Here is a 72,089-nt window from a genome sequence, read left to right as displayed (position 1 = left end):
CCACATACCCTCTCGTAGTCCCCCCACTCCCCGGTTAAGGAATGCCGAGTTAGTGATGGTGTAATGGGCCGTGTCGAACCTCTTTGGGTGTTAGTTGGTTTCAGTGCTTCCGTTGTAGTAGAGTAAATTTTTATGCGTAGTACGTTTGATCGTTATTTTTGAGCGTAGTGCGTCCGTCATAGCGTAGTAAATTCTTACGCGTAGGACGTCTTTATCGCTATCTTTGAGCGTAGTGCGTCCGTCATAGCGTAGTAAATTCTTACCCGTAGGACGTCTTTATCGCTATCTTTGAGCGTAGTGCGTCCGTCATAGCGTAGTAAATTCTTACGCGTAGGACGTCTTTATCGCTATCTTTGAGCGTAGTGCGTCTGTCATAGCGTAGTAAATTCTTACGCGTATGACGTCTTTATCGCTAGCTTTGAGCGTAGTGCGTCCGTCATAGCATAGTAAATTCTTACGCGTAGGACGTCTTTATCGCTATCTTTGAGCGTAGTGCGTCTGTCATAGCGTAGTAAATTCTTACGCATAGGACGTCTTTATCGCTATATTTGAGCGTAGTGCGTCCGTCATAGCGTAGTAAATTCTTACGTGTAGGACGTTTTTATCGCTATCTTTGAGCGTGGTGGTCTAGCCTGAGAGCAGCGCAATTCACGCTGTGGGCAGCACGTGTCGTGCATGCAATGGGCGGACATGCCGGGAACGATTCAATTTCGTGAGAGGTGACGTTATCCGAGAAGACAGTTATTGTATGCAGTTAATGCGTGTGTAACCGAAACGTTGCATCGGTAACTCATGCCACGTGGCGAGATCTGGAGCGATGTCTCTTGGGTCGACGGCTAAGATATGAGTAACGGTTTTCTGGATCTGACGGTTAAGGAGTGCTTTTGAGAAATCAACGGGCGAGATGTGGTATGAAGTTTACTATAAAAGGGTGAAAGGGATAGGATGGCTATCATTATCGACAGTTCCATGTTTTCGAATTCTAAAAACTCTCTCGTTCCCCCTCCTTTGCTCTTGTCTCTTTTCTTCAAGCTTTGGACGGAAACTTATCAGGATCTTTGTGTAAATCGGCTTTTTGAGGTATGTTTCTGATCGGAATCTCTTTTATACGTCATATGGTTTTGGTTGTTTGTTGGTGGATTTGTGGTTATAGGGTAAATCAGGGGTTGTAGGTTTGGGTTTTTCCGTCAAATTGGTAGGTTTTGAGTCTGTTTAATCTTTGGATGGGTGTTTACCGGCTAAGTGGGGTGTTTGTGCGGGCGGTGTTGATGAGTTGTGGCCGCTAACTGGGTTTGATGTTCTTCGAGTTCTTCGTGTTCTTCATGTTCTTCAAACTCTTTCTTGCGAGGTTTGTAGCATAGATCTATTTAACTTTCTGACTTCTAGTTTTAGGTTGTTCGTCTTTGACTTCGGTGTTGCTTACTGCGGCGTAATGCCTAGGATAAATATACTAACTGATAGCGATTCCGCGCCTGCAGAGGGAAGTTGGTTCGCGTCGTCATCCTCTGGGTCGTGGACGAGTGAATTGGAGGCCAACTATTTGAACTTGGTGCGGCGAAGCGGTGGAAACAATTCGCGCTGTGAAGATCGTGCTTCTGTCTTTGCAAGGGTGCTAGCGAATTGGGAAACAAGTGAATCGTCAGGCACCATGGAGTCAAGACATGAGGAGGTTGGAGAAAGTGAGGTGAATCTCACTCCGGGCCAAGATCAAGGCGTACGTGAGTGTATTGCGAGCGCCTCGGGGACTAGTACTTCGAGCCCAACACTGTCTAGCGCCTGTAAGCGTTGGCTAGACGGCGGAGTGCAGAGTGCAGAGTGCAGAGGTCAGAGGTAGAGGAACCGAATGGAGCTGACTCCGCCGTGGTAGATGGCTACGTGGAGGAGTTCAAGTTGCCTGCCACGATCGTTGCTCAGGCAATCGGGCTTGATGAGTTTGGCTCGATACTGCCTGATGGGTACGCGCTGGTTAGTCCTTCCATACTACGGCTTGGGGTAGAGTTACCGTTGGATCCGCGCCTGCAGTGTCTTGTAGCAGAGTTCGGCTTGGCCTTTGGTCAAGTCAGCTACAACATGTGGCGAGTCCTTCTCGGCCTCTGCTCGCTCTTCCACCTCTCGTAGTGTTGGTTTCCTACTGCGGTAGAGGTACTCCATTTCTTCAAGATAGATTATAACCAGCGGAATGGTAACGGAGGGACTGCACGATTCGTTAGGCGAGACGAGCGTAGTGAGTTCCAAGTCTTGGAGAACTGGCCCTCCTCGGAAGCTAACTGGAGGAAAAATAGCTTCGTAGTAGAGAGGGGATGGGAATACGGGCGTATTAACAGGATAGAGTATCTCCCAGAGAAGAGTATTCCCTCGCGGTTTCAAACCATTAACTGTAGGTCTTAATGTTTTACTAAATTTGATGCTACGAAATAACTGCTTGCTGACCCTTTTTTTTTTTGCGCAACGGGAAAGAGGTTGGTGCTGTCAGAGCGGGAAGTCAATCGCGTGAATCGTGTGACATACCTTTGGAGGTGTCAAGGTGAGGACTTAATCCACGATTTGAAGGTATTGACGAACCCGTATCTTTTGTTAGAGCAAGGACTACTCCACCGTCATTGTAAGTAAAAGTGCTACGTTCTCAGTTTATATTTTCTTTGTTTATGGCGTACTGATCTGTTGCTGCGTGTACAGCTACGACGCTCTCGGTAAATAGGAACTTTGAGAAGTCGGACTGTATCTGCTACGCGAGGGTTTTGTAGCAAGAAGATCCTGACGTAACACCGGACACCGAAGGGCTAGCTGTAACAATGTTGCGACGCGTGATGTCAAAGAAAGTGGCAGCGTCCACTAAGAAAGTGATTGCATCCGCGAAGTGGGTCGAGGATTCCCCGCATGTCGTGGATCTGCCTGTTCCCTCTCATGCGAGCCTGCCGAATGAGCAAGGGTTGCCGCGTCGGAGTGATGCGGAAGGAGTAGGCCGCATCGATGCCGATCTGCAGTTGGCTAATCCGGCGGAGTCCCAAAAGGCCGGGAGGAGGAAGAAGGTGCAGAGGGAGAGCGCCTCTTCAAGGAAAGAGAAGTCATCTGCTGCTCCCGAAAACGTGGAGGATATTATGGTAGAAGCTCCGCCGCCTAAAAGACAGAGGACTATGCAGATGGCGCCTATCACTTTTACAGACTCTCGGGTCTACCAGGATCTGTCAGCGCTGGACCGTAGTCCCTTTAGACAACTGGGAGCCCCCGGAATTGGAGAAGCTGGTCTTGCTCAGTCAGCGTGCCGGCTAGGAGGACTGCGGTGGCCTGAAGGATCCGGTCTTGAACTGCGAAGCCGACTTGGTCTTGCTACAACGAGGGCAGCAAAGATGGTTTTTAACTTGCTCGACGCAGAGCGGGATGCCCTCGAAGCTGAGCGGCTTCTCGCCGAAGTGACTGAGCGGGATAGCAGCCGCGAGGCGAGGGTCTTGTGTTTGAAAAATGATTTGGCCAATGCCCGGGCCAAGTTAGAGAACGCGGCAACCCTCCAGGAGGATATTCGGCAGGAGGTTGCCCGTCGGGAGGTGGCCGAGTCGCTGGCGCAGCAAGTGGCCTCGGAGATAGATGCGGCGCAGTCTACCCTTGTCGAGGCCGAGGAGCTTGTCAGACGGGTGAAGGAGGAAGCGGAGATGGAAAAGGCCCGCGTAGCGGAGGAAGCGGCAGCTAACGCGGTAGCTGCGTTCAAATCATCCGCGGAAATGTCCGAGTAACTGGAAGGGTACTACGTTACTGCCATGGGTGATATGATCGCGCAGTTCCAGGAGATGGAAATGCTGGATCCCGCGGACTACGAAGGTCGGCTAAGCGAGAAAGGTTTAGAAGCGTCGTCGATGCCGCACGAGGTGATTCCGCCTTTCTCGTAGCCTTCTTCTGCTGCGGAAGCTGAAGTGCGGGGGGAAGATGGTAAGAAAATTTCTAACTCTTCTTCTTCTGGTTATTCTTGTGATAATAACAGGTCTGATTCTAATCTGGAGACCCCTTATCCTACTCCTTCTTCTCAGAGCATCAGGATGCACAATCGCCACAAGGTGAATCGGGGCAAGCGGCGGAACTAGATGCTGCGGGTACCAGTGATGCGGCCTGAGGAATGCCAGCGTATCGAGCTGCGAGGGAGGAGTAGGATGGGGTGTATAAAGGCAGCGTAACTAAACAGCATCCCTCGGTCTCGTAGTGTTTTATCATCTGCTTTCAATTTCCTTGTATTTTTTTGAATTTTCCCTTTTGTAATGGCCGTTGTGCCGAACTTGCTACCTTTAATGAATAGCAGCTATTTTGGGTTCTTCGAGTGATTTATTCTACGTTATTGCCGTAGCAACGTTATGTGATTGTTATCGTATACTTGTGGCTACATGCTTAATACTATCTTTGTTGTGCGCACAATGAAATAGTTTGTTGAATGAATTTAATTGCTGTAGTACGCTAGCGTAGTAAGGATCAATGGTTTGAAAAATTCCTCATTTCATTAATAGCCTGCCGTTGCCGTTTTGTACAATGATAGCTTTGGCAGTGTGCCATAAGTACTTCAACAGTCCAAGTCCCTATGTGTTGCGCTACGCGCAGACTCCTACTTGTAGTAGTACTTAAGTTGTTCTATGTTCAAAGGGTGGACTAGTCTCTCTCCGTACTTGTCCTCTAGGCAGTACGTCCACGACTTCGATGACTTTGTATATTCCGTCCCATCTCGGGCGTAGCCCAGTGACCTTTGTTTTGACCTTCTTTAGGACCCAGTCGCCTAGCTGAAGTGTCCTGCTCTTGACTCTGGAGTTATAGAAGCGTGCCACGCGCTGTTTTTTCATAATGTTGTGACGGTGCGCTGCGATAAGCTTCTCTTCCAAGAAATCTTTATCAAGTTGCATATTTTCCGAATTGGTATCGGGGTCAAACAGCGAAACCTGTTGTGTTGGCTGGATTACTTCGATGGGAATGACTCCTTCCGTGCCGTAAATTAGACAGAAAGCAGTCTCGCCCGTGGCTTCTGTTGGTGTGGTACTGATTGCCCATAGTACTTCGTCGAGTTTTTCGGGCTAAAGCCATTTGGCTTTATCGAGTTTTTTCCTAAGGAGGCCCTTGATCAACTTGTTGGCGGCTTCTACTTGCCCGTTTGTTTTAGGGTGCGCCACGGATGTGAATTTGAGCTTAGTCTCTCTTGCCCTACACCATGTGATGAGGTGGTCGTTATTGAATTGTGTGTCGTTATCTGTGATGATAGACTCCGGCGTACCGTGGCGGTAGAAGATGTTGTGTTGCAGGAAGGTTTGGACCTTCTCGGTTGTAATGGCGGTCAGGGGCACAGCCTCGATCCATTTGGAATGATAATCGATGCACACAAAGACCCACTTGAATTGGCATTTCCCGACGGAAAGCGGGCCTATCAGATCTATTTCCCAGAGGCAGTTGATACACGGGCTGACTATGTAGGATAGCGGTTCTGAGAGTTGGCGTGGTATGGGTCCGTGAATTTGACATTTATGGCAAGATTTGGCAAGCTCTTGTGCATCGGTGGCTAGTGTGGGCCAATAATATCCCGTTCGCAGAGTTTTACCAGCTAGTGCGCGGCTTCCGTAGTGGTTGTCGCAATCGCCACTGTGGATTTCATGCAAGATTTTCCTGTCTTCTTCGGCTGTAATGCATCTCAGATCGGCGTTCAGCAGACCTTGGCGGTAGAGCGTGTCATTTCGCAAATAGTATCTCACCGTGCGTTTCTTTAGTTGCCGTACCACATCCTTGTCATCGGGTAGCTTGCCGTTATGCTTGAATGCTATGATCTCATCCATCCATGAGGCTTGGTCGCGCTCTATCTGGCATATCTACTGTAAGGTCTGGGAGATGGAGGGATGGTGGAGAATTTCAACCCTGGTATCCTTATGGCATTAGTGTGGTTGCGTCGTGGCAAGTCTTGCTAGGGAGTCCGCCCTTGCGTTATTGGCCCTCGGTATTTGAGTGATGTGGTAGAATTCAAATCGTTTCAACAGTGTTGGGGCGTATGCCAGGTAGGCTGCTAATTTCTCATCTTTGGCAGTGAAAGGCCTGGTGATTTGATTGACTACGAGCTGAGAGTCACTAAATACGTTGATACTGGTGGCACCAGTGCTGAGGGCCAACTATAGTCCTGCAATCAATGCCTCGTACTCCGCTACATTATTGGAGGCAGCAAAGTTGAATTTGAAGCATACTCGAGCTCGAGTCCCCCCGGTCCGCTTAAGATGATTCCCGCTCCGCTAGATTTGGCGCAGTTGGAACCGTCTACGTGCAAGTTACATGGCGAAATTGTGGTGGGGTTTATGATGTCATTTGGTGCCATTTCTGCTATATCTCAAGGGATCATTTCTGCAATAAAATCAGCTACAGCTTGTCCCCTTATGGCGGGTCGCGGCTTGTATTCGATATTGAATTTTGTCAGTTCAATAGCCCACTTACTGAGTCGCCCGGAGTGTTCTGGATTCTGTAGTACTTGTTTGAGAGGCTGGTTTGTAAGTTTGTGGATGCTGTGAGCTTGGAAGTAGTGGCGCACTCGTCTAGCTGCTACGATGAGCGCAAGGGCTAATTGTTCCAATGTTGCGTATCTTGTCTCTGGGCCGTTCATGGCCCTGCTTGCGTAGAAGACTGGCAATTTTTTAGTTTCATCGCGGTGAGCTAAGGCACTGTTGACCGCGGTTGTAGATACCGTGAGGTAAAGGTACAGAGGTTCTCCTGGCTGTGGGGTTGACAGTAATGGTACTGTAGTGAGGTAGTCTTTTAATCCATGAAAGGCTTCTTGGCAGTCAGGTGTCCATTCGATCAGTTTGCTCTTGTAGCGCCTTAACAGTTTGAAGAATGACTCACACTTGTCGGTCAATCTCGAGATGAATCGAGATAATGCCACGAGTCTTCCTTTAAGGACTTCTACATCCTTCTTAAGTACCGGCTGCGCCATATTCAGGATGCCTTGTATTTTTTCCGGGTTTGCCTCTATGCCACGTTGACTGACGATGTAGCTCAGGAACTTACTTGTTGTCACGCCGAAAAAACATTTTTCCGGGTTCAATCGCATCTTGTATGTTTTGAGCACATTGAAGATGGTTCAGAGATTAGCTACGTGGTCTTCGGCCTTTATACTCTTGGCTAACATGTCATCGACGTATACCTCAATTTCCCGACCGATGTGCTGGTCGAACATTTGTGTGACGCAACGCACATACGTAGCACCTGCATTCTTTAACCCGAAGGGCATGATGTTATAACAGTACATGCCTCTGTCAGTAACGAAGGTCGTAGCTTCCTGATCCGCAGGGCTCATGCGTATTTGATTGTACCCGGAGTAGGCGTCCATCATACTTAGCAACTCATGACCTGTTGTTGCATCAATTAGCTGGTCGATTCTAGGTAGGGGAAAACTGTCTTTGGGGCATGCCTTGTTTACGTTCTTGTAATCCACACACATTCGCCATTTGCCATTGGCTATACGGACCATGACACAGTTTGAAATCCACTCAGGGTACTGGACTTCCCAAACGAACTTCATGCCTTTCAATTTGTTTACTTCTTGGCGTATTGCCATGCTTTTCTCATCGTCGAAGCTTCAGCAATTTTGTTTAATTGGGTGTGCGGAGGGTTTGATGTGAAGCTCATGCATGATGATGTCGGGCGAAATGCCGGGCATATCCTCATAGGACCATGCAAAGACTTCCATGTTGTCACCCAAGAAGCTTGTTAAGTCCCTCTCAACTGTTGGACTAAGAGTTGTTCCAACTTTGATCTTGTGCTCCGGGTGGTGCGGGAACGGTGTGATGCTTTTCAAGGAAGATTCGGGATTCACCGGTGTTTTGGCTTCGTATGGCGTAGCCTTTTGCTTGCCCTTACTTTTCGGTGTTTCGTCGTCTCGTGCGTAGACAACCTTATCGGTCAAATTTTATGCGGCATGTGATTTCGTGTCGGTTGCGCGTGCGTCTAATCGCGCGTGTTTGGCAATCTTTTGCTACAGATTGTGAACCCCGGACCTGTCATGTTCCATGCAGAGTTGGGAATTTGATGAGCATCATGTGTCCAGCGATGAAAGTTCACATCCGGTTGAGTGTAGGCGACCGATGATCCCGTTGTAGGAGCTGTAGGCTTCAACTATGATGAACTCAGCTTCGACGCAAACTGTGCATGGTACGGTCCCAATGCGTACCGTCATATAGTCCGAGCCTAGAGGTTGGGTTACGTCGCCAGAGAAGCTGATCAACGGTTCGTTGTCCTGTACTAACTTCTTGCCACTACGCTCCATCTTTTCGTAGCATCCCTTGAATAAGACGTTGACTGCGGATCCCGTATCGATCATCATCTTCCCTACGTCCCACTGTCCACCCAAGACTGCGTCGATGAGAAAGACGTCGTCATTGGGTAAGGAAATGCCAATTTCCTCCTCCTCAGTGAAGGTAATCTGCTTCCATCCTTCCTTCTGTCGCTTTGCGTTTCCTCCTGTGACAGCGTACACCTCTCTTCGATGGTTGCTGCGGCCAAATCGTTTTTTTGCTCGGTTGGACATGTTTGTCATCAGGGCTCCTCCCTCTATTACGTTGATACGGCGCAGGTTCTTTACTACGGCAACTACGTTCTACTGTGCGATTTGCTGCGCCGGGCAAACCCTGTGTCGCCATTGGCTCTTAGTGTGTGGAGGGTTCGGCAATCATTCGTGTTGTGGCTTCCATTTTCATGAAACCTGCACCACTTACCTGTTTTTGCTTCGGTTTGAGGGCGTAGTGGTCTTGCTGGTTTCCTCAACGTCCCCTGATGTTTATGAAAAACGTCCTCTAGGGTTTCTTCCCTAGGCGGTGTGTGGCCACTACGGCGTCCCATCGCGTTAACTTGGCGAGGATCTCTGTTATCACGAGGCTCACTGCCAAGTCTCCTGTTCTTGTCCCGGCCTCTGTGTCGATCGTGGTTGCGTGCGTCACGGTGATTGGCCGGATGCCACTCTGTTTTCCTGCCTTTGCCATGATCTTCTACACCAGGGAAGAGCTCGCGCTGGAGGGGGATGGTGTTTGTGTGCACATATGTCTACAGCGCAGTGCTTTTGTCTGATGGTATCGGGGTTCGCTTTTCCCCGTATGTGACGTATTCTGTCTGAGCATATCGTACTGCCTCAGTCATGATGTCATCATATGTGGCGCCGCGCATTCGAGGGTCCACGTTGATATGGAACGGGAAGTTCTCTTACCGCAGTCCTTCCTTGAATGCTGCCAAGGCAAGCGTTTTGTTCAGGTTTCGACATTTGGATGTTGTCGTCTGCCATCGCATGACAAAGGCGCCCAACGTCTCCCTGCTTTCTTGCTTTACTTGAAATAGACCTTCAGTTGTGTGAGCGGCCCCGGCCATGAGGATGAACCGATTGAGAAATACCGTTGTCAACTGCGCGAAAGAATCCATGGAGTTCGCCGGTTGTTCGAAGAACCAATTCATTGCATCCCCATCTAGTGTTTCGCTAAACAGGTGGCAGAGTGTGGCGTCGTCGAATTCTCCACTGGCAGTAACCTTTTTAAAGTTATCGATGTGCAGGAATGGATCGCCTTCGCCTGTGTACGGCGTAATTTTTGGGCTCTTGCATTGAGAAGGGCGCACGGTGTTCATTATTCGGGTGGTGAAGGGGCCCGGCCTAGCTACGAACACTGGTTGGCACCGTGGATTGGCATCCCACTGTTCTATTGCGGTCAGTCGCTGTAATATCAAAGCTAGGGTGGGATCTGTGCTGTGAACATATGTGTGGGGTCTAGATCGGGAGGTGACGCTCGTGCTCCCTTCCTCACGGTTGCGAATAGGCCGTGGTGATGGCGGCCGCTTCTTGGCGAGTTCGGAGGGAGTCAAGCTGATGCTCAAGTGAACTTGTTCTCGTCCTTTCGTTTGCGCGCTGCCTTCGCGTTGTGATTCGCCGTGTTGATGACTGCGTTCAGCCCGTTCGAGCTGCGCTCGCGTCCTGTCGAGCTCGGCTTGCAGAGCTGCTGTATTCTCGCGCTCAAGTGCTTCGCGCTGCTAGCACTCGGCTAGGTCTTTGGCCATGTTTTCCATTCTTGCGGCGGTCGCCAAATCTGAAGTCGCGTTAGTGCTGACGACCGTTCTGAATGTAGGGGTGAGGATGATAGGGTCGTTGGTGGAAGGTAGGGGTGGTTGAGGCTAAGGTCTGTGATGTCTTCGATATGACCGTCTGCCGGAGTGGAGGGGGAGGGATTGACAGTACCCATGTCGAAGTGTAGTTGCTTTACTAAGTGCTGCATGTGATTTTTGGTGACTTTTTGTCGCGGTTTCCCACAGACGGCGCCAATGTTAATGTTGTTATAATACCGATGTGATACGATGTATTCCTTGCAGGTGAGATACGTCGTATTTCTTGTCTCTTTCCTGTCACAAGTGACACACGTCGTCAAAGTAGAGACCACGGTGGCGTGGTCTTCAACTCTCTAACGCTCAAGTTAGGCTGATGATAATTTATGCAGAGTAATAGTGGAGGATGTAGTGTACTTACCTTATGAAGTCAAGGGTTTGACCTTTTATTGTTGAGTTGATGTAGATCATTTACCTATCTTTCGGTGTGGGACGACGTCCGATTAAGGTGCACTCTGGAGTTTTCTTTGAGATGCGCGTGAGGGTGTGTCCGTAGTTAGTTTGGGCCGCGGGGAGGCCCATTGCGTAGCTAGTGCGGCTGACTCGCTGTTAATATTGTAAGACTGGGCTATTTATTAGCCTTAATGCGCTGATAGTTGTACTAATTATGACGGGCATAAGCCTATGCCAACAATAAGTGATAAGTCTGTGGACCTTCTTATCCTAGGTCGGAACGTGGTCATAGGATATGACAATAATTTTTCTCTAAATTCAGAGAACTACCCACACAGTCATAACATATAAACAATCTGGTAGGTATTTTAAGAAAACAGTCCCCAGACTGAGACACCAAATATCCCGAGATCGCCAAACGGAGCTCCGCCAAGACAGTCTCTCTCTCTCTCTCTCTCTCTCTCTCTCTCTCTCTCTCTCTCTCTCTCTCTCTCTCTCTCTCTCTCTCTCTCTCTCTCTCTCTCTCTCTCTCTCTCTCTCTCTCTCTCTCTCTCTCTCTCTCTCTCTCTCTCTCTCTCTCTCTCTCTCTCTCTCTCTCTCTCTCTCTCTCTCTCTCTCTCTCTCTCTCTCTCTCTCTCTCTCTCTCTCTCTCTCTCTCTCTCTCTCTCTTAGAAGATAATGAGACATGTCTCAAACCCTAACACCCCGATTAGCTTTTTATGCCTCAAAACACATTTCCATATTAAAACAGCCAAAAAGGAAAGAAAACTAATTAACGGATATTAATAGTACTGATATGACCTACCATGTCCCAAACAGACATTACTTAAAATGTAGATGTAACTACAACGTACAGTATTGATAAATATATATATATCCTAGTTAAACACAGACTGCGGACCAAATCATTTGAGCGATTTGACAATAATTCCCCAAAGGTATTGTGTTTGAGGCAATCAACACGAATTAGTTTGTTGTAGTATGATAAGCTATGATCTGTCAATAAGCTCTAATTTATCGTTTATTCAGAATAACCGACACCTTGGAGGCTACTTTACAGGTTCGAATGTCATTTACATCTTGATAACGAAACTAGATCAAAACAGCTCGTGAAGGTTTCCAGAATTATGGAGATAACTATGGTCTAGCACCACAGCGTGGCAATGAAGGAAGCATTCCCGTGTCTTTCAGAGGAGGAAAACCACTCGATGCCTGGAGCCATGGTGCACGTAGATGACCACAAATCCATTTCGTGGCAATGAGATGTGAGCGCACATAGATGGCCCTAGCTCGATTGGGAAATAGAGGCATAGAGCCAAATACAGGCGTCTTTGTCATTTGATCCGTACCTATCACCAAGACAATGACAATACCCGCTCTAATTATATGGCCCTCATTTCCCTTCTTCAGTTCCTTTTCACTTAGTGTAGTCACTTCAGTTCCTTTTCACTTAGTGTAGTCACTTCACTTCCTTTTCACTTAGTGTAGTCACTTCACTTCACTTCCTTTACTGTCTCCCATCTCTAGGATTATTATTGATTCACATCTTACCATAATTTCTTTTTTTATTTGTTTACAAAATTCTACCATAATTTCGTTCTAAAAGTAGGTTACCTTTTGAGACTTCACTAAATAAGATTGGTTGGCCGGAAAAATACATTTTTTGTAAGTGTGCAAACATATGTTTTGTTTACTTTAGGAGTAAGACCTTACAACTTTAGGCTTCAAGACAATAAATTATGTATTTGTGGTTTAGAAATTGTCGGGCATCATCTAGAATTTATTGATAGATAACAACTATTGCCCATCGAATCAGAAAAGTGAATATGGTTTGTGTATGAACTGTAGAAAAGTATGAAAGTCTCTAAATAGTTATATTTTAAATGAAACTGGACACAACCACTTCACTAATGTCAGAGCAAGCGAGTAACAATGAAATATGCAATAAATGGACATGAAAATCAATTCATTAAAAAAAATTTAATTTTTCATAGGTGATCAAATTAGTCATGATCAGAGAATGAAAATCAAAGAACCACGTTTTGGTTCAAGCTCGAGGATATAGAAACTTTCTATCTTCACTCTTCAATTACGAAATTCCCATTTCAAACAAAGATAAATAGAAAAGTTGACATACATCACTTCCATTATCATTAAAATTGTGTTATTTGAATTATAAATGTTTTCCATTTTTATTCAAAAAAAATTGCACCTAAGAGCTAGGCTACAAATATACCCTGGCATTGATAACCGAAAGCGCCCACATAATCCTTTCACGCCCAATCACCCCCAACCGACCGGGCCGGTTTCCAGCGTGTCACACCACCTTTCACCACAGCGAGTTAGGAAACGGTTCTTTCACAAATCCACTAAAGAATTTTTTTAGTCTTCCTGGAAAACCACGTGATAATGTCTAATGGTACTATATTAAAATCATTATTTGACACTTATGATTTAATTAAAAATTATATTTAAATTATTTTATCAAATATTATCTTGAGTTTCTTTTTAAAACCTACACCCTACACTCTAATACCTTAAACTCTAAAACCCTATACCATATACTTTAAACTCTAAACCAGAAATTTTAATTCAAAATTATCAATATTCATAAATGTCATTTCATAAATAATAAAAATATATAAAATTATAATTTAAATATAATAAATTCATGTGTAAATATATAACAACGTAATTATCCGGAAAACAGTGAAAACGATTTCGAGTCCACCACTGTTTCCTAGCACCTTCCCGAAAATCCAACAATGGTTTCCCCCGAGGCCGTCAGATCCCGCCACGTGTTCGGCGGCAACCGTAAGCCCTACACCCTTCTCACGTGCCAACGTCAAATATTTTATTTTTCATTTAAATTCCTATATGGACTTTGAGGTTTTTGCATGGTCAGGCTTCTCTAAACCAAAGAGGCCTATAATAAAGGGGCACTACAGGCCACTAGATCGCGCCACGTGTAACTGCTGCGGCGCTCCACCCTCTATAAATACATCGCCTTCGAGCCTAGGTGAAGGAGCAGATTGAGATTGAGAGGCAGTAGCAGCATTTCCAGGGAGAGAGAGAGATTCATTTTCCGGCGAAACAAACCAGAAAAAACCAAAATGTTTATCGAGAGTTTTAGGGTTGAGTCCCCAAACGTAGAGTACACTGAGAATGAGATTCACTCCGTGTACACCTACGAGACCACTGAGCTTGTCCATGAGAACAGAAAGGGCACATATCAGTGGATTGTTAAACCCAAGTCTGTCAAATACGAATTCAAGACTGATGTCCATGTCCCCAAACTAGGGTTTGTACCCAGTTCATAAATTCTTGTTTCCGATAACGAAATTGAAATGATTCGTTATGTAATTTTCGTTTGTGATTAACAGGGTAATGCTTGTTGGATGGGGTGGAAACAACGGCTCAACCCTAACCGCTGGTGTTATTGCTAATCGAGAGTGAGTTTTTCAATCACTGTCATCTTTCACCTGCATTTGATTTTTTCATTGGTTGTTTTACGTTTTGGAATAACCACTTGAGCTGAGTTGTTTGTCCCTTTGTGTATATTTTATTAATCCAAGATATGGGTATTGCGAATTTACAGAGGAATCTCTTGGGCAACCAAGGACAAGGTGCAACAAGCCAATTACTTCGGCTCACTCACGCAAGCCTCGTCAATCCGTGTTGGGTCTTTCAATGGGGAAGAGATTTATGCTCCATTCAAGAGCCTTCTTCCCATGGTATTAATCATCATAAAAGTCACAACCTACTTGCTTAGTTTTGTGTTTATCGGATAATATATCAATGAATTAGTAAAATAATGAACTGATTCTTGAGTGAAATTGGGCATGCAGGTGAACCCTGATGACATTGTGTTTGGGGGTTGGGACATAAGTGACATGAACTTAGCAGATGCGATGGCCAGGGCTAGAGTCCTGGACATTGATCTGCAAAAGCAACTCAGGCCTTACATGGAGTCGATGATCCCACTCCCTGGTATCTATGATCCTGATTTCATTGCTGCTAATCAAGGTTCGCGTGCAAACAACGTGATCAAGGGGACTAAGCAGGAACAAGTCCAGCAGATCATCAAAGACATTAGGTACTAAAGTCTACACTAAATCCTAATGACTATATAGAAACAGTGTACATGTACGAGCTGGTCAACTCATATAGTACTAAGTGGATGTTTTTGATGAAAGGTACTTAATTGCTTTGTGCTAAAAATGGTTTCCCTTATGTGATTAATTAGAGAGTTCAAGGAGAAGAACAAAGTGGACAAGGTGGTCGTGCTGTGGACCGCCAACACTGAGAGGTACAGTAGTGTGATTGAGGGGCTAAACGACACCGTTGAGAACCTTTTGGGTTCGGTGGAGAAGAATGAAGCTGAGATATCCCCTTCCACCTTGTATGCCATAGCTTGTGTGATGGAAAATGTCCCTTTCATAAATGGAAGTCCACAAAATACTTTTGTCCCAGGTAGGCCAGCTAGCCAGTCAATTAACTTCTTCATATTTGAATGACCTATGGTTCCTGAAATCTTTATTATACTGTAATTTCATGGCCAATGATTTTTGGATGCAGGGCTCATCGATTTGGCTATTAGGAGGAACACTTTGATTGGTGGGGATGACTTCAAGAGTGGTCAGACCAAAATGAAATCTGTTCTTGTTGATTTTCTAGTTGGAGCTGGTATCAAGCCAACATCAATTGTGAGCTACAACCATCTTGGAAACAATGATGGTATGAATCTTTCAGCTCCACAAACCTTCAGGTCCAAGGAAATCTCCAAGAGCAATGTTGTGGATGATATGGTCTCGAGCAATGGCATCCTGTTTGAGCCTGGTGAGCACCCTGATCATGTTGTGGTGATCAAGTATGTGCCCTATGTGGCGGATAGCAAGAGAGCTATGGATGAGTACACATCTGAGATATTCTTGGGTGGGAAGAACACCATTGTGATGCACAACACCTGTGAGGACTCCCTCTTGGCTGCTCCTATCATTCTGGATTTGGTTCTGCTTGCTGAGCTGAGCACTCGTATTCAGCTAAAATCTGAAGCTGAGGTCTGTTTTTATCCAAGTGTTGATGCTACGTACAGATTATTTGTTTTTTCTTCATTTTTTCATAATTATACTAACCTGATTCAATCAATGACCCTTTATGTTTACAGGCAAAGTTCCACTCTTTCCATCCTGTGGCTACTATTCTGAGTTACCTCACCAAGGCACCTCTTGTAAGTCCCACTCACTCGTGTAGTTTAATTGGGGTATATACATCTTGTGACTATGTTTCTGCAATTGAGTGTTAATTATAGCAATACAATAAATGGAAGGTAAAATAAACACAGCTTAGCTTAGCTTGGGGGACTATAATTGATGTGACATTTAATTCTGCGAATGAAGTAAACCGTAGCTGCTTCACATGAGCGTGAGGACAGGGGCCAGGGGTGGATCTATTGACATTGTCATGTGAATCATGGATGAACCATTAATAACCTTTTGTATAGTTATAACATGCGACCAGAACATGTAGCAATATGCAAATATTAAATGTGGGTGGTGCATTGTTGGCGACAGGTTCCACCGGGAACACCAGTGGTGAATGCACTCTCAAAGCAGAGGGCAATGCTTGAGAACATACTGAGGGCTTGTGTTGGCTTGGCTCCAGAGAACAACATGATCTTGGAGTACAAATGAAGCAATCTAGCCAGCTAGAGATATTCGAAGATTCAAGTGATTCGAATTCAAACTGTTCAACTAATCACCCTCGCTCTCGCTCTCCCTCTCTCTTTTATTTAGTGTGTTGTTCACAGATGGTTTGAGTAGTCTTTCAATTTTCTATGTGGAGAATGTTTCCATGGCATGTGTAGTGCAGTTGCTTCTAGCTCCTTCAGAAGCAAAGCAACTCTTTTGTAATGGAAATATATAGATAATATTGGACAGTCTAATTATGTGCCTGATCTTGCACCTTCTGTCCAAGTCCTGGTCTTTTATCACTCTTAAATCTGTTCTGCATAAAACATTCAAGATTGCAAAATCACCAATTCTGAATTATGACAGTTGCTGGGACCTGGGGATAGGTAGAAGTATAATGCAAGTGCATTGTCTGCAGTACTCATTGATGAACATTCAGGTAGCTACTCATAATAGTTGAATGAACAGAAATGTTAAGGGAACCCCAATGGTCCCATCTGGATCAACTGGTTCCAAATACGTGGGGAGCTTTGAGTTCAGGACCAGAACTAGCTAGATTCCCAAATAGCTCAATATCTGGTCCACAAGGTTCTTCAATAATTCATGAGGTGAAGTCCTGGTCCCAGCAATTTGATCATGCAATATGTTTAACTAGGCAGTTTGCCTGCGCTCCGCTTTGGGGTTAATAGTAGGGCTGTAAACGGTTCCAAAACCGTTAAAAATAACTGAAACCGTAAACCGAACCGTGTTATTTAAACGGTTCGGTTTTTGTGTTTTTCATAGTAGGAACCGTTAGGAACTGAACCAAACGGTTCCGTTACGGTTCCGGTTCTAAAACGGTTCCTGCAAATGCTGTTGAAAACTAAAGCAAATGCAAAAGTCCATATAATGCCAGCGGGTGTTTAGCTGTATTTACTAAAGCAAATAGCAATGCTTTTCAGGAGTAAGGCATTATGCATATGCAGAACAGAAGTTGTTTGTGCACACAACAAACAACAAACAACAAACATAAAGTGATAAAACAACGCTAGTTACTTTGGCAATTTATCAAGACCACAGATTCAAAAAAATCCAGCAAACTTAAGCTTTAATGAGTATATCAACTCAGAAGTCAACAACAAAGAGATGCCAACCAGTTGCCACCATCCTAAAAAATACACTACACCATAGAATAGTTCACTTGGATACTTAAAACATAGTCAAATAATACTAGAAAAAATCGGTTTAAGTTCATAGTGCTTCTTCTACTGTTGTTTCACTTCAGCTTTCTTCTTCTTCTGCCAGAGGTGATCAAGACCATTGTCAGCAACCCCCGGGAACAAATTACATGACATCGACATCAGAAGTAGCGCATCACTAACTAGAACTAAGATTCTAGTTTTTCCCTCTTTATTTCTCTCACTTATGATCAACCAGAGCAGTAAAAGGTTTCAATCATATATACTAAAAGGAGCAGGATCCAACAGAACAACAATGTCGAGAAGCAGATATTGAGACATGAAAAAACCAATTCAGAGCAGTCATAGACTATAGAGCCCAATTCATCAAATCCAAACTAACAACCCAAGCTCTATACAGAAAGATTAAAACTTTATGATCCCAATACCTCAATGATCAAAATCAGAAAGCGAAACCAAAATCCCAATAGCCAAATGAAGTTTAAAGTTCCTAGTGCCCAATTCATCAAATCCAAGCCTACAAAATTGAAAATTTAACATCCCCAAGCATAGTACCAAACACTTAAACTTCAATGTTAAAGAGAAGATATTGAAACCAGACACGACAAGATTGAGATGGGAATATATAGCCTTCTACAGCCTGACAAACCCAATACTAATATACCAAAGGACAAGATAATATTATGAAGATAAACAAACAACTTCTAATCTGCGACTTGTAAATCGAAACAACGATTACAATGAAGAATCGAATAACTCGAATGAATCAAAATTGCTTACCTGAAAAACTGAGTAACTGATATGTACTTGAAGAAGCTCCAATGGACAGTGGGAATCACAACCAAGCCATCGCCGGAATCCCAATCTGACTCACCCACCCCCGCTGTCGGGGATCTCGTCAACTCCTTAACCACCCAGCGAACTACCACCATCGGAAATATTGTCGTTCACTCTCCATAGCGGTCTTATGGAGCTCCGCGCCGTGTTTTCGTCAATGAACCGGAGACTGGAAGCTTTGGGAACGGATTGAAGTTTTGGGAGTGGGAGGTTGTTAAAGTCTTAAAGTGCAGAGTCGAACTGTTATTGCGTATGCCTCATGGTTGAATAGATAATTACTTAGACATCTAACGATCAGTATTATCTCAGACTATATCCAACGGTTCATATGCATTTCAAATATTAGAACCGAACTGAACCGTTTTTATATAAAACGGTTCGGTTCTAGTCATATATGTATTTTTTTCTCACAGAAACCGAACCGAATGGGTCTTAATTGGTTCGATTCCAACGGTTCCTTAAGGAACTGGGATCGATTAACAGCCCTAGTTAATAGTGTTAAAATGGAGCTAAACATGAAGATAGATCCCAAAAAAGAGATAATGCAAGTAAAATTTCCCTTCAGGTTGTACCTACCCAAAAAAGAGCAATTCAACTTGAGACTAATAGATTAAATCATAAAAAAAAATAACGGTTCAAGCATATGTTTATAAACACTGGTCTGGACTCAAAAAAGGAAAAGAGAATTAAAGTGTACCCTTTTTATGCGATCGTACACCATGACATGATAAATTGAGTCCTTAATTGCATACTATGACAATCTTTGGATTGTATTATATGAAAACAAAAATGTTCAACCACCTGCAGATAAACACACTATTTGTAAAAGGTCAAAAACGAAATAGGTTTCACAATATAGTAAAACATGAATTACTTAGAGTAGAAGTGTATTAGTTCCATATATAATTCTGTTATTGGAGTTTAGGGCTTTAGTTCAATAAAATTAAAGAGTTTCAGGGCACACGCTTTCTAATCACTGTCAAAAGTGACAAACTAAGGAGAACGCAGAGAGGGAGAGAGTACAATTAGTTTTCTTTATACCTAAGTTGAAATCCACTTCTAAAAATATGGCACATGAAGAGAATATTGTTAAAGGAAAAACACAATTAATGTGTCTCGTTAATGCAAATAAAGGAATAAGTTAATGACGTTTATGGTCAACGGATGTAACAGATCAATCACCATTATGTAGCCTTAATTACCATTGTAATTACCATTTATTTCTATTATAATCTTGACCCCTATATAAAAGGGATTATCAATAAGATGAATAGACCATTCCATTTTTCCTACAACATGTTATCAGCACGTTACTTTACCTTTGAGTTTTCAGGCAAAGAAGAAATAGAGAGATGTAAACCATAGAAAAATTCTGTCGAAAAATTGCAGAGGAAGACAAAAAGAAATTTGTTTGTCCTAAGGGCACCCATAAATCTTTTCTGGCCACCCCCATCTCTTCTCCGATCAGCCTAGATCGGGCTTCTGCCGACATCCTCCCAGTAGAATGACTCGGTGCTGCTTCTGCCGACATGCTCCCAGCCCCTGTGGTGACCCAGATCGGGGACACCTTGACCCATCGACAAGGTTGTGCGCAACCTAGCCTTGAGTGCGGCCGCCCAAAACTCTGGCGATTGACCAGCGCTTGTAATCGCCGATGCAGATCGGGCGCATCTTTCCGATCTCTGATGACGTCCCCCCTACAAACCCGCCGACGACGCGATCTCCTGAGGGACGAACTCCCTTCTGCCACTGCTAGCTTGCAGACACGGACACCATCAACGATGGTCCAACGCCTACACTCTTGGTCGGCGCACCCTGCACAGCTGCCTTTTCCGACCACACGTGGTTGCCTCGACGACGCCACCGCAGGATGTTAAATGATATGCTCTATTTGTTGCATATGCTATGTTTATATAATTTTTATAATTATGTTATTTAGCATATTATATGAGCATTGCCATGATAACGAAATTTCATGAGAATTTTATAATTCAAAAACAAAGAGAGGACAAACATATTCTTGTGATAAAGTATTTTCATGAAGTATCGAAAAATACGACCATTTCAATTCTTGGTCTTGCAATCCGATTTGTATTTTCTTAGAAATTAATTATATTGTATATCTTTACTGTGATAAAGCATCTTCAAAAGCTCCAAAGTGACCATAATGTATTTTGGTATGTTTAATTTTCGTGTAAGTCTATTTAGACTTTTAGACTGCGAAACTAATAAGTCGCGTACTCTATTTACAGTTGGTTAAACCAACACAATATATATTGGAATCTAAAGAATTTGAGTATCAACCTTCCCTACAAGCCAAACAAGGCTCAACCAAGATCGAATTATGCAAACATGTTTCCTTGCACGTAACTTGGAAGCATATTTAAAATATGGCATAAATACCGATTTGCACCCCAAACTTAGCTGAAATTGTCAATTTGCACCCCGAACTTGCATTTAAGTCAATTTACCTCCTAAACTTGGTAAAAATTGCCGATTTACACCCCGAACTTGTATTTGAGTCAATTTACCTCATAAACTTAGTAAAAATTGCCGATTTGCACCATATCCGTTAAATTTAACTGTTTCTATCCAATTTTGCGTCACATGTCATGCATTTAAGGGGTAGTATTATCATTATATATTTATATTTTTCTTCAAAACAAATAAAAATATTCTTTAAAATGAGGATTATTTTGTTAATCAAATTATTTATTTACATTTTTTTTCTACCTACTTAACCCTACTTTGAATTATATATTCAATATACCCACCCATTCAAATATAGTGTGTTGTGTATAAATATATTTTTATATGTACACATTGTTGGAGGATGAACAAAACAAGAATAATAACGACGTAATAGAACAGAACGTAACCGTTTATTGATTGATAATGAGGCCAATATATAGGCATTATATAACCACAATCCCGTAGGATTCGGAGTCCTAATCTATTACAGAGATGCAAATCTATCTCTAACAGAAACCCTAATAAGGCTAAGACACACACAATGGTATAATAGTAATTCTCTCAGAATACACATTTATTTTTAATTTTCAATGTATTTATTTATTTATATTTTTTCTAATATCTTTTAACATACCATATCACATAAAATAATAAATATATAAATCAATAACATGCTTCGAAAAAACAAACATTGTAGCAAGTGTTCCTCTTAAGTAATTTTATTAATTTATTTCATTATTCAATATGAATAAATATATAATGACAATACTACCCCTTAAATGCATGACATGTGACGCAAAAGTTAAATTTAACGGATGTGGTGCAAATCGGCAATTTTTATCAAGTTTATGAGGTAAATTGACTCAAATACAAGTTCTGAGTGTAAATCAACAATTTTTACCAAGTTTAGGAGGTCAATTGACTTAAATGCAAGTTCGGGGTGCAAATTGACAATTTCAGCCAAGTTTGGGGTGCAAATTGGCATTTATGCCTTAAAATATTGAATGATAAAGAAATGTCTCTCAAGACAAAGAAATGTATTTTAGAAAGAAAAAAAGAGAATAATTCTCAGAACGAACTATGCATAATAATGAAGAAATAACCCTAAAGTAAAGGGCAAATATTATGAACATGTAGATTCATACAAACCGATTCATGACAATTATAACAATGTACCGTTTGAAAAATGCATAGGGGATATGATATGAGCAATGGAATGGCCTCTTACAAAAAGAGTATAGAATAATGAGAGTACGATAATTTGAAAAAGTATATTCAATATCAAACTACGAGGAGAAACCTCCTCAATTTTAAGAACGACATAAATCTATGTCAATTCAAAATGTTTCAGACTTCGATTACAGTCGGTCACTAATTTTCCAAGATATAATCTAATGGCTATTATATATGCCTAAAATTTCGGTATTGAAGTACCTTTGGATTGGACAAAACCTTGATGAAATCGTTGACATACAACTAAGGTTATGAATTTTTCTCAATGAATTGAGAATATTCGAATATTAATCGAGATATACGCGGTTCGATTTTATGGTTCGATTTTTTATATTTGACTTTGCGAAGTTCCGCATAAAATAAAGTAACTTCACAAAATATTAGTATGACATGAATAACTGAATGCAAAGAAATGCATCATGCGATCCCTACAGTAGTAGTACTGAAGCATAATCGTACTATATCCGTGGATATAAATAATAATATTAATAATGATCGCTAATATATAATCCTTCGGGATTCAAAATATACATGCATTATGATATGGAGATATCGTTTTACGATTCGATCAAATTACTCTAAAGAATTTGGGTTTATATTCCATTTTCATGTCTTACCTATATACTTCATTAGCACTTTATGTAACAAGGGTCAACATGAGATAATCGAACTCTCATACGTTTTAAATATTTATGTCAACGACTTTTTCATGTAAAATGAATAAGTGAGATTACAGTTTACTTCTTTTGCACTATCTCTAATGACTGCGGATGTAACCGAGTATTAGAGAAGTTCATATGTCCATTTAGCAAGTATATATGAAACTGCTTAATAAATCCAACAACGTCAAAAGAAATTGACCTTCAAGATTTTGACATATTTGGGCTTTGACACGATTTACTGGGGTACTCAGGTCGTGCTATATGTGTACGTATATGAAATGAGTTCCACCAACACACTCATATTTTTTTTTTGGATAAAATAGAAGTAAGAACTAAGGAAACAAAGTACTATCAAAATCCTTAAATTTATTTTTATGGAGGAATTGAAGATGTAATTTCATCCCCATATTTCGTCGCTCCCTAAGACGGAACCGTGAAATGTTTAATGCACAAGTATATGCACTAACACCATATTATGCTTCTTATATCCATTGTGATTAGGTATGAAAAGTTAATCATTCAAAGCTCATCGATTTCTTAAAGAAATTTGGATTGAGATCATCCTATGCAAAGGACATGTATTCTCACTGTGTTCAAGAATTGAATCCAACGACAATTATGTGGATTAATTCAACCAACTTGCGGACACTTTAAATAATTTAAGGTGTTGGTTGATGTGTCAACACGCTGGTCACGTGTCATCACACCATTCACTACTAAAACTAATGTTACTTATGCTAGTTACAAACGCACTTGGTCTCACGGAAAATGACTAAAGTACTAGTCTTGATATTGGTAAATTGTAACACGCACCAATCTTTCCGTTTATGGTAATGTAATTTTTGCATAAACAACTTATTTCTCACTAGTTTTTGGCTATCACCTTACTCATTGTAAAAGAAATTACAATCGATAACATCAAAAGATCGAAATACTTAAGCTTGCTAGGATTGACACGGATCTACAATCCTTGAGCTCAACTAGATTAACCTACGTGTCAAATTGCGACGCCACATCGCATCATGGTGAAGCCAACTAATGTGAGTAAATGTTCTTACTGGAGACGAGCATCCAGATAGTCCGCTATATTGCAACTTTGACAAGCGATCTCTTTTTCCGTTAGATATGTGGAATATCACTTTGATGAGACAGTCTTCCCGTCGTTAGGGGGAGATAAAAACAAAGAATGTTCAAGTGGAACGACAGGAATTGTCGTGGTTTGTCCCCACTGTGTCTCATCTTGATCCCGGCTATTGCACAAAGTGATGAGATCACATATATTAGCTGCAAATATGCTTGCAAGGTTCAATGTCCTAAGAAGAGGACATGACGCCACCCAAAAGGACTTGGGCATTGCGTTGCCACCATAGATGGTGGCATGTTGGCACCATAAAGTGGCATAAATGGTGTCATAGGCCGTGGCTCTCTAAGGAAGAGGAGGAGACCACCTTATGTTCGATATATACTCGATTAAAGGAAGAAAGCGAGTTTGGCACAATTGGATCCACTGATCCATAATCTCAAATCCGTCTCATAAGAATTCTTGGATTTTGGTTATCACTGGGGGACGCCTCAGATGTTAGAACAAATCCTTGAATATATAGAGATCTCTACCAAATACAAACCACATGAGGATGTAGGATATTGAGTCTTCATATCGAACCATACTTCGTTGAGAAATAACAAACGTAGTAATTTTGGCCCAATGGAAAGAAGCGATCCAGCATGAACTAAAGTTCACTAACAAAAAGATAGGTATTTGGGCAGGTGAAGCCGACACCGCAAGTGTAAACCCTATCATATATCTTTGTTAGGATGCGTATGAGAATTAAGAGTATAGACTCACCTTATGGCGCAAGGTCTCTCACAAACGCACTGGAATTGACTACGAGGAAATATTCTCGTGTAATGAACCATAAAGAGATATTCTCGTAATGGAAGTCATTGCACTCCACTACCTTATCAGTTTGGTAGTTTTCGAAAAACTGACAAATGCAGCTTATGAATGATGAAATAAGGTATCTCTATGGGGATCGAAATTAATAGATATACATGAAAGTCATAGAACAGACTTTATCTAGCCAAGAAATGGTTCTAGATCACGTAGCGTTACAAAAGTAATTGAAACGTTCACGAAGTAAAATACTTGATTATGAATAGGGATTAGATGTGTTATGTCATTACGTATTCAATATGGATTTGTAGAGTCTTTTGATGAACTAAAAAGATGTCGCCATTACAAATCCTAAGTCGAGAATGAAAAAGATCATTGGGAAGACACAGTCTCAAAATGAATCTTGAGGACTGTAATATTGATGATTAAACCATCAATCGGCATTTAAGCACTCTAAAGGTTAAAAGTGAGGTTTCCATAGCTCCAATGATCAGTCGAAGTCTTTAAAGCTAGATCCGTTTTCGTCTAAATGAAAGATGACGAATAAGTGTCAGGAAATGAGATTCCATATACAAATGCAAAGACGCATTATTGCACTTAACACAATATACTTGACTCGACCTCTCATTCACTGTATAGCTTAGCGCCCACACAACAACAATACCTAAAGGTTTAGGTTTATATTCCCTATAAAGAGCAGAGAAAACGACATTATTAGAATGAATTATATTCATGTCGTTACACATTTGGCGTAAAGAAATACGTAACAAATAAGATGCATCATTAAATATGCAAAAGTTATCAAAACTCTCATGATTAATGTAAAGATCAGGGGGAGGTGCAGACATCACGGAGTCTAGCACATATATGTTAATCTTAAATGTAATAGGTGTGTTGTGCTCTTTTCTCATTCGACCAAGGTTTTATTTTCTCCCATTGGGTTTTGTTACTTGGCAAGGTTTTTAATGAGTCAACATCTTATGCACCATTATATTTTTAAACTCGGCACAAGGGGGAGTGTTAAAGGAAAAACACAATTAATATGCCTCGTTAATGCAAATAAAGGAATAAGTTAATGACGTTTATGGTCAACCGATATAACAGATCAATCACCATTATGGAATATACCATTCCATTTTTCCTACAATAAATATCACCGTTTTTACAGAACTCTCAGCCCAGGAGATCCTCTCCTCAACAGAATCCCATACCCAGACTCCAAATCCAATCAGAAACCACGAATGTTATTTCAATTTAAAAGATTCATTCTCACAATCCATATCCCATCATAGAAACCAACAAAACAAAATCAATTAGCAAAACCAAATAAAAAATATAGGAAGAAGCCAAAAGAACAAACCCAAACCCAAGAACAAATCAAAACAAATAGATTGAGAACATGAATAAAGGGAAATCCACACCTACGCGAACAATCGTACCTCTTTCACCTCTTTAGATCTCTATCGTTTCCCACATGTCTCTCCTTCTATGAATCCTATAGCAGAAAGCTATGAATCCTATGATTGCACAGCCACACTTAAGATTCAGATGCAAAAGTTTCAAGATAGAGATGAAAGAGGCAGAGACCGAGATGAAGTGAAAATTATTTTGAGGCGTGGCACCGATTATGAGCCAAGCCTAGCCGAACCGTGGAGAAAGGTGGAGCTGATAATTATGCGGGAAAGTGGTTAAGCGCGCCGAGACTTCTCGGCTGTACAAGAAAGTAGAAGAAATGAGGACAAAATCACTAATGCACTGTAGACCTTATGAACAGTAAATAATTAGTAGTAAATTAGTCTATAGGGGCCGCGCACTGCGCTGGCCTTTGTGTTGAGTCTCAAAAATGCAGTTCCAATTTGCATACATCTGATATGTACATTACACTGAATTTAAGCTACAAAGTAACCATGGATACAAAATAACTCAAAAACCTTTTCATTATAATAATGTATTGGGTTTTATGAAAAACAGTATATGGTCCCCTTGCCACAAAAGGCAATATAGTGGAACTACAGTCCTATATTGTAAGAGTCGATGTATCCCAAAAACTTTTGAGGCTCGTATAAAACTATTTGGGATTGATTGCCAACACCAATAAAAGCTCACTTAATCTTGCAGCAATAAAACACCCCAAGTAAATGTAGAGTTTCACAGACATTAGTAACCCAGAGCAATCCTATCGAGCTATCCAGGAAGCACAAAGATATAGAAAACACAAAAGGAATGAAAATAGTGATAACACTAAATAACCAACAAACAAAATTACACTTGTTTTCACACACTTGTCCAAAACATTTCAACTTATGTAACATTGATTAATAGAGAGCCACTTTACAAAACAAAACATGACTGTAAATTTCATACTGAAAAGCTAGTCAATTTAACCTTCGTTCTAGCAGCTTGGCATTAGATGACTTAATTGGATTATTTCAAAAGTGCAATCACAATTGGTCCGTAACTCCATATATAAAATCAAGCTAGCAGCTTGACATTGGATAATCTGATTGCCATATTTCAAAAGTGCAATAATAATTGTTGCCGGACTCCATATATACAAATGCACCCTCTATACATAGGGACACATATCTGCCTCCACTCCGCCTTTTCTTTTCCAAATGGTTCCCGAGTTGATAAACTTGTTGCGGGGAATTGAGTCAATGTTGTTCCAATTGATATATATTTATGTGGAATTTATATAACCATACTATTACATAACAACCTCTTTATTAAAATTGGTACCTCTTTAATTTTTTTGTCCAGATCTGCAGTAGTTCTTGTCCATGACTTGTATCATTTGATGACCATTGCCGCTGCCTTTCGGGCACACCTCCTACGTTTACCATTCACCTACGCTTTTATATCATCTCTTTGTAAAAATAATTCCACACTTGCTATTAAAAATCAACCATCTAATTTAGAAAACCAAACACAGTAATATCATAACTCTTAAATACTGATTACAACCACCAAAATAACAAAAACAAATATATTACCTGCTCATCAATAAGCAGATAATGTATTCCATCAAAGGGGTGAGCTTGGAATTTTGTTGGTCTCCAAACTCAGGACACGCGAACCCATGTCTAGTTAAAATACTGTGAATCTCTTATAGATTATAGAGGTCAGTGTAGTGATCGACAATACTATAGAAACCTAGCAACAACAATAAGTATGAATGCAGAACTTAAATGAGATAGAGCAAGTATATAAACAAATGTAAATAACAACAATGATGCCATAAAACCCAGACACAGAATAGGCAAAAACCAACAGTTGCAAGGATTTTTCAACAAATTGACAAAGTGGGCAGCAAATTGACAAAGAATCTAAATTACCCACTCTGTAACACCGAAGTAAAAGATGCTTATGATATTCAAAACAAATCAATAGACAATTGATCTAAATAGAATCATGAGCTATAAAGATCTCTACCCAGAGAGTAGAAACTTTTTAAAAAAAAAAAGGAAGAAGAAAAAAGGAACTATGATCAATCAGCCAAAAGAAGAGATGAGAACCAATTCAACTATCCTAATATCTTTTAGATCCTAGCCTCTGCAATTCTATCCTTTTATCATGTAATTTGTTACTTATATTTTATTTATCAAATTATTTTGTTTTACCTTCCACATTATGATGATATTGAGGGTTGTTGTATTGGATTGATTTAACTCCCAACTTTGTTGTTGAAAAGAGACGGAAAAAAGAGAGAAAACCATTAATATAATCATATAGGTGGACAAATTAAAAAAAACCACTGATAGAGTAATTATCAATTTAGATAGCCACTAATTACTCCCCCCAATGAGAACAACAATGCTATAAAGCTATGAACTTGAGAACAAAACAGCTTCCCACTGCAAATCAGAGATTGCTATACAGAGCAGCACAACCTACCCAAAAAAATTATAACTAACATTAGGGTAAAAAATATAGAGTAAAAATAAAAATAGCATCTATCCACATCATATCAATTCACAGTCCTTATAATCCATCTAAAAAAAAAATCAAACATGTAGCAACCAATCACTTTGGAAAATTATAATCAATATTTAATGTTCAAGCCTACTCCCAAGTTCTGTTGAACACAAACTCTCACTTTCCCTCAACTACAAAGAAAAGCCAAACCAATTTATACCAAATGAGCATGATTATAAATGCCTAATATTTGCTCTCTCTGAAACTTATTAACACCTAAAGTTTCCTATCACAGTGGCGCTGGACCTCCTCCCATGCCTCGAATGATCTCTCCACCGACCTAAGGGTCAAAGATTGGAGCTTTATCTATTCATTTGGATTAGGCAGAGCTTTTCTGTGGTTGTTACAGTTGAGAGGAAATAAGGTGGAGTCTTAATGTAAGAGATGATGGAAGATCATTGGGAAATGATTTCATAAGAAGAAAGGAAGTGAGAGAAAGGGAGAGACATGAAGGAATAGAAAACAACACAGCTAGCAAAAAAAAAAGAGTCAACTAAAACTAAATCACGTTCAATGGTAAAACTGTAAATAAACTAAAAAATTTTATAAATAGTACCATTTTCAGGAAAATTCTAATATATATCAATGTATGTTATACATCCCACATCCGACGGTTGATATTGTTTTATGAGTGGGGTCAGAAAAATAATATCCGTTGTCAACCGTTAGATGTAGGATGTATAACATACATTGATGTATAATAGATTAACCCCCATTTTCACGGCGCTTAATATTTAGTAAATTAGGGTTCTCTTATAGGTCTCTTCAGTACGTTGGCTTCCAAGAGGTTCAGGCATCGATCCATAGAGAGGGCCTATATTGATGAGGATAGCTGTGCTGTGTGCCGTGTTAGGTCCTTGGCTCCACAGTCCACAGGTTCTGCCTGTTTTTTTCTTTGTCGATTCCGACTGATGGATATTTTGGCTATGTGCTTGGAAGGTGGTCGGGAAAATAACTCATCTCACCTCATATCTTCTCTAACCCTGCATGGCGATCAGTTCAATGTTAGGCTTAAATTGTATACGGCAAGATAACTTATTGTGCTGAATGGCGAGTACATGTTAGTTCCGTAGACGTACTGCTAGTTTTCATTTTGGGCTGGTCGGAAAGCCTGAATAGGAATACCCTTCTACTTCAGATGCATCACACAGTCTACATTCCCACTAGCTCGTTGGGCCAAAACGGCAAAACCATGAGGCAGCTGCGAGAAATTTCTTTTTCTTATATGAGATATATAGTTATTCAAATCATGTTTTTCAAGTTCATTTGACTAGGAATTCGTCTCTCGATCAAAACCATATTAGCACACGTTTTGTAGTGCGCCGATCGCCCAATTCCTATGTGAAAGTAGTACAAGGTAGGGTCCAAAACTTTGTTATGTCCTCCTAATTAAACAGCTCCAGAATGTAAGCATCGTTGTAAAGTATAAACTTTACATTCAATAATTAAGTTTTTGACCTTCACGGGGTTGCTTCGTCGAGATTTAAAGGAATCAAGCTCTGGTGGTGATCAAAAGCAAGGAGCTTTGTTGCTTTTCTTGGAGGTAGGCCTTCGAGTCGGGCCTTCCGAAGTTCTAGTAACGGCGGAGGGGCGTCTATGGCCGTGGGAATGGTGATGAAGGTTGTGACTATGTCGCAGCATCCGACTAGTCCAGTAGGGTGATGAGACATGCCTCATCTCTATATTTTTTATCATTATCTAGTTCGTTTGATTTTTTTTTTGTTACAGGTTGGTTTAAGGAAAATTCTATTTGCACCTCTAAAATTACTTTGTATGCCTCTACTAAACTTGTACCTTTATTTGACTTAATCAATTAATGTAAAATGACATTGAAGGACATACTAACCACGGATTTTTTTTTAGGGTTGTTGAATATCTAGCTTCCCAACAATATGTGCCAATGACTAGGTTTTAGATTCTTCTAAACAGTGCAAAATTTAATCCCTCCTAATGGCCAAAAGCTCTACATGGTTCTGAGAAGCAACATGATTTAATTTACTAAAAGGAAAAAGAAACTTGTTTCTCATATTTTAATGTCATGAATTGAATGGATCGATCATAATCCCAAGCATAGGCAGGTCGTCCACTCCATCTATCAACATTGATATTTTCTGGGTGAAAACAATATCTGTATGCAGAAGCCGATCAATCACCCAAGCTTTTCTACAACAATTTCACAAGTAACACTAGGTACAAGAGACGTATCAATCCCGTCAACCGCAAACAACATTAGATTTTCATATGCATCTTCAAAATTGGCGAAGGAATGCTAAGAAAAAGAAAGAAAGAGAGAGAGGACGTGAGCAAATTTTTGAAACAGAGATTGTTAGGGGTATTTCAGTAAGTAATTGGAGGTACAATTAGTTTTATGAGTAGTCAAAAATAAGATAGAGGTATAATTAGTAATAGAGGTATACATAGTAATTTTAGAGGTGCAACTAGAATCTTCATTGGTTTAACTTTCTTGCAAATAGCTATTCTGTTTTTGTTTTTAGTTCTTTAGAATAAATCGAGAGAGGTGTTTGGGTAGCTTCTGATGCCTTTTTTTTTAAGAATAAAATAGTTCTATTAACCAGCTAGAAGACACATACATCATAAGTTGTTTTAAACCTAAGTAATATAAGTGGTAACAATACGACCCAGAACAAGTATCAATTTTAAGATAGGTAACATTCATTAAAGATTACTCATAAATAAACATAAACTACGAATGATGAACCGAGCAGTCTATTAAACCCTTATAGAAAATACTACCATCACCTATGACTTCAATCGGTCAACAAATAGTATCCAAAGTAAAATAAAAAAGATTCACCCCCACATAACTTAGGTGAGGAACATTGAGATCTAAACGACCCCCTTGCCCTTGTTAGGGCTAATCAGCATTTTTTAGAGATCAGGCATGAAAACCCAATCCCCAAATTGAACCCACTTGAGTTTGAGGCTAGACTCAGGCCCAAGAGCCCAAGCCCACACCCAAACACTAGCAGGTTTGTGCCTCGAAAAAAATTTGCGTCTAACCTAGTATGTATGTGTGTCTGAACTCTCGTTCATTTGCACACTTGGGGAATTGAAATACATGATCTTAACCGTTCAAAACTTTAGCTTATCAATAAAAATCATTACTGTAAAAGATCAATGTAAAAAAAATATTATTTGCTCGGTCGATTGCATCAAATAATTGACGGCTGATCATAAGACTACTAACTTTCATCATGACTGTTCATTTGTTTGATGCAATTGACCGGGCAAACGATTTTTGTTTACATTGATTTTTCAGAGTAATGATCTTTATTGATCAACTAAATTTTTGAACGGTTAATATCATGTATTTCAATTCATCAAGTGTGCAAATGAATAAGAGTTCAAACACACACATACATACTAGGTTTGATGCAAGTTTTTTTCTTGTGCCTCCACCCAACAACGGTCATCTCCCTTGCTAGAACCAAGTCCGATCAGCTGCCTCCACTTGCTCTGGCTAAACACTTGCAACACGTGACCAAACTGCCCATGGCGGCACTCTGCCGCACTCCCAGCAAAACCGATCTAGTTGATGCCATGGTCACCACCTCCATCACACCCACAACCATTGGTAGGCAATCATCTTGTATTCCGACCGAAATCGGAATCTTCTTTGCCGACAATTTTTGGCTTCCTCTCCCGGGTGAAACCCAGTTCTCTGATCCACCTAAAATCCTTGTAGCAATTGGGTCGGGATCCAAGGGGCTTCACCGGAGAAACCAACGCCTCTCCTAGCTCGAACCACCATGACGACGCCGTGTCTTGACCGGAAGAGCTAAAAGCTCGCCGCTTGTGATGCAATGCGAAACCGTGGTCTCGAAAACACTCCAAAAGACCCGGAGCATTTTTAAAAAAACAACTCTCTGTGACTGTAAATTTTCGGTACAATACAACTGTGCTGGCATGTAGCTTCCGATGCCTTGCTTGGTAGTGTCATATGGTTACTATTTTGTTGGCCCTTTTTTCTTGAGGTTGTTTTGATATAAATGAATCTATAGGATTGTGTTCTTTGTTTTACCGTTTATGACTTTTTTTTGGCATAGCTAGGTATTCCTTGTGCATCATGACGGTATTGTAATCTTCATATCAATCAATAGGACACCCATGGGGTTAAAAAAAGAACCGTAAATAATTTACTCCGGCAGATCTAACTCGGATTGTTATATTTTTGCCGTGCCCCCCCCCCCCCCCCCCCCCCCACGTACTATAGTCTATATATGCTTAATTACTTAGTTATATCATCATATATGCTTTAGCAGGTGATATAATACACAAATCTGGACTGCCCTATTAGAAACAAAGTTACGTCCAAAATAAGCACTGTAAATAAGATAGACATTAAGTTAGAAAATTCACAAGTGGGAAAAGCTTTCCAATCCTCAGCAGGAAGCACGGGAATGCGATGACACCCAAAACCCCAGCATTGGCTATTATATACGGACTACGGTTCAATAGTTCCTTGAAAGCAACAAAAACAATGACCTCCCAATTCCCATTTGCCAAAGTTTTGAATCAAATTATTAACTACATTACATTTATAAACTCAAAGTAAAATGCACGCTTTTATAGTTGAATAAAGCTATTTTATCATACCTTGCATTATTGAGAAAGCAAGAATCAGCTGGAGGGCAATTGACTCTATAGGAAAATCAAAGCAGATCTTTGCAGTTCTGATATTGAAGATCTGGTTGTATTTTTAAACTAGCCGAAAGAGAAATGACCTAATTGTTTAGAGTCTAAACTCTAAACTGACCTACTGAAGAGGATTGAGAGATCCTAATTTCATTGTGTTGTTGATTTGAATATTGCACAGTTGGAAGTTCCAGATATCTAGAGAAACTAAAGGGGTCCAGGAAGCATAATAAACTGATCTCCGAAGTAGTGTATTATGTACTCTCCCTGGTGTTTATGTCATCCAATAGCTCTATAATAATAATGATGATAATGTAAAGAGTTTTTTTCACTAACAGTCCCTCAACTCTGGTGTACCTACTAATGTGATACCTCAACTCTTAATCGTACCAATGTGATACCCAGACTCTAGTATTGCTATCATTGAAGTACTTCCGTCAGTTTTTTTAAACTTTTCCGTTATCTTGGTGACGTGGCAGGTACGTGAGGCCCACAAAGAGGGTTAAAAGACAAAATTAACCTCATCTGAGAGGAGCAATGTTTTTCCCGCCCTTTACCTTGAGAAAGACACCCAACAATTCCAATTTTGGCGCCAATTTTCACTCCCTACTCCTTAATTTGTGTCTAATATCTAAACTAAAGAACTACCGCCAACCAGTCGACCACAATCTGATAAAACCTAGATCAATCTCATTTTCTATTTTTACCCTAGCACTTGTTAAACTAACAGAATAAATATATAAATTTATATGGAACATCTCATTTCCACAATCTCATAAGAATATAGAAACACATAACTTAACGAAATTCAACTACATGTACCATTAGTTCTTACAAGCAAAAATCATGGCAGATCAACATAAAAGGTGGCAACTAATGGTAATTAAACATGTATTTGAATTTCGTTAAGTTATGTGTTTTTATATTCTTATGAGATTGTGGAAATGAGATGTTCCATATAAATTTATATATTTATTCTGTTAGTTTAACAAGTGCTAGGGTAAAAATAGAAAATGAGATTGATCTAGGTTTTATCAGATTGTGGTCGACTGGTTGGCGGTAGTTCTTTAGTTTAGATAAGAGACACAAATTAAGGAGTAGAGAGGGAAAATTGGCGCCAAAATTGGAATTGTTGGGTGTCTTTCTCAAGGTAAAGGGCGGGAAAAACATTGCTCCTCTCAGATGAGGTTAATTTTGTCTTTTAACCCTCTTTGTGGGTCTCACGTACCTGCCACGTCACCAAGATAACGGAAAAGTTTAAAAAAACTAACGGAAGTACTTCAATGATAGCAATACTAGAGTCTGGGTATCACATTGGTACGATTAAGAGTTGAGGTATCACATTGGTAGGTACACCAGAGTTGAGGGACTGTTGGTGAAAAAAACTCTAATGTAAAAGCAACATGTTAGAATAATATTGGTGATGATGAAAGGACCTTGTAGGATTTCAGAGGAGACTTAAAGCCTTGTTTTGAGTATTATTGGTTCTGCTATTGTGCTACATTATGCCATTATGGTGTCTTCGTTATGATGATGTAGTTGAATGCCCTATTATTTCTTTGCCATGAAATAAATAATGTCCTCTGGTCAAGAAAAAGAAAAAGAGAGCATACGTATGTAGAATAATTTTTTCATTGTTTGTGTATAAGTTTAGCTAGCTCTGTCATTTTTTTTTCCGTTGAACAAGATCACTAATATCCGTATAGACGGTAGGTACAGTGTATTATTATATCTGTCAAACTACAATACGGAATTGATCGTGACAGATATTAGGTTAAAATCGTATCAGATGTAGAAGACAAAGAAATTATTAATGAAGATGTTCTTCATACTAAATGATGAAATAATCATTTGGGTTAGCTACTTATATGCTAATATGGATTTATTAATTAAAATATGACTTGATAGTTGCATGAGAGTATCCGCACCCATAAAATGGTTTTGCTTAAGTAAAAGGTGGTCTCATAAGTAAATTTTGATTCAAGCAAATCGATTTCATATTTTACTCAAACAAATTGATTTTTTCACACACCCATTTACAATTTGCTTGAGCAATTCAATTTTATCTTGTTGTGAAATGATTAATTTTTTTACCAGATATATTTACAACCAATAATAATGTGTCACGTATCATTATCGACTCGATATTATCCAAAATTTCCGATAAGATTTTCGACTAATAGATAATTGACAGATGTCACTGCCACGTGTCATTGTCGGTAAAAAAATTGGAGCAGATTTCCGATTGTGCTAGCTCCCAAATTTGCATAAAATCGGCATGAATTGTCTCCCACAATTTGTCCCTCTTTTGTTTGTTACCATCGTATTCATCAACGCTATGACGGACAAAAGAGATGCACATTTGTAAATCTTCGGAAGGAAGCCAATGGGTGCCCATTGTTTTGGAAAAAAAATGCTAAACGAAATGAGAGAGGAGATGGAGGAAGATGTGAAATTTGTTGTGCACAAATTGGTGTGAGTTCATAACAAATTGAAGTAGTATTTATAGGCAATTTTTTGGGAGAGCTTTGAAATTTTTGGGATTTTTTTACAATTTTTTGGGTTTATTTCCGTTCTGATCAAATAGTAGCCGTTGCCAATTAATTCTGGCCGTTTGATCGAAATTTCTGATTCAAAATGGAAGGCCCATATCTATTAAACCGTTGGCCCATTCGGTGAGACACGTGTCAGTCATTCATTGGCTCGCAATTTATTTTTTTAACTGGCGCGTGCATTGCACGCACCTAACAGAAAAAAAAATCGGCCCGTGCCTGACGTCACCCACGGGCGGTGGGCTCTGCCAGGCGGACGAGCAAACGCCGAAGCAAAACTTGCTCGAGCGATCGGGCGAGCAAATCAGCTCGGTTGACTGGGCGAGCAGCTCGCCTCCTCCTGCTCGCCGGTGCGAACTTCATCTCCTCCTGCTCGAGCTCCTTCGGCCGGTCCCTCCTCCTGCTCGAGATGCTCGCCCGTGCAGATGCTCTCTAAGTTTTAGAGGAAGGTTGTTTACAAGAAATCCTTTTCAAGACGATTTCCATATAAGAAGGAATCAAATGAGTAGATTACATAACACTGATTGAATTGGATATTGAACTACATATATGTTGTTTATAGCACAATTAACAATTTAACATGGACCTTTACATATATGCACCAAGATCCAAATCCAACGTGAAACTTCTTCACATAATTATAGGCATATAGTTGAACCTTAGGCCTGATCCCAAGTAAAATCCCTCTTCATATATGACGAAGACGTTTACTAGGAATTCCTCTTTGCAGAAATTGCTAAATTTCTCAAGATTCCCCAAATCTCACATCCGATTTTTAATCAATTAATGATTGATGATTCTATACAAGACTAATTTGCGCAAAGAAGTGAGGCTGAGGTAGAGAGCATTAAGCAAGCACCAAGTGGGTGAATGGTCCCAGTGTGACAAAAGGATGGGGGCTTTATGTGAATGTGGAGGGGTCCTTAGTAAAACGCATATACCAACCCATATATCAATCAACATAAAACTCCAAATGAATCTCTTTCAATTTTCATTTAGGAAACGTCCATTCTAAGATGACGATGCCACAGATTCCACAAACCCTCTTTCTTGTTCATAAATTGAAATGTAGATGAAATCCACTTTCATTTGGGAAAAAGAGAGTGAAAATATGTGGAATAGAAAGGAGACTTTTGCGATGTAAACACCAAGCTAGCTAGATGATCGACCGTCACTAGTCACTCACTATAGTAGTTTGTTCTTGTTGTTTTGTTTTTAAGGAAAATCACAGGCACCTGTCACTATTTGGCAAGTACCAAATAGCTAATAGGTTAATCAGGATATTGGGGCGTTCATCACAAGTGAAAGAAAGAGCGAGTGCCAACCAATGGAGGACTTTTCCCTTTTTATTTTGGCCTAACTCTCTATATCTTATTAACCAAAAAAAAAAAACTCTCTATACCTTAATTGACCAGTTCATTTCTTCTCAAAAAATAAAATAAAACTCAACCAGTTCTATTACCGATTTTCGTTCATTTCCAATAATTTTTTGAGATCTGTATAAAAAAACGAGGGTTTCTTTGAGAGGTTGTTCTCACTCAATCATCTAGTATCATTTAAAAACAAAATTAAACAAAAGCCTCTCATATGCCTAAAAGATAAGGTGTGAGACAAAAGAGATATCCATATTGACTTGAGGAGGAACTCACAGCATCAACGCGTACGTTACAAACCAGTAGTATGTATTGGGGTCGTGTGTGTTCATCTATTTAGTTGAGTACGTAGTGGGTAGCTTTCACTATTCGTTAGCTTCTAATTGATCTTCTTATTCCTTTAATATACAAATGCCAGAATGCAGACCTCAGAGCATCTTTTCTTAAAATTCTCTAGAAAATGAAAATACTAAATCTCTAAAAAAAATGTCTCAAGTCCATCAACTCATTTATTCTACTGTATAAAATTAAATGCAAATATGTATAATTAAATGAAAAAAAATTGAATCTCATAATGTCATAATATATCACATGAGAGTATCTCCAACAGTTCATCTAAAACCCAAATAATCTCTATTATAGATGAAAATTAAAACATCACTTTTTAGCTCCAATAACTCCTCTATTGAGTTATTTTTTAGGATGGAGAGTAATTTTTTTTGTAAGAAATAAAGTTTAGAGATTGTTTTCAAAATTATACAAATTTTGAAAATTCTACAAATCTAGAGATTTTGTTTCTCTTCCCACTTTTTATATTATAGAGGATGGTTTAGAGTAGCTATTAGAGCTAAAAAGTTATGTTTTTCTTTTATAATAGAGATTATTTGGGTTTTAGAGGAGCGGTTGGAGATGCTCTCATGTGATAAATATTTTGAAACTATAAAATATACTCGGGATAATGCCTTATATATTAAATTTTGAGAAGCACAATGTATTCGTATATATGTGTGATACTATGAACACATAATAATGATAATATATATAGGGAAGATATGAAGAGGACGTCCGCAACTCTCCTAAAATGCAGCCGTCTTGCTTCTCAGTTGCATCGGGCGCTAATGGCTGCGCTCCTCTTCCCCGATTGAGGCCATGGCATCCCAGAAGTCATTTGATTGAAGATGGAAGCTAATTTTATTGAGGTTCGAAGGTTTTGGGCAACAACTTTAACTGAAACTTCAAATTGGTCGAAAGCCGATCACAAATTGGTATTTGGTGGCTCTACTATCAAGAAGAAGTTTCAGGTAGAAGCCTGCACACCATCCAGCAAGAGAGGCGCCGTCGTCAGACTGTGATGACTGAGAAAAATAAGACGTCGGCATTTTAATTAGGTGAGTTGCAGGCGTCCTCTTCAGATCCTCCCTCTATATATATATACCAAGTGTATAGAATTGGGGATGTACAAACTGATCGATGTGAAGTTGAACCCTAGAAGGCCCGAAAATTATAGAGATCAAGGACCATGAATTTAATTATTGCATTGTCATAAGATGGCATTGTCTGGGAGGGAAGACAAAACTGTTGCATATGGCATTATAATTGAATGTGGGGAAGAGAAGAGCTGCGGCTTTGTAGCTGTGATTTGGTCACCAAAGAAATGAATACTAATTGTTGCATATGAAATTCGTTGAAAAGGAAACCAATGCAAGAAGCAATCCCCACAGAAACATATTCAAGCAAATTTATATAAAGTCCAATTAACTTCATTGTCAAGGTCAAGTGCCTTCAGATCAGAGTTACAATCCTCAAAATGCTTTACCTAGCTAGTTTTTGATTGAAATTATACAGTTATGCTCTCAGACCAAAAATAATGTTGCTCTAAAATTACTTGCTCCACAGACCACAGCTTAAGTTATTATTGCTGGAACAATCCTTTAATTTGTTATGATGATTGGGAATGCATATGTCATACATTCGAACTTCCAGATCTCCCGCGTTTTAAGAAAACAGTGCAACAATAAAATTAATTAAGCCAAAAATCATATGGGTAAGTTGAATTATCGAGTCAAATTGTAAGTAAGACACTGTGACTCATCTAAGTACTTTTCTGGTAGTGAGTTACTTGATCGATGAATCGCACAGCTAACAATAATTAGCTTGATGCTTCATATGCTACTGAGATTATACATGCATGAAGCCATGAAGGAAATTAAATGCACAGCTGCACATTAATTAAGGGTTTGTTTCGACAAATTAACGTCACGTCTATACTCTGGCTGGCTAAAGCCGATATGATATTCACGGCCACGATTACTGGTTAGCTAGAGCAAGCGCATGAAGCTTCCGGTTTTCCCGATATATAGAAAAAAAATTCAATGAAACGAGGGCTAAATTTGGCCATGTCCCATTTGCATTGACAAAACATTTATTTGCACCCATGCACGGACATTTCTTGCAATAAGTTAAGTTTTACATAACCTTACTTACAAACATATGTGCCAACTAGATCAAGCTGCAACAGGTACGGACCTCTGTTGGGCAGTACGTGCACACATAGTACTACTATTATGTAAATAACGTAAAAGGGATCGGCCGGCCGGGCAATTCATTCATCTTGGAGAAAATGGGGGGTTTTGCAAAAGTAGTGCAATACCTAATACATAATACGATCGACTATTTTGCTCCCTGCAGTTTTTCTATTTGGATTTGATTAATTAAGCTGCGGCCACAGTTTGAGTTTTACTAGAGGCCTTGGAGCTCGATCGAGTTGCATGGCGGTCCTCTTTCTTCGAAGCCAACCCCTTGCACTTCTCTACTCTCTCGTCTTGCTTCATCTGCTGCTCTCTGCATTCTAGGCTGCAAAACGCCGTGTCCCCCCTGCAATAAATTGAATTTTCGCTTCAATCGTATAATATAATTATACACTACTTAAGTCATCGATCACCAGTAGCAATATAATAAGCACACTCACATGGTACTTCAAAATTCTGGGACTTCTGAATCCCACATCGAATCTTAAAATCTCAGAATAATTGAAGCAAGATCGCTTATCAAATCATGAAATGTGAATTTGAGAACAAACAATAGATACTAAAACAATTTGTACATACCAGTTGGTTGCTTTTTCTTTTTCTTTTACATATGCGAAACTATACTTCTCAGCGACTTCTATGCGTCCAAATATGACAGTACCATGAAATCAGAAAACAGAAAAAGGAAGAAAAAATCCAAAAATTACAGAAAGTAGCTGACAACGGACACGAGAAGAAACATGATCCTCTGCTAATTTTTATCAGTACTAAATCACAAATATCATGCTTACATAACATAAGTCGTTTCAATTTTCAAACACCAAAATTCCAAAAACGCACAACAGCAGGGGATCCAGGAACTCAAATCAGAAAACCATGAAACCAATCAAAGAGAAACAAAATTTATGAATGAATAAGAACTCCCTACATACCTATACATATAGAGGTCACGGCCGGAAGCCAAGCTCTGGTTGCAGAGGCCACACGTTCGTAGGAAGCGAGCGGTTTCGACTATGTTGGAGGCCGAGTTTCTCCGGTGGTTGCTGCTGTTGGTTCTGGGTGACAACATGGCCAAGAAACGGTGCTGTTCATGATACCCTAAGCTGTTAGGGCTATGTATATAATTGAACGGTCCTTCCTGTCCCACCACCATAGATGGTGCATGCACATCCATCATCATGCTAGGGTTTTCACTTTCAGTCGGCACCTGGTCTTCCACGTTGCTCAGATCGACGGTAATCCCGGTCATGCTTGTCGTTCTCCGAATCGGTGGGCGGGGACGCTTCCCTAACAGCATGTCAATGGTTTTATTTCTAAGAAGGTCTAGAGCTTCTTCTGGTTTGGGAGAGAAAGAGAGAGTGAGGAAGAGAGGAGAGAAGAGGGAAGAGAGGGAAGGGAGTGAGAAGGGAAGGTGGGGAAGACGAAGATAAATGAGATGGTGGGGAGGAGGAGAGTGAATCAAGGCCGTTGATTGCGACCACTGAGTGCCAACAAAACTCCACGTTAGCATTTTACTTAATGCTCCTGTCTCTTTTGTTTTTTGTCTTTCACTTTTATTTCTAAATTTTTCTTTTCTTGAGTTTCTTAATTTGATTTTTTTTTTAATCAAATGATGTTTGATTCTTGATTCTTTAGCTGGGTACTTACCTGTCAGGTCTCAATTAAGATAATTAGTAGAGTACAATTAGATTGATTGATAGTCTCAGGTATCGAGGTATATATATAAGATTGGCAATGTGTTTTAATTTTTAAGTTTTAACTCCTACAAGGCTACAAATCCTACAATACATATCCAATGGACACACAACTTGAAGTCATTTTTCTTTTGATATTGAAGTCTTGAACGTTAATCATGCATACAACATTCTTATATCTAATCATCAAAATTGGGTCATTTGGGTGTATATAAGAACAATGAAGAATGCTTTTTTGTGTTTTTGGGTGTATTAATTTGGCCAAGTTTATCTTCTCTATTTACCTTTATTCTGTTATACACGAATAAAAGTATTTATTTGTGAGATCACAATTTATTGATTTATATGCATAACCATTATAAGAGCAAGATATCTGGCTTCAATGTTATGACAACTAGCCAGTTACGTGGAGGCCAATGTTGATGATTTAACGGCTGGTTCAAGCATTGGTTTAATTAGGGTTGGGCATAAATTACTTTAAATCTCGATCACGTCGAGAAATTTATCGGGATAGGACGGGACATAAGTTTAAAAACGTTAGTCTCATCCTGATCTCGTCTTGTTTCATTGCGGTGGAATGAGACGTGAGACGAATAAATTATATCTCATTTAGTCTTGTCTCGCGCCGTTTCGTTTTAAAAGTTATTTGAATATCAACCATCAAATATTTCACCATCACCATACATTTGATAAGAAATGGGCTAACATCAAAGAATGTTTCTTGGACCTTGGTTCATTTCCTAAAGATAAACAAGTCCTGGTTATTATTCTCATTGATATATGGTTCGAGTTATAATATAGATGAAGATGTTTCGTGTATTGTAAATTCTATGAACTTAGCAATCATAACCTAGCTAATCTTATATACAATAGGTAGTTGTATATGTTTATCTTGTATGATAACATTAGAATTTTCATGTACAATATCTATATAACGCTATAATTTGAATAATTAATTTAATTTTATAATAATTAAACTCATAGTATCGAAGTAAAATGGTGAAAGATACAATTAATATGTTTCATTACAATAATTCGTTGTAAAATGTTTATTTATTTATGATAAATTGAATAATTATTATCAAAAGTTTGGGAAAGTGAGATAGGTCTAGTCTCATCTCGATTCTGTCCCGATCCCAATGGGATTAATTCCGGGTGTGATGCATTTTTAAAAACACAAGTTCAGTCTCGCTCTCATCCCGAATTTAATGGGTGGGACCGTGGGATGGGACGCGGGACAAACCTCATCTTGTCTTATCTCGTCTCATCCCGTACCGTGCCCAGCCCTAAGTTTAATCTTGCAAAATTTTAGTAACTACCAAACTTGACCGTGGTCTTGTACCCTTTGTATGATTTCCAAATCACTTCATTTTTAAGTCTTGGTCGGTTCAGTCGAGCAATTTATTCAGCGCACGCTTATGCAGCTAGTTGTTTCCGATCAAGTCCACACCCAATGACAATTTTAATTATCATTATAAATACAAAAATTTCAGAAAGCATCTTGTTGTTGATCTATTGGATAATTAGGAAACTAAAAAATATTATACACCTGTTAGTTGTTAACTATCAAGGCGAAATATATCCCACATACATACCCATAACTATTCAGAGGTCTTTTGTGATTATATCCCAATAATTGACTAATGATTAACCTAACAACTGATTTAATTGTCATTGTTTAACATTGCATTAGAGTAGGTTCATCTCCAATTATGTCATTGGAATTTGGGTTCTATGAGGTTCTTTCTTTTGCCATTGAAAAATATTTAGAGTTCTTTCAATCCCAATTACTGTCACAAAATGCTAATTAGAGGCTGTGCTTATTTTTGTTCAATTTGCTAGCCGATGTCTTTTGTAATTAAAACACATCACTTGAGGCCACGTTCGTTGCTGTTTAACAATCACAAATGTTGACAATAATAATGGTAAGAGCTCTGGATACTTCCCAACGTAATTTTTTGTTGTTGTTAATGTTTGATAACTTTGAGGGAAATGGCATATCTCTCTATTTTTCTTAAGTTAATAAGATCACATGTCAAAACTCTTATTTATTTCTTGTTTAGCAAAAATGGATCGAGATCTAAACGTACTACAAGCAACTCCAGCTAATTAAAACCAAGGTGGTAGGGTTTCCCGGTCACTTACAAACTCTTACTAAATCGATCACTTGTATGTGGCTGACTCGCCTATGCGTCATTTGTCCGCTAAAAATTTGTCTGTTTTACCTTAGTGCATTTTATGCATCTATTTGAAAGATACGTTGTATTACCTAGTCCGTTGTATTACAATAGTTTAAATACTATTTTGCTTCAATTATTGAAAGGTAGAGTGCGTAAGAACGTTGAGCGAAACATCATCAAGAACGATCTGAACGAACCTAGACAAAGTATAAACTGGTGGGTGGACGAGATACATCACCAACCATGCATTTGAGTAAGCATTTCTTTCATTTTCATGACGTTTGGCATATTTTTTAAATGCAAATACCGAATTCAATTTCATAACTTAAAACAGTCTATTCTTTGAATCTCATTTACAAGGAACATCAATAAATTAAGAATCGTTTAGCTACTTCATTGTCATCACAGTGCAATCATTTTGATTATTGTAGTCCGTAAAGATTGGAAGTTCCATCAATAGAAATACATTATTCATTCATAATCCCTTATTTTACTTGGCTGGGATTCCTTTTGGGTAGTGTTCTTTTTTGTGTTTGATTCTTGGTTCGATTACTATCCAATACAATGTTACGTAGTGTTCTAGATCATGACTCTTAGCAATAGCTCACTTCTCTTAACCTTATTGAAATGACAACCCCAACTTCATAAAATCAGTGCTACTTTAGTTTAACACAAACTCTCCGGTTTCGCGATTAAATATTACGTGTTTAGATGAACAATTTTCATCAAGGTAAGTCAAGTTTCAGTGATAAGTGATAACTGATAAGGTAGATTTATTGTAATCATAGTTACTAACGGAATGTGATCATCTAGAAGAAAAAGGATTAGTCAGAATTTGTATTGTCTGGCTTTTTGTTACAAAATCAATTTTCAGAAAAGCAATTTATTGAATTACTGATTTTTTTAATCAAATATCATTACGATTTACTAAGATGAGAGACAATGGGGATCAACATTTATGTGCTGGATATCGCTTTCAACCTTCTGTTTCATCATTATTTTCATGATGAACTTGCATTCTATCATTTTCAATTCTCATTACCAATCTGATAGCCAATACTATATTTCCTTCTTGTATGATCGTATATAGTCGCCGGTTTCCAGTAGCCAACAAACCCAAATTCTAACCACAACGATCACTATTTCCCGCCGCTCTACTTCCTGTCAATACTAAACTAATTTCTGCGAGCCATAGGGAGATCCACTTACAATGACTCTACAGCTCTACACCACTGGTTCATAATAGGAAGTTCCGTATTGTGCACATCTCAATTTGGGAAGCTCTACATCTCTAATCCTATGAAAGCAAATGCTGGATACTAACTAAACGATAAGACCCTATCTGTTTACAATGAACATTTACATAGATGTATAAATGCAGCAGATTGATGAGTAGTAAACTTCAGCCAAAGTTGTCTAATAATTTCAGGAACATTCTACTACGTTGTTTGTTTAAATGCACCGAAAACTATAGAATGTTGTCCCAGACTAAATCAACAAGTTCCCAAATTAGCCACTCCCTCAAACATCATGCAGATCAACATGGTAGGAAACACGTTTGTTTTTTCAATACAACAGCAATTTCTGATTAGTAAAATCTTCTACATTTCTTGTGTAACTTAGTATAAGGTTTTCATTTCTTGACATGCTTTTTTAAGAGAATCTTCAAGAAAGAAAGATAGAGGGGGGCTGTCCTCCCAAAAGCAATTTCTGTGTCACCAAACATATGTGCCAAACCTTTTCCCTTTAGTGCTGAGCACTCATATCATGTCTACACAAAAAAGAGAGAATAGTTTTCTACACCTGATCTGCAGTGAGTCCAAAAACCCATTCAGAGGGTATGCATTTGCCACATAACCACAAAATGCTCTAGATTCACAAATAATAATTGATGTCTCATACCAACTTATAAACAAGAGATGGCCATTGGGGGGGGGGGGGGGGGGGGGGGGGGGGGGGGGGGGGTGATGGATTCTAAAAGGACTCAGAAACACACCTCATAATAATAATTGAGTCCACTTATTAGATACTATGTGGAAAATAAAGTTAGGTGCACTTATCAGGTTCATCATTGGGTGCTCAAGAAGGCCTCTCTTCCCAGCCAAAAGCCTATAGTTCCATACAAAACCAGCAAGCCTTACAAGTTACAACCATAGATGAGATTGACACTGCCTCTCATCAAACTTCAGTTGATAATTTTAAGGCAATGAAGTTTTGTTTCCAACTGGAAGTAGGGCTCGACTTTTTGACACCGAAAAAACCGAAACCGGCCATAACCGAACCGCACTGAAATCGAGAAACCGGAACCGAACGGAATCACCGCGTCGGTGTCGGAAACAAAACCGAACCGAGTAATTGGTGCCGGTTATCGGTTTCATGTTTTCAAAAAACCGGTGGAAACCGAACCGAACCGAAAATTGACATTTAAGGTTATAACTTGTATTTGATGAACATATGTAATCAATTGGGTGCTTATGCAAAACATAGATTTGGTAATAAATATATACATGTATAGATATGTGATTTTGTACAAGGTAATATATGATTTTGATTTTTGTATGTGTACAATTATGCATGCAGAGATCTAATGTAATGTTTTTGGGTTTTGTCAACTAGCCCTCATGTTAAGACAAGTTTGAACATCCGGTGATGAAACTCATGGGGTTTAATGTTTATTTTGGTTAATTTGTTGTGTTTCAGCAAAACACTATTTTTGTTTACTTAATATTTGAGTTCTTGATATTTGGTGAATATAACTTAATTAAAGTATTGAACTTGTAACTTACTCCTTCACTTTTAATCTTTTTATTTTCACTAGTCAAGTACGAAATGTCAATAAGGATATTAGGTTTTATAATCGAAACAAAACCGAAACCGAACCGAATGATAGGTTAACCGAAACCGCGGTTTCTATGTATATTTTTCGATTTCGGTTTTGGAAAACATGAAACCGAAAATTCGGTATCGGTTTTCAATTAGTGCTCATAAACCGAACCGTTGGCACCGAGTCCAGCCCTAACCGGAAGTTGTTACTTGTAAGATTCATTTATGCTACATTAGGCTAAACAAGATTACAAAAGCTACTCTAATGGGAATTCCGAGGCAAATAATTATAGAATTGAAAATTATGGGATTTATATTGCGCAACTGACATTAAGAACACCAGTACTAAGTCAAAGTTAACTGAAAAAAGTTATTAGGAACCCCAACACTCTCAACCTTAACTTCGTTCATATTTAGAAACAATTAAGAAGAATCTTCTCACTACAGTTACGTTCAAGTTTTATAGATATGGAAATGGCAAAAAGAATGTTGAAATGCAATTAGGTTATGCATTATTCAGCACCCTCTGTATGAAAATTCACAAGAAACCTTATCCACAAACATCCCCTAATAATTTAGGCCTTTCTTATTGATGCTGCCCTCTCATAAACATGGACTTCAACCATAGGAATATGTTGGGGGAAAATAAATAGAAATATCAAAGCAAGTCGGAGATGGCAGAAATCAACTGAGTTTAGAATAACACTTAGCACCATGTCTTTATTGAGACTCGAATTAGTAGTATACTCCACATCAAGTCCAAAAATGATAAATAAGAAGAAAACAAAAGAGAAAGCAGAATACAGAAGTACGAAGTTGAATATTAAAAGAACATACATCAAGCAGTCCCACTCCCACTTGCCATCAAGAATTCGCCCTCACAAACCACCTCACCTCCAACATATGCCTTTCCATCCATCTTCGCTATTCCAAATCGTTTTTGAAACTTAGTTAGAGTCATTCTCATGACCAAAGTGTCTCCTGCAACCACAGGCTTCCTAAACCTCACTTTATCAATTCCTGCGAAGAAGAAACTGTCACGAGAGCCTCCCACTTCAGGTTGCAGCATAACTATGCCTCCCACTTGAGCCATTGCCTGAACACAAAGAAAAAACACTTTCATCAGCACTCACTAAAGCGCATATGCATCCATGCAACCATGAGCAGAAAGAGGTATAAGAAAAACCCCTTTACAAAAAAAGAAAAAGAAAAGAGGTATAAGAAAACAACAAATGCTTTGATGTTTCATGATATTTATATTTGCAATGTGTACTGATTCGTAAAAGCTCAAGGCAATGTAAAAACAAAACAAAAAATCAGCTCTAGGATAGGTATGGAATTAGAATCTGGAGACAAGCAAAACACAAGCTAATATTATATTGTATTTGTCAATTCATGTTCTAATTGTTACTGAGGGATGACGTAGAACCACCCCCTCTTTATGAGTCTCTTATTTCTTTACTTCACATGACCAGCATGCTGCTGAAATGCAAATTGCTACCAGATGATCATCTAATAAATTAAAACTAACTGCCTACTTGGCTATACATTGTGATCATTTTCGATTAGGGATAGAGAAGGAAGAATGAGAGGATGGAGACAAAGATGTGAGAGGAGGAAAAGATGTACATAGACTGATGCACAAAATATCAATAAATTAAATAATATCCCATCTCATCTCTGTTCCATCGTTGATATTTTTCCAACATAATTAACTATCTATTAGTTAAAAGGAAAAAAATTGAACACCACATTCAAAGCATTTCAAAAGAAGTGCCTTCTAAATACAAAGCAAAGAAGCTAAAAGAATTACGACAACAGTGGTCTGAGTTTATGCTAATGGCTTGATATTCGTAAGATGTACTGCAACCACTGCAGAAAGGAAAACACACACACACACACACACACACACACACACACACTTACTTTTGGACAAAAGAACTGAATATATAGTTACCCAGCTAAACATGGAGGCTGATTTATTTATGGAACGTGAAAATGTGGAAGCTGAGGAATGAGGATTGATCTTGATTTGGTCAGCAAGCACCAGCAGCAGTTAAAAACTCTTCAAATAAGTAGTTCGTTGCCATAAAGTTTTTGAGGAGACAAAATAGATAGAGCATCCCCTTTGAATACAATCAAAACCAAAAAGTTTGAAATATGAAGGAGAGAACATACATATTGGTGATACTGTTTCCCTTTATTTCTCTTCATCATAGAAGAATGGGCGGACATCAAAGGAATCTAACAAAATACATATAGTCCCACTCCCAGCCCCATCTTAGTACACAAAATGGAATGCAGCAGATAGCGTATTGCTATTCAAATCATTGTTTAGTTGGAAAAATTGCATTCCTGAAGGGCAGAACAGGTCCAATTAAGTGCAAAATGTCAACTTGAAAGGTAGACCAGGATTTACAACACCATATAAAGGACAGCAGTTGGGTGTAATGTTTTAAAGGGTGTTTCTTTCAGAAATTTGTTATATATAACTGCAGTGGGTGCAATAAAAGTTTGGCACTCGGCAAGCTGACCTACTAGTTTTAACATAAAATATATTCTAATCATTTCCACCTTCTAATTTGGGGCATAATACTCAGCATTTGTTTTTTGCAGACAATAGAATATTGGTCAAACAGTCTATTATACTTCTCAATACAAAATCCAAAAGACCAGCTCAGTTACCCTGGCATCTGTGAATAGCTTTATCAGTAGTCTATGATCTTAAAATTTAATGGATTAATCAGATTATGCCCCCATCAAGAATTCTCAAGGCCCATACATGACATCAACCAACTACTTTTTTTTAATTTTATTTTTTCAAAAGCAGATAGAGATTACAGTAATCTGTGCACATTCTTAACTGAGGAACTATTTCCAAAAATAAAACAAAAACCAAATGGGAACTCTTTGGGTCGCTAGACTATGAAGTATGGACATGAGCCAAGAGCCAGGCCCAAAGACAAACAAGTGTATGTTTAAGATGGAACTGGGTCCTTCTCCCAGATATGTTTTGCTCATGCACTGATAAATTTCGTACTGTTCAAGAATATGTATTGCATTTGTGAAACAAGAACAGAAATGTGCTGAAGCCAAAAATTCAGAATTGACAAAACGCACAGAACCTAAACAAACCCTCTGCCTTAGAATTAAAGACCCCCCCCCCCCCCCAAACCCCAACCCCAACCCATCTGCTACCATGAACAATACACACAACTTCTGATAGGAACACAAATAGTTTTTTCCAAAAGCACACAGTATGAACTTCATTAGCTGCCCTCTCACCAGAATTTGCAAAGTACACACACACACACACACCCCAAATAGACCCATACAAGTTTAGGCTTCAAAAAAAACACAAGGCAAGTGAACTAGTGGATGCAAAGAGTTTACACGTACCTAGCAAAATAAACAACTCTTGATACATTATAGCATATCTGATAGGATCGATACAACTCTACTCAATGGCAGTATCTCATCATGATAGCAGGAGGGATGTTCCTTATCTCGAGCTATTCATGTGGCTTCTGATTAGCTAATCAATATGCATTTTTGTTCAGTTCAAAAATATGCATTTCTGTAACTTACCAGGAACTTTACACTTTTGTTGAATTTTGATCTCCATAGTAAGACAGAACTGAGAACTTCATATGCAGTTCCCAACCTACCAGGAAAGTCATATGTTTTGTTGAATTTGGTACCATGCACACTCTTGAATTACCAATTTTATTCTTTGTCCTTGGTGCCAAATTTATTTAGATTAAATCAGTCTCAACATGAAAATCAGGATTGATCCAGAAACATTGTCCTGGCTTATTAAAGCCTACAGAAGAGATCAAGAAACACAAAATTGAAGAAAACTTCATATCTATGTGTTAATGCAAGAGCAATCTAAGAGTCAGAACAAATTCACCCATAAGAAGAAAAATTGAAGTAAGCACCATTGGTTTACCAATTACAAATGCAGTTGGCGTTGAACCAGGTACTTTGATGCCCATCTTATCCAAACATATCATTATTAGAAGAAAAATAAAAAGATGTGAGATCTACTTTAGAAAAAAAGCATTTTTCTTGGAATCAAATACTTCTATGATATGCCAAGAGTGTGACAAACTTAGAAATATAGCATATTCTATTGCAGGCTTTACATAAAACCACTCTTCGTTTCTTTATTCAATGAATAGGGGATATAGCAAAAAAACAACAGATAAACATTTGTATTTCATCCTCCTAAGTTGGAGACAGTAAACCCCAAAACAAGTACACCAATAAATTTCAATTCAAGAAATCAACATGGATAGGCCGAAATCAGCCATCCAATGAACAAACATAACAAACACGGTGCTACATAGCTTATGGGATTAGTACTCCAATTTACATGCAGATCTTAATAATAGGTCCTATGATATCTTTCAATGAGAGATTCTTTGTACTCTGTGCTCTATATTTTCATGTTATCAATATCCTTATTTCCTATCAAAAGACATTGTGCTTTATGTTCAATGCTTTTGATTAATTTATGCACAAGCTCACAGTATATTTAATTCAACATGTAAATAAGCAAAATGCACAAGAGTTTATGTGGATTAAGCAGTAATACCTCAACCATGAGAACACCAGGCATAATAGGCCTCTCCGGGAAATGGCCAGGGAAAAAGTTGTCATTAATCGTAACATTCTTAATAGCAACAGCTGAAACACCTGGGTTGTACTCAATCACTCTATCCACCAAAAGAAATGGAAACCTGCATTACACCCAAAACCCCAAAACCCATAAAGCTCAAAACTTTACAAACAATCAATAAAAATATCCAATACCCACAAACCAAAAACACCTCAGAAACAAAAACTACTCACCTATGAGGCAAGATTTCACGTATCTGATTGATATCAATCACAGTAGGAAAAGCTGGGAATCCTGAGATAAGGTCCAGATCAGATTAGCCTCACTTGCATGGTTTGATAAAACATACAAAAGCAATGAAAGTTAAGCCAAAAATTCAGAAATGTGCTTACTCAATTCAATTGGGGTGTCTTTGGGGGCATCTTCTTGAGAAGAACAGCAAACAATGAGATTGGTCTGACGGTTGGATTTGAGAGAGGGGAGAGGAGAGGCTGAGAAGGAAAGAGAGGCTGGAGATTGAAGAAGAAGCTTTCTGGGTTGAAGCAGAGATTGAGTAGGAGTGAAAGACAAGAGGGAACTTGAAGTGGCTGCTGACATTGTTTTCAAAATTGAAAGTTGAAAGACAGAACTGAAGTTGGGGGGTTTTGCTCTGTTGAAACCAATTTGCACTGTCATATATTCAAAGAGAAGGTCAAATGAGTCAAAACAGTCCCTTTTTTTTCATATTTGTGGTTAAAAAGTGCTTTAAGATTAAATTTTTCTTGGTTCTGAGTTCAAAGGTTGTTGCTTTACCCACTAAAGTCTGAGACTTGCATGCAATCAACAGGGTGTTTATGCCAGATTGCTTCTAGAAATGAGGCATTGAAGTTATCGAACTCTAACTTTGAGGCCATCTATATGAGAAATAATATTTCTTTTAGGTAGAACAGTTGGGAAGTAGTTGGAATCTAGTGCAATATGACCAATTTGTTATCGTTATTTCTTAAGAGAAATTTTCATACACTTGTATATAGAATAGAATCAATCTCAACCATATGTGCTAGGGTTTATTCGAAAGTTACTAACGTTTGTGGCCTCTGGCGTTGTTTGTAAGGTACATGGATAGAGATTTTGTCCCATATTTTTTCTAGTTGGTGCACATCAACTGTTCGACGAAATGACTGAATCATACCATTTTGGGATCTGGCCGAAACAGAACCAAGTTGGCAACACTTGTAGTCGCTTCCCGCTTCCCTCAGTCGCATGGACCAAATCTTCAGACGTAAGTTTCAACTTTTCTACTGTTTTACTATGAATCTATGATGCACATATTATTGGTCTCCTGCCACTATCAGATTACCTTAAATTTGTGCATTCTCCTTTTCTGATATATTGTTTTGTTTGTTTCATAATGCCATATTGTTCATGACCATGAAAAGCATTGTTGACTTGAGATATCAAATGAATATCAGGCATTTGGGGAAGTGAGGATTCAAAGTTTAGAACATGCAGCTCCAGTTTCCTTCTGTAGTTCTGCGTACTTGTATTTCCTGTCATTTATCTTCTGTATCTTTTTTTTTTCTTGTAATGCTTCTTTTCACTTTGTTTTATAATAAGGAAAAGGGTAGGGATGATGTTGATTGGTGTCTTTGCTTGTTTATGGAAGGTCTTAGAACGAGGCCTCACTAAAAAATCCCCATTTATCATGAAGAAATGAATATACTACAAAGAACAAATTCTTGCAACCTTCAAACTATAAGCATTTGTTTTGATTCGTTGCAAGTGTTCATCTAGATTAATTGAAAAAATTACAGAAAGACTGCTGCTTCCAGAAGATCAATTGAAAACAATGATACCGATACAACAGAAACAAATTTGTTCCATAGGAAGAGAAAGTTTTTAGGTTCAGTATAAGATTACTTGGTTATTAGCATTTAAAACCACATAAATTTCTATCCTCATTTTATGTAATAGAGTCCAAAGACAGCTGAATTTTATCAGCTTTATTCCAGATTATATACTAAGCTAATTGAGTTTTATATAGTTATTCTCAATCATCCATTTGAGGCTCCAGTGATTGTGCTGACACTTGTAAGACCAGTATGCCCATCCAAAAGTGGCACGGCCGTAGACATCTAGTTGTGCTTTGGCAAATCTCTGGTAGTCTTGCATAGATGCTCCATTGATTGGCCATTCTGCAACCCATTCCCCTGTAGATCAATAGGACAAAGTACAGAGCTCAGTCTCAACCAATGTAGCTTACCATGCCTTTGTATTGTGAATTTGGTTTTTGTAAAGAAAAAGAAAACAAAATGATCATAGATTGGCAATTACTGATTGCTTTAATCATGTCTTACCAACAAAAGTCAGTGGTCCATTGGAAACGGTCACTGCAGCGAGATCAGAAGCTCGTTGTTTGTAGATGAAATCGATGTGTTGTTGCACATTAAAACGATTGAACATGTCAACATACAGGCTGTAGTAATGCACATCTATGACTACCTTACTGAGGCCTTGGGCAAATGAGAGGAGCTCTCTTGGATCAGCAGGTCCCAAACGGTTTGATAGGATCACATATGCGCTTGAGGTGTACTTCCTTACTGCATCATAGCCAGCTTTGTAATACCTTTTGAGGATATCTAAACGCCCAAGGCTCGTTTATTAACTCAATTGCTGCCAGAGTTGGATTTTTAGCATATCTGCACATTGGGAGTCCGGCTAGAATATAATTGTGTGTGTTTTGTAAGATTTTCGTATGAAAAATTTGACGACATTAAACCTTGCTGCTAGGAAATCTATAACTTTCACAGTCTCCTGTATGCTGGAATCTCCAAATTCCAGATACCCATCTCTTGTTGAACTGTGATCCATACCGTCCTGGGAATCTCGAACTGCATGTAGATCTATAATCACCTTCAAACCATATCTTCTGCATATGAAAGGAATAAAACAATAATCACACTAGTTTGAAGCATTTTGCTTTCTGATTACCATGTTTACATATTTTAGTTGGTTTATATGCTTATAAATTTTAATGATTTGCCAGTACCCAAAATGAAAGCATTGTCCAAGGCTCGCAATGATCCGCCGACATAAGGCTTAGGAGGTGTTGGATCATATGCAATCCACCATCCAACTGGGATCCTCACAGCATTCAAGCCAGTGGATGCCAGGAATTTGAAATCCTCTTTGGTGATGTAAGAGTTCCGGTGGTCCTGTGTATTAAGCATATGAAGGCTGAACGTTCGACAACAATATGTTTATGATTTCTGTGTTCTACAATCTGTCTAAACAATTGAGTTACATCAGATTAGTTCTGTTTTTCTTTTTATTAAGATGTATATTACCTGCAAGACTTGTGCAGCTTTAGCCGGAGCATAACCATTTGAGATTTGGTATTCACCTCCTAAAGAGCCTAGAATTGTCATAATAAAGACTGATGGATTACTGTCTTCCCAGCCTGAGCCACTTTAATCTGCAGTGAGTACCGTCTCTGATTTCGCCTAATCATAACAAAAGCTTCTGTCATTCATTTTCTAATTACTCTTTTATCAACCTTTAGATGTGCCGGTAAGATTGAAATTTTGTCACTAATTCATGGTTCATGGAATATTCACAATTTTGTCTTTCCAATAGTGTCAACACATGACCTGGCCTAATCACACATTATCTGATAAAAACTCAATTTTCTAGCTGAGGCTACCAGAATGAAAAAGTACCTGGAGAAATAAACCATTGGATGCTTGGATGCGAATCCTATTTGGGTCGCCATCTTTCCTTACAATTCGAAATGTTTCAGTGTCACCAGGTGCATCTCTCATTGCTACTATCATGTTGGTTCCCTGGCGTGACAATCCCACAAATTGCTTGTTTGATACTCGAAAGTTGAAAGAATTTTCATTGATTCTCCACAGCTGCATTTGATACACATGAAGAAAATCACTTGATGCGAGGGAAGTACATATATAAAGAGCCAAGTGTTACCAATGATCTGGAGAGCTCACCCTGAAAGTTCCCAGTCAGAGTCTGAAGTGCGATTAACAACAACAATAGAATTACCCCCATTTTCTGCAGCCAGATATTTCTGAAACTTTGTAGACTTCAACTGCACCGCTGTCCCATCCTTTTAATACATAATCAAAACCAAAAGCTTCAAATTAAAGAACTGGAAGTCTGGAACAAACAAAGACAAAACACTACTAGCTAGCAGCAACTACTATACCAAAAGATCTCTGTTAGGTATTCCATCAAAAAGAGAAGGCTTCATCCAGCTCTCTATAACAAGCCAATTCCCAAGATTGACAGATTTTAATGGCAACTCCAAGTTCTGTGCTGATGAAAGAGAAGCAAAACATAACAAGTAAAGAGACAAAACAGTGTAGATATTATAGTATGCCATCTTTCTATATTTCAATGAGAAATGAAAAGACCTCAGTTACATTTATAGTAGCAGAAGTTTGGCAGAGTTAGAGCATTTTCAGTAGTAAGTATGCTGTTCAAACTAATTGACTTGACTTGGTACCACTTCAAGTCTATAAGTTAAGGATGGGGACACCATGGGGCTGCCGGAATTTAGTTAGAAGTTAGAACATTCAGCTAGAATTTCTGAAAGCATGGGTTTACATAGAGTTCCGGTAATTGAAAGCCATATAGAAGGTGCCTTTAGGTTTAGGTTAGCTGCCACACGCGCACACCAGTGGACACTGGTAAATGAAGTCTCACATAGCATGGCTGCTATGCATTGAGGCCAAGTTGCAGTGTTGGATACAGACAGATGCTTAATGTTTTGCCATTGCTTCTGACATTTCCGCTCATCTTATGGAGTATCCATCTGTAACAAGCCACTTCATCTATAACATGCAGGCTGTCAAGTTAATTAGTTTGAAGTTTGGTGTCAATTACTTCACTAAATTATAAAATGTGTCCATACTACTCTTCAGGATTTTGAATATAAAAAGTAAAAACTCCAACTAGAATAAGAGATTTGTAGCCGTGGATCGTATGTCCTTGATGATGATTGAACGGGTTGCCTCATTGTATATCTTCTTCTCTAGACATTGTTGCTCCTTCACATCTTCTAATTGTCATTGATGTTATTATGTTCATGCCTTTTGCTGGGGAGATGAAAGCAATTATGTTGAACATTTTGAGATCTTTTTGAAGAATGTAGAAGTAAGACAAGTCTTAAGTGTTCATTAATTGGTAAGCAATTATCAGCAAAGACATTAAATTTTGAAGTTCTTGGGGGTATTCTATTAGTTGCGCATCAGGTACTGTTGAACAAAATGACTAAATCTTATCAAATGCTCTAATATGGTCTGGGTTCTTGCAGATACAAATTAAACAAAGATGGTGCCACTAAAATACATGGTGGCTATAGCCTACAGCACACAATAACATAGACATGTTACTTCACAGTTTAACATTATTTGCCCTATTGAACTATGAGAGCATCATTTTTTTTTTCTTGAATCAAAGAGGTCAATAATATTATTGAGAATAACAAAGGGATTACATAATAGGATAGTCAGCTGCTATAGCAGCCATAGCAAAAGAAGGAACAAAAGAAAAGAAAGTCTCTGTAGTAAGAGGTTTCCAAAAGCAGCCAGGGAATGAGCTGCTCCATTAGCACCGTGCTGGACATAGGCACTCGAATAGCATTAGGCCGTAGCAACAACCTGATATCCTCATAAATCCTCCCCAACACCGAGCAATTCGAGGCCTTATAAGAGCATCATCTTTGTTCTTCTTTATTGGGAGTAACCGGAGTTGAGAGGTCAGAACTTCGTTGTCTGTAGATGTAATCGATATTATCTTTTGGAGTCAAGTGACTGAAGGTCACTGGATCATACACACTAGTAATGCACATCTATAACTACATTCTTGAAGCTTTGAGCAAATTGGAGAAGCTCCGTTGGGTCTGATGGTGATCCCAATCGGTTTGACAGGATCACATAGGCATTTTGATCGTACTTCCTCACTGCAGCATAACCTGCTCTGTAATACCTTTTTAGGTTCTCTAGAGTCTAGAGTCACACCTGGTGTTCGAGGCTCATTCAGCAACTCAATGGCTGCAAGAGCTGGGTGATTAGCAAATCTGCACGTACAGAATATAAATTGTTAGACAAATCTAAGCTTACTATAACAAAATTACTTCTACAAAATATATATGGATTGATCATTGTACGTTTAGCATTTTAAGTTATAAAACTAGTTTCCCACTGCACCACCTCATTTGGTGCTCAATTTACAGTTTAGCAATGTAATTGATGACATGCCATATACATAAAATTAACCTTGATGCTAAGAATCTATAACTTCCACAGTCTCGTCTATATGTTCATCTCCCCATTCCTGAAAGCCATCTCTTGTTCCACTGTGACCATTGCCGCTTTGGGAACCATTGACAGCATGTAGGTCTATAATCACCTTCATTCCAGTGTTTCTGCACATATGTTCAAAGCATACTGTGAACCAGTAATTAATACTTGTAATTTGAAGCATTACGTTCTCTTTTTGGTATGTGCTTACTATATATTTATGTATGCAAGTATATATAAGAATGCGTGATATTGTTTGACGATCAAGTTTCCAGTACTTACTGTGCCCAAGTGAAAGCATTTTCCAAGGCTTGAAGTGATCCTCCAACAAAGGGTTTTGGAGGTGTTTGATCATATTTAATCCACCAACCAACTGGGATCCTCAGTTCCTCACAGCATTCAAGCCGTTGGACGACATGAATCTGAAATCTTCTTCGGTGATGTAAGAGTTCCAGTGATCCTATATAGCAAGCACATGTAGCTTAACGTCAGATGGAATCTATAATTCACTGTGTGCTTCTATCTGTTTAAACATTTCGACTTGTGGAGAGCGAACCGTTCTCAGTAGGTTTGGGGACACAGCGCTCAACTCCCTCTGCCAAGCCAACAGAGGGGCAGAGTTGTCTTTACTACCCTATCCGACAGTGTCCGACGCTTTCCCGACTATATCGGGAACTCATCGGATGGGACTTCAGCGTCTCATATCTTTGCACCTAATAATACGCTCGGACGCGCCGGAAAAGTCAAATTCGCGCCGAAAACGACCGAATACGTTCTAGAAAGTTGCTGCAAACACATTTATACCCCTGAATATAATCGGTTTAACTAAACCCATCGACCAGCTAAGGCCAAGGCCCGATCCGCAAGTACAACGGTTGTCCTCACGAAGCAACAACTTGTTCGATCTCTCAGTTCCGGCGCTGGCAAATTAAGTTCAATATCATAAGCCTGTTACAAGTATATGCTGGCAAAGGTCAAACCGTAATCCACTTTCTTTGTCACCAGGTAAGTCTCTTTGCTACTATCTTGTTGTTTCCCAGGCGTGACATGCAATCCCACAAACCGCTTGTTTGACACTCGAAAGTTGAAAGAATCTGCATTGCGCCTCCACAGCTTCATCACTTGATACAAAGCGAGAAAATCACTTGATGCCTATGATGCACGGACACCTCTAACCATGGAGTGTCGGAGCGTCGGACGCTCCCCGACACGCCGATACGTACCGATACGGTCCGACACGGCGTCCGACACGCCACGTGGCGTGTCTGAAAAGTCAAACTTTTTCGACACGGTTGCGACACGTTGACCATTTCTCGACACGGCGTCGACACGGTTTCGACACGCCACATCACGATTTAAAAAAAAATTCTCATTCTTCCTTTGCAGAGGGAGCCGCACTTCTCTCATTCTTCCCATTCTTCCCAAATAGTTCCCAGAGTGAGAAAAGCTGAACCCAGCGACCACAAGCCGAACCCAGCCTCCAGCTCCGACCGACGACCTCAGACCGGCGACCTCTCCAGCCTCCGACCTCATATCTGTAAGTAATTCTTTCTTTTTCTTTTCGTCTTTCGACCTCAAATCAGTGTGGGTGTGGGACTGTGGGTTACTGGGTTAGAATTTGATATATATATATATATATATATATATATATATATATATATTTGTATGAAGATAATGGAGTAAATGGAGGAAGGAGGTAAGTGCGGTGGGTGGGTGCACAGGTGTGGATCCGGGATCATATATAATCCAAACCCTTCTTCTTCTTTCAGTTTTGGACACAAACCCATTTGTTTCTGCCTTTCTGGCCAATTGGGTGTCTATATCTCGCTGATCTGAATTGGTTCTGCGCAAATTGGGTTCTGGTTTTTCTAATCCAGGTAAAGTTCCAGCTACCCTTTTGTTTTCTGGATCGTTTTTTCTGAATTTAGTATTTTGATTTGTGTCTAGCATTTCAATGTGCATTGCTATTTTGTTTGAATGCTGAGAAATGAAAGAAAAGATAGATTCTGGGATTCATAAGGTGCTGTAATTTCACAGTTTGTCGAATAAGGTATTCATAAGGTATGAGGTGAGAAAAAGCTTGTATACATACATTTCCCAGTACTGAAGTTTATTCTCTGTATTTATCAGGTTTAAGCAAACATAGGAGGACAAGTACACCAATATTCAAAAACACCAGGACTGCATTCAAAGTCTCAAAGTAAGCTACACCTAATGCTTTATCAGTTTTTCTAATATTTTTAGATCCACTTTCTCATGAATCATGCCTCCAATTTTCCTGAACCCTGCCTCGTACTAGTGTTGGATAGAATATTTCTAAGTAGATACTAAATATATTGTTATATGAATAGAAATCATTCTTCATCACAAGTTAGCAGATTCTGTATCTGATTTCCTCATATAATGTTAATCGATTCCATATAGCTCGAACATAGAGGAAAATCTTATATTCAGTAAGATTATTGTTTCTAAAATATATCTGCAAGTATACAACTTTTAATTCCTTTATCAACAAGATGTAGCCCGTTACTATACACGAAAATGACATTGGCTGTTAATACAAAGTCAGACATGTAATTACTATACATAATGTCCATTAGGCAATGTTATCAATAGAATGTTGAAGTGCTCTTAGGAGACTTCAGCACCAAGAATGAGCAAGTACATTTGATAACAATCTATTGTTGTTATGGCATTGAAGAAGGGTTCGGTAGATACTAGAGCCACTCTTCTGGAGTTCCTTTTCTCATTCTTAGCATTCTTACTGCTGCATTTGTTAGGGGTATCATACCTTAGATTCTGGGATTCATAAGGTGCTGTATAGTTGACATAGTTTGTCGAATAGATTCCTTATTTTGATTAGTATACTAATATACTTATCTGGAAATTAATGAACCCTTGTTGGATTTATTGGTTACTTATATACTATATATATATGTGTGATGTTATGATGACCTATGGTTCAATTTGTTTATGTGTTAGACTGAGAATTCTCCAGCTTGCAGAATTGTCTCTTGATGAACCGACATTAGAGAGGATGCTTGTTAATGATGAGATGGACTATTGAAGGTGATTAGTAGGTAAATTCTTAGCTATATATTCTCTATTATTTCAATTATTATGGAATCATTAAGATGTTTAGATTGATTATGGAATGACCAACTCTTATTGTGTATTAGGTGTTGCATTGTTGAAGGTGCAAAGTTGTTGCCCAAACGTCCAAACTCCAAAGTTGTTGCCTATTGTGGCTATTGCATATGTCATTTATGAACATCTCTTCATTTGCACTTACTAAATCTATTTGAAGTTGTTTGATTGTTATTTGTAATAGATTTAGAACACTATTTTGTTAATAAGATTATCCTTATGTCAAATTTTAGTATCTTTTTATATATTTAATATATAAATATATATTTTTTATTTTCCGTGTCGAAGTCTCTGTTTTTAGGTTTTTCCGTGTCGCCGTGTCGCGCCGTGTCGTGTCGCCGTATCCGTGTCCGTGTCCGTGCAACACACTTGATGCAAGGGAAGTACATATATAAAGATAAAGTTGAGATACCAGTGATCTGGAGAGCTCACCCTGAAAGTTTCCCATCAGAGGCTGAAGTGCGACCAACACTGATAATGTTACTACCCCAATCTTCTGCAGATACATACTTCTGAAACTTTGTAGGCTTCAAAATCATCAAAATGAAAAAAATTCAAGTTATTGATCAATGTGGTAGAACATATATGTTATTAAAGAACTGGAACAAATAAAGACGAAACACTAGTAGCTAGCAGCATCTATATTATATGCTATACCAAAAGATCATTGTCAGGTATTCCATCAAAGAGAGAAGGCTCCATCATCCAACCCTCTACAACCAGCCAGTTCCCCAGATTCACAGCCCAAGTTGCCACTGAACTCCTGTGCCGAGGAAAGAGAAACATCAATTGAGAGGTAAAGACCCCAAAACATGAGTTAGATGATAAAATGCCATCTTTTATCTCGTTGAGAAACTAATCATAAATCATGCATGGTACGTGACATATATATATATACAACTCCAAAAAATCCACTGTTTTGCAAGGTCAAGAATTCATACAATGAATAGCATGTATTAACTGGCATTTGTATGAAACTTCTTAAGATCATGATGTTGGTGTACATAGTTTGTTCAAGAGACTCAAGTTTGTTCAATTTGTACATAGTATTCAGTCAAATTAACGTTGTTGGTAAGTCGTGTTTTGGTTAAATAATATTTTACCCCACAACTTTGGAGTTATGGATTCAAACCAATGACTAAAATTTTGACGAAAACATAAATATCGAGAGTCCGAAAATTGGAAATTTCGACGAAAATTTTAAGGAAATTTTGATTAAAAAAAATAATTTAGTAAATTGATGGAAATTTATATAAGAACATGGAAATTTTGAATGAAATTTACAGAGATGTTTATTTGATCAATTATCTACTATATGTCACAAGAAATTATTATGTAACTATTAGTTTATAATGAGTTGTAGTAATTTGAGGTGAAATAATCGTCGAGAATTATTACAAATCTATTTAAAATAAATATATATTTTTATGACTGGGAACCCAAAATTAGGCTAGGTCTCACACTTTATTTACATATGATACATAAAACATGAAATTACATGAGTGATTTAAAACCACATAGAGAGTCTATGAGGTACAAAAAATTCACTATTTTCATCATGTCATTGAGTAGAACCCTGAGTATATTGTGAATAATTGTCATTAAAGTATACCTCCCATTTATAAGTTTGCATGTACTAACTTATATGTCAACTGTAAGGGTCATGGGTGATTGATTGTGGGTTGTGGTACTAGTAGTTCCCGTTCGGATCAAGTATTTTTCGACATTGACCATAACCATAGCTTTGTGAAGATTGTAATGAGGTGAACGAGGTTCGATTCCCCTCAACAACTAGTTTGGTTTTATTTTAATTTTAGGTGAATGTTGTGACATGGAATGCAATATGTATTATATAGAGCCATATATGATAACAAATTGGTGTAGTAGAGTTGACTACAACTTTGTGCTTGCCTCTGATAGATTAGAGGCTCAATTCTCACAACAAGCAATTCTCCAGTTTGGCACTATGAATAGTTTATTGGCTCATTCTTTTTCTTTCTGATATTCATCAGGTCTTCAGGTATTTTTTATGAACGAATCCACGCAGAGTGCTGGATGATAAGTAGCTCTGTAGCTGTGGACTCAAAATATTTCACGCTTTATTAATTAAGAAAGTGAAGGTCCCAAGGTAACTTCTTCTAACTGACTAGTGTTTTCCAATCTCAAGTGCTAACAATTTAATGCACAAATGCTAACACAAACTGAGAATTGATATACTTTAATATTGCATTCTTATAAAGTGAAGAGGTATTGCAGGATTACTTGTCCCTTGGGCTTCCCCAAACTTTAGACCAAAGGTTTATTGGACATGATTCATCCAATAAAATTTCCATAGTCAGGTGTTATTAGCTTCACCACAATCTATTTTGCTGTAAATTCCTTGAACTGATTGAAAAAATTGCACAAAGACAGTTTTGCTTCATGAAGATTAATAGAAAAAATTGCAAAGACGGCTGTATCTATCAGCATTGTTACAGATTATATACTTAGGTGATTGAGTTTTATATAGTTATTGTCAATCATCCATTTGAGGCTCCAGTGATTGTTCTGACACTTGTAAGACCAGTATGCCCATCCAAAAGTCGCATGACCGTAAACATCTAGTTGTGATTTGGAAAATCTCTGGTAGTCTTGTAATAACCCTAATTTTTAAACAACATTTGAGTGGATTTGAATTCTATAAAATTGTGAAATTTAAATTAGAATGGAGGTGATTGGTTACGACATTATGAAACGAGTAACGGATACGTTATCGGAACGTTTAATTCGAAAAACGTTACGTTTCCGCAACGTATATATCGACTTTTATTCCGTCGATCGGTTGCGAAAACTTCCTTCACGAAAGTTGTAGAGCTCGTCGATACGAGTTCGAGAGTATGTGACGTGTTCTAATCGGACGACGTACGTAAAAGTTGTTAATGTCGGAAGTTAGTTTCCGATTTTTGAAACGAGTATAAATAGACATTTTCAGATTAGGGTTTCCATTATTGGAAACCCTTCTCTCTCTCTTTGTTTCGCCGCCTCCCCTCTTCTCTTTCTTCTCTCTCGGCTTCTCTCTCTCTCCCACCCCGAAACCTCACTCTCTCTTTCCCTCAATCTCACCTCCCCCTCGCATCACCGACGATCTCCTCAGCCGGAGCAACGTGGTCCTCACCACCTCGCTCTACGACCACGCGAGCTCCCCCGCAGGCGACCCCGCAAGCTTCTCGTTCCCCGACCCCTTGCCTCGCGCCGATCGTTGACCTCCAGCTCCCCGTGGCCTGCACCGCCCCGCCTATCAACGTCGCAAGGACCTAGGCAGTCACCCTCCAGCCTGCCAGCACTTGCTTCGCCCCCGTGAGGACCCCCGACGTCGCCACAGTCGCTGCAAGCCGCAGCGCCGATCCACCTCGCCACTACCGAGCTCGAGACGAGCTTCCCACCATCGATTGAGGTGAGATAGATGCTAGGAATGATTATGTGATTGTTGAGGTGAATTTTTGATGTGTTTGGGATGAGATCGGAGGGAGATAGAGGGGGAGGGTTACCGCCGCCTAGTAGTGGCGCGTGGGGGAGCGTGGAAGGTGTAGGAGAGGGTCTGCCACCGTAGGAAGGAGGAGGAAGAGATGAGGGAGAGTTTTGGGGCGGCGGTGGCGTGATACGCGCCGTGGTTAGCCTCGGCGCGTGGGCCCCACGCGCGGCCCGCCGGAGGTGGGAATAGTTTTGACAGAAGGGTATTTTGGTAATTTACTGTGTACGGTAAATGTAAATGTAATTTTTATTTACTACGGTAAATGTAATTAAATTTTACCTTCGGTAAATGTAATTATAAATTACTTTCGGTAAATGTAAAAAGTAATTTTGTAAAAGGGTAATTTAGTAAATTTTATTTACTGAATTTGTATTTACATTTAAATCGTACATATACGTACAGAAATACGTATTAATATTTATACGTACAGAAATACGTATATAATATTTATACGTACAGAAATATGTATTAATATTTATACGTACAGGAATACGTATATAATATTTATACGTACAGAAATACGTATTAATATTTATAAGTACAGAAATACGTATATAATATTTATACGTACAGAAAATACGTATATAATGTTTATACGTACAGAAATACGTATTAATTGCATATTTGTACAGTATTCGGGAATAGTAACAGTGAACAGTAACACTGAACAGTAATTTCGTAAAACCGAAAAATTGCTGAACAGTAACCGATTATTACTGTTTCGGCATTTAAAGGTTTACGAAACGATTCTAAAATTCTTTTCTTATCTTTTCAAGGTGATCGTTAAATCGAGGAAATGAATTATCATCAGGAATTGTGGAATTACGCTCGAGTCGATAAGGTGAGTAAAATCTCACTGAATTACGAATCTACCCTCGTGGTGATTCAACATTTTTGCAAGTGTGTTTATTTAATGAATTACAACATGTATATAACTTAGTGGACTACGTATATACAGTATAATGGTAATAAATACATATATATATATATAGTTCATTAAATTACATACTGTTATTAATTCATTAAAAATAGTCATTTCGGTGACAGAAAAATTGTGCATGTGTGATTTTAATGGTACGATATGATGTGAGATTATCGTACGTAATTTTCAGGTGTTTATGAAATATGACATGTATGGGATATAGTGCACTATGTATATATTGTATAAATGGTAAATAAATACGAATATATATAGTTTGCTATATAATATACTGTTATGATTTTTATTGTGGATATATCGTGAAAGTTTTAAAACGTACAATATGATGTGTGATTATTGTACATGATTTTATCACGAAGAATGTGAAATATTGTGATTTGTCTTCGGACGTGATGTGTGGTACAATATGATGTGAGATTATTGTACATGTTCGGCAAGTCGGAACCTAGCCTTTGGCCGGGCAAAAGTTACGATACAGTTAGAGCTCTAGTCTGTCTGTCATAGTACTGCATGAAGGTAACAGGTGGTTATCTGCTCATGGGTACTCAGCTTGTTGTGGATGTTGGGTGGCGGGTGGTTACCCAACATCAGCGGTATACTAAGTGAGGGGTAACAGATGTGTACCAGAGCTCATTAGTTACCATTTTGTGAAAGTATTAGAGTAACCAGATGGGTTGCTCATTTCTCATGATTTTCATTATACTGTGTTGATGTGGAGTTGTGTCTTTTATGAGACAAGAGTTATATTAATATTTTACTCATACGAGCTGTAAAGCTTACCGGGTTTGTGTTGCAATCCCGGTGCACCAATATCAATGGTGTAGGGGATACTTCCGCAGGTGCTGAGTAGTGGTGATTGAGTGACGACTCCGAAGACTCGACGTCGTTCGCATCCAGTAGTGGTGAGGCTCTAGCATGGATTGTGTGTGAGATTTGGTGTAATTTTATTTGTGAGGTTGTTGTGAGGATTATACAATTCCATTTGTTATATGTTGAATTATCATTTGGTTTGTAATAATCGGCTTGACTGAGTTATATTTTAAACTCAGATGTGATCCGCTGCGACATTAAAATGATTTCGATTTCATTGAGATTATTTTGTGTTTAACGATTTTAAAATTTTGAGTTTTAAGCTTGAAATTTTAGGGTCGTTACAGTTGGTATCAGAGCCTAAGTGTGTATTTGGCGATTATCAATATCATCCGGGAGCGATGATCCGACTGCAGGCGGGCACCCATCACATGCTCCTCGGTATTGATATGTCGTCGGGTACGCGAGAGTGTTAGGAGCCATACCTCACGGTTTGGTCCTCTAGGGAGTATTGTGATGATACTTCGATGATTCATCTGATTTGGAATGTCATGTTATAATCTTTGGATCTGTTTTGGCTGAGTTCGAGATTTCTTGAGTATTGACTAAGTATATTGTTTTTGAAGGTGATGAACGGTGACAAGGGCCGAGGACAGGGCCGAGGACGGGCGAGAGGCCGAGGTCGAGGTAGGACCACATGCCGAGTCCGCAACGTGGAGAACCTTTATGAGGAGGCTGCTCCACAGGTAGAGCAGGTAGGCCGAGGTTGAGGTAGGGCCACAGGTCGAGTCCACAATGTGGAGAACCTCTATGAGGAGGCTGCTCCGCAGGAGGAGCAGGATGAGCCAGCTCCTGCGGTTAGAGATGACGGTCGAGTGTTGAAGCTGATCAAGGATATTAGTGCACTGTCAGCTCCGACCTTTCGTGGGGGACTAGATCATATGGTAGCTGACCATTGGATCGAGGGTATGGAGACATATTTTGAGATGATAGAGTGCACAGAGATTGAGAAGAGAAAGATAGCTACATTCTTTCTCAAGGGTGATGCTCTAGATTGGTGGAAGAGCATGAGACAGACTGTGGATGTGTCTACATTCACATGAGGAGGTTTCACCACCATATTCCGAGAGAAGTATTTTCCAGCCTCAGTACAGGAGGACTTAGAGTTGGAGTTCCTGGCATTGGTACAGGGAGACATGACCATTAGAGAGTATGATGCACGATTCTCGCAGCTATATCGGTATGTCAGGCCTATGGGTACGACTGCTTTAGCTCAGAAGTATCTACGTGGGCTGAAACAAGAGTACAAGACCATGATATCAGTCCTTTGCCTGACTTCACGGGAGCAGATATTTGAGAGTGCTATGAGTTTGGAGCAAGCAGAAAAGACTCAAGCAGGTGATGTGGGGAACAGAGATGCAAAGGGGAAAGGCAAGGCAATCTATACAGGCAGGGAACACTCAGGGCTGAAGGATAGGTCACGGAAGAGGCCAAGACCCCACTATCAGGCCCCGATAAGGGCACCACCCCTAGCTATCAGGGCAGCACCAGTCAGACCATTAGCAGCAGTGAGGTGTTATGGCTGCAATGAGATGGGACATTACGCCTCAGCATGTCCGAAACCGAAGAGAGGAGGGTGCCACCGGTGCGGGCAGGTGGGGCACATAGCTCGAGATTGTACCCGACCACTTCCGGGTAGACAGGAACGGCCGCAGAGACAGCTACCAGCAGGCCAAGCTAGAGTGTTCGCAGTGGGTCAGCGAGACACAGGAGTGGAAGGTACATTATCACTCTTTGACTACCTTGCTAGAGTACTGTTCGATACGGGAGCATCGCATTCATTTATTGCTAGTTCGGTAGTGGAGATGCTAGGATTGATTCCTACACCTCTTGGGAACGCTTTATGTGTCACTTCGCCCCTCGGAGTGTCACTTGAGTTAGAGACAATCTGCAAAGCTTGTCCGATCTTGATTGGAAGTAGAGAGTTCTCTGCTTCGTTGATTGTGATTCCGGATCACACTTATGATGTGATCTTGGGTATTGATTGGTTGAGACCACAGCATGCTGTGATTGATTGTTTTGACATGGTGGTGTCATTTCATAGACCTGGGGAGCCAGTTTTTCGTTATCGTTGCCTCAGGTCAGATAACGCCATGAGATCAGGAGTTTTAGCACACGTGGAGTCGGTGGATCAGAAAGTGACTATCGCAGACATTGTGGTGGTATCTGAGTTCGGTGAAGTGTTCCAAGAGATACCGGGACTACCTCCTCGAAGAGTGGTAGATTTCTGCATTGATGTAGTACCTGGTACGGCACCTGTGTCAAAGGCGCCCTATAGAATGGGACAGAATGAACTTAAGGAGCTGAAGGTATAGATCGATGAGCTATTAGACCAAGGGTTCATTAGACCTAGTGTTTCACCTTGGGGAGCACCGGTGTTATTCGTGAAGAAGAAAGATGGTTCACTACGGTTGTGTGTAGACTACAGGGAACTGAACAAGGTGACCATCAAGAATAGGTATCCCTTACCTAGGATTGATGACTTGTTCGATCAGCTCAAAGGTGCTACGGTGTTCTCTAAGATTGATTTGAGATCCGGTTATCATCAACTCAGAGTGAAGGAAGAAGATATATCGAAGACAGCCTTCAGGACCCGGTATGGACATTATGAGTTTGTCGTCATGCCATTTGGTCTAACGAATGCACCAGCTGTCTTCATGAGTTTGATGAACCAAGTATTTAGTCCATACTTGGATGAGTTCGTAGTGGTGTTTGTGGATGACATTCTGATATACTCCAAGACACAAGAAGAACATGTGGTGCACCTGAGAACAGTGTTGCAGACCTTGAAGGAGGCGAGACTGTATGCCAAGCTAGAGAAGTGTGAGTTCTAGAAAGAAGAGGTCAAATTCCTTGGTCATGTTGTCTCAAAAGATGGAGTACTAGTGGACCCGGCAAAGGTAGAGGCAGTGAAGAATTGGAGTCGTCCAAAGAACCCTACAGAGATTCGTAGTTTCCTCGGTTTGGCAGGTTACTACAGGAGGTTTATCGAAGGGTTCTCTAGTATTGCATCTTCATTGACCAAGTTGACCAAGAAGGATACTCCGTTCGTGTGGACGGATGCATGTGAAGAAGCATTCAGCAAACTAAAGACCAGATTGACCACAGCACCAGTGTTGACGATTCCATCAAGTGGTGGTGGCTATGTCATTTACAGTGATGCTTCGCTCCAAGGTTTGGGTTGTGTGTTGATGCAGCATGGAGGAGTTGTTGCGTATGGCTCGAGACAGTTGAAGATTCATGAGAAGAATTATCCGACACACGACCTAGAGCTTGCGGCAGTTGTATTTGCCCTGAAGATTTGGAGACATTACTTGTATGGTGAGAAATTTCAACTCTTTTCAGATCATAAGAGTTTGAAGTACTTGTTCTCACAGAAGGAGCTGAATATGAGGCAGAGGAGATGGATGGAACTCCTCAAGGACTATGACTTCACATTAGAGTACCACCCGGGGAAGGCAAATGTGGTGGCTGATGCCTTGAGCAGAAAACCGAGAGGCGTAGTAGCTTCGCTTATGGTTCAGGAATGGTTCATGCTAGAAGCTGCATCAGAGTTTGATTTGGTACCATCGGGAGGAAAACCAAGGGTCTTTCTTGGTAGTGTCACAGTGCAACCCACATTGATCACGAGGATCATACAGGGTCAGGCGCAGGATAGGCACTCACGAGCGAAGTTGGCGGAGCTTGTAGTTGATACGCTTGACGAGTGTCCTTCTGAGTGGAGAGTTGGATCCGATGGAGGGTTGAGGTTTGGGGCAAGATTGTGTGTCCCAGATTGTGATGACCTTCGGGAGGAGGTTCTTCGTACGGCACATCGTTCACGCTATACCGTCCACCCAGGGAACACCAAGATGTACAAGGACCTATGCAGACAATTCTGGTGGAACGGTATGAAGAAAGATGTAGCAGAGTTTGTATCGAAGTGCCTTACATGTCAGCAAGTGAAAGCAGAACATCAACGACCAGCTGGCATGTTGAAACCACTGACTATTCCTCTTTGGAAGTGGGAGCAGATATCTATGGATTTTGTGACCGGGTTGCCTAGATCGAAGAAGGGTCACGATGCCATATGGGTGATTGTCGATCGATTGACGAAGTCGGCTCATTTTCTCCCAGTGTCGATGAAGTACTCAGTGGACGTGCTTGGGAAACTATATGTGGATGAGGTAGTGAGACTTCATGGTGCTCCAGTTTCTATTGTTTCCGATAGAGATGCACGTTTCACTTCGAAGTTCTGGGGTGGTTTGCAGAAGGCGATGGGCACTACCTTGGATATGAGTACAGCTTTTCACCCTCAGACGGATGGACAGACAGAGAGGGTGAACCAGGTGATGGAAGACATGTTGAGAGCATGTGTGTTGGATTTCAAGGGTAGCTGGGAAGATCATTTGAGATTGATTGAGTTTGCCTACAACAACAGCTACCATTCTAGCATTGGTATGGCACCGTATGAGGCACTTTATGGTAGGCCATGTCGATCTCCGATCTGTTGGGCCGAAGTTGGTGATGAGGCACTGATGGGCCCAGAGGTGGTTCAGGAAACCACTGAGAAGATCTCGATCATTCGGGATAGAATCCGGACCGCTCAGAGTAGACAGAAGAGCTATGCAGACCTGAAGAGGAGACATGTGGAGTTTGAGATAGGTGATCATGTGTTCTTGAAAGTTTCGCCTATGAGGGGTGTAGTGAGATTTGGCAAGAAGGGAAAGTTAGCTCCGAGGTACGTTGGACCCTTTGAGATACTTGAGAAGGTGGGCGAACTAGCTTATCGACTAGCCTTGCCTACTAGCATGTCGGGCGTACACAACGTCTTCCACATTTACATGCTGAGGAAGTATGTACCAGATGAGTCTCATGTGATCGACCATAGCACCATTGAAATGAAAGAAAATGCCACGTTTGTGGTCGAGCCGGTTCGTATCCTGGATAGATCCACAAAGAAGCTTCGGAGGAGAGAAGTTGAGCTAGTCAAGGTGCTGTGGAGTCACCATGATGAGGGTGACGCATCTTGGGAGCTAGAGTCAGATATGATGACCAGATATCCACAGTTGTTTGTTGAGTAAGTTTGAATTTCGGGACGAAATTCCTTTAAGGGGGGTAGATTGTAATAACCATAATTTTTAAACAACATTTGAGTTGATTTGAATTCTATAAAATTGTGAAATTTAAATTAGAATGGAGGTGATTGGTTACGACATTATGAAACGAGTAACGGATACGTTATCGGAACGTTTAATTCGAAAAACGTTACGTTTCCGCAACGTATATATCGACTTTTATTCCGTCGATCGGTTGCGAAAACTTTCTTCACGAAAGTTGTAGAGCTCGTCGATACGAGTTCGAGAGTATGTGACGTGTTCTAATCGGACGACGTACGTAAAAGTTGTTAATGTCGGAAGTTAGTTTCCGATTTTTGAAACGAGTATAAATAGACATTTTCAGATTAGAGTTTCCATTATTGGAAACCCTTCTCTCTCTCTCTCTTTGTTTCGCCGCCTCCCCTCTTCTCTTTCTTCTCTCTCGGCTTCTCTCTCTCTCCCACCCCGAAACCTCACTCTCTCTTTCCCTCAATCTCACCTCCCCCTCGCATCACCGACGATCTCCTCAGCCGGAGCAACGTGGTCCTCACCACCTCGCTCTACGACCACCCGAGCTCCCCCGCAGGCGACCCCGCAAGCTTCTCGTTCCCCGACCCCTTGCCTCGCGCCGATCGTTGACCTCCAGCTCCCCGTGGCCTGCACCGCCCCACCTATCAACGTCGCAAGGACCTAGGCAGTCACCCTCCAGCCTGCCAGCACTTGCTTCGCCCCCGTGAGGACCCCCGACGTCGCCACAGTCGCTGCAAGCCGCAGCGCCGATCCACCTCGCCACCACCGAGCTCGAGACGAGGTTCCCACCATCGATTGAGGTGAGATAGATGCTAGGAATGATTATGTGATTGTTGAGGTGAATTTTTGATGTGTTTGGGATGAGATCGGAGGGAGATAGAGGGGGAGGGTTACCGCCGCCTAGTAGTGGCGCGTGGGGGAGCGTGGAAGATGTAGGAGAGGGTCTGCCACCGTAGGAAGGAGGAGGAAGAGATGAGGGAGAGTTTTGGGGCGGCGGTGGCGTGATACGCGCCGTGGTTAGCCTCGGCGCGTGGGCCCCACGCGCGGCCCGCCGGAGGTGGCGCGTGTGCCACACGCGCCGCCACGTGCGGCGGTGGGAATAGTTTTGACAGAAGGGTATTTTGGTAATTTACTGTGTACGGTAAATGTAAATGTAATTTTTATTTACTACGGTAAATGTAATTAAATTTTACCTTCGGTAAATGTAATTATAAATTACTTTCGGTAAATGTAAAAAGTAATTTTGTAAAAGGGTAATTTAGTAAATTTTATTTACTGAATTTGTATTTACATTTAAATCGTACATATACGTACAG

At 39.7% G+C, this 72,089-nt stretch overlaps 4 protein-coding genes, 1 long non-coding RNA gene and 2 pseudogenes across 5 annotated transcripts; 1 reads left to right on the top strand and 6 right to left on the bottom strand.

Annotated features, from left to right (window-relative positions):
• The first annotated feature begins 13,598 nt into the window (after nucleotides 1–13,598).
• On the top strand, nucleotides 13,599–16,483 carry LOC126795825 (inositol-3-phosphate synthase). The gene is made up of 8 exons (XM_050522574.1): nucleotides 13,599–13,828; nucleotides 13,911–13,979; nucleotides 14,126–14,261; nucleotides 14,376–14,623; nucleotides 14,774–15,000; nucleotides 15,106–15,587; nucleotides 15,695–15,757; nucleotides 16,101–16,483. The coding sequence occupies exons 1-8, from the start codon at nucleotides 13,641–13,643 to the stop codon at nucleotides 16,218–16,220; spliced, it is 1,533 nt and encodes a 510-aa protein (XP_050378531.1). The 5' UTR covers nucleotides 13,599–13,640; the 3' UTR covers nucleotides 16,221–16,483.
• Nucleotides 16,484–18,719: 2,236 nt separating this feature from the next.
• Nucleotides 18,720–26,174, bottom strand: LOC126795905 (uncharacterized). Its single transcript, XR_007672269.1, has 3 exons — nucleotides 25,933–26,174; nucleotides 18,930–19,033; nucleotides 18,720–18,804 (listed from the first exon to the last, which is right to left on the bottom strand). It is a non-coding gene; the product is annotated as an uncharacterized LOC126795905 (long non-coding RNA).
• A 13,446-nt stretch (nucleotides 26,175–39,620) lies between these two features.
• Nucleotides 39,621–40,960, bottom strand: LOC126795888 (FCS-Like Zinc finger 5). Its single transcript, XM_050522622.1, has 2 exons — nucleotides 40,510–40,960; nucleotides 39,621–39,923 (listed from the first exon to the last, which is right to left on the bottom strand). Exons 1-2 carry the CDS (start codon nucleotides 40,872–40,874, stop codon nucleotides 39,761–39,763), a joined length of 528 nt encoding a protein of 175 aa, XP_050378579.1. The 5' UTR covers nucleotides 40,875–40,960; the 3' UTR covers nucleotides 39,621–39,760.
• A 5,998-nt stretch (nucleotides 40,961–46,958) lies between these two features.
• On the bottom strand, nucleotides 46,959–51,530 carry LOC126795880 (uncharacterized). The gene is made up of 4 exons (XM_050522616.1): nucleotides 51,291–51,530; nucleotides 51,132–51,192; nucleotides 50,875–51,019; nucleotides 46,959–47,370 (listed from the first exon to the last, which is right to left on the bottom strand). The coding sequence occupies exons 1-4, from the start codon at nucleotides 51,493–51,495 to the stop codon at nucleotides 47,113–47,115; spliced, it is 669 nt and encodes a 222-aa protein (XP_050378573.1). The 5' UTR covers nucleotides 51,496–51,530; the 3' UTR covers nucleotides 46,959–47,112.
• Nucleotides 51,531–52,902: 1,372 nt separating this feature from the next.
• On the bottom strand, nucleotides 52,903–55,276 carry LOC126802039 (probable glucan 1,3-beta-glucosidase A; annotated as a pseudogene).
• Nucleotides 55,277–56,732: 1,456 nt separating this feature from the next.
• On the bottom strand, nucleotides 56,733–58,316 carry LOC126802030 (probable glucan 1,3-beta-glucosidase A). Its single transcript, XM_050529560.1, is given in 6 exon segments — nucleotides 56,733–56,897; nucleotides 56,899–56,988; nucleotides 57,187–57,322; nucleotides 57,480–57,586; nucleotides 57,589–57,657; nucleotides 58,200–58,316. Coding segments are annotated over 6 exon segments (684 nt in total).
• Nucleotides 58,317–60,772: 2,456 nt separating this feature from the next.
• The window catches only part of LOC126802023 (probable glucan 1,3-beta-glucosidase A), a 15,319-nt pseudogene continuing 4,002 nt past the window's right edge, over nucleotides 60,773–72,089 (bottom strand).

Source organism: Argentina anserina, chromosome 1 (assembly GCF_933775445.1).
Source record: "Argentina anserina chromosome 1, drPotAnse1.1, whole genome shotgun sequence".
In the NCBI taxonomy this organism is placed as follows: domain Eukaryota; kingdom Viridiplantae; phylum Streptophyta; class Magnoliopsida; order Rosales; family Rosaceae; genus Argentina; species Argentina anserina.
Note: the sequence above shows the minus strand (reverse complement) of the source record. Positions and strands in the feature narration are given on the sequence as shown.

Excerpts from the sequence above, each read along its gene's own strand:
- LOC126795825 (XM_050522574.1), top strand. The coding sequence starts at position 13,641 with ATGTTTATCGAGAGTTTTAGGGTTGAGTCCCCAAACGTAGAGTACACT. Across the intron at positions 13,829-13,910 it reads GTCCATGTCCCCAAACTAGG|GGTAATGCTTGTTGGATGGG; the intron begins GTTTGTACCCAG and ends TGTGATTAACAG. Across the intron at positions 15,588-15,694 it reads AGCTAAAATCTGAAGCTGAG|GCAAAGTTCCACTCTTTCCA; the intron begins GTCTGTTTTTAT and ends TTATGTTTACAG.
- LOC126795880 (XM_050522616.1), bottom strand. The coding sequence starts at position 51,495 with ATGTCAGCAGCCACTTCAAGTTCCCTCTTGTCTTTCACTCCTACTCAA. Across the intron at positions 51,193-51,290 it reads AGACACCCCAATTGAATTGA|GATTCCCAGCTTTTCCTACT; the intron begins GTAAGCACATTT and ends ACCTTATCTCAG. Across the intron at positions 51,020-51,131 it reads CGTGAAATCTTGCCTCATAG|GTTTCCATTTCTTTTGGTGG; the intron begins GTGAGTAGTTTT and ends GGTGTAATGCAG.
- LOC126795888 (XM_050522622.1), bottom strand. The coding sequence starts at position 40,874 with ATGCTGTTAGGGAAGCGTCCCCGCCCACCGATTCGGAGAACGACAAGC. Across the intron at positions 39,924-40,509 it reads CGTGACCTCTATATGTATAG|GGGGGACACGGCGTTTTGCA; the intron begins GTATGTAGGGAG and ends AATTTATTGCAG.